This window comes from Pinus tabuliformis, chromosome 6 (genome assembly GCF_031772625.1).
Source record: "Pinus tabuliformis cultivar Carrire ecotype Pingquan chromosome 6, CPIR1, whole genome shotgun sequence".
NCBI classification, from domain to species: Eukaryota; Viridiplantae; Streptophyta; class Pinopsida; order Pinales; family Pinaceae; genus Pinus; species Pinus tabuliformis.
In genome coordinates this window covers 297,786,334-297,858,422 of record NC_142292.1, presented here as the reverse complement: position 1 = coordinate 297,858,422, position 72,089 = coordinate 297,786,334, and the positions used below count along the sequence as shown (strand labels likewise).

The 72,089-nt window shown below is 37.6% G+C and overlaps 1 protein-coding gene across 1 annotated transcript; it reads right to left on the bottom strand.

The window, feature by feature from the left end:
* Positions 1-34,749: 34,749 nt before the first annotated feature.
* On the bottom strand, positions 34,750-61,091 carry LOC149258510 (uncharacterized). The gene is given in 14 exon segments (XM_089415456.1): positions 34,750-35,698; positions 35,803-35,905; positions 40,859-41,836; positions 42,008-42,123; positions 42,856-42,923; positions 49,322-49,502; positions 49,648-49,756; positions 49,943-51,349; positions 51,352-52,001; positions 52,144-52,202; positions 52,287-52,804; positions 53,121-53,665; positions 54,442-57,956; positions 60,700-61,091. Coding segments are annotated over 13 exon segments (8,256 nt in total). The 5' UTR covers positions 57,947-57,956; positions 60,700-61,091; the 3' UTR covers positions 34,750-35,681.
* Positions 61,092-72,089: the final 10,998 nt, after the last annotated feature.

Here is a 72,089-nt window from a genome sequence, read left to right as displayed (position 1 = left end):
GTCATGAATGGATTTGTTTTGGTCATTATCATTACCATATCGAATCAGATGCACTTTGGGAGTGTTCCCTGGAACAATGAGTCGATAATTGTTCACTGAGAGGACAAGTGGCATGGGAATATAGAGCTGGACAATGGATGCATATTTGACTTTGCAGTGGATTCTATACTTCCTAGGAAGGAGGTGGATCCTGGTATTACTTTGAGGGTGGAGGTGTGAGCCTCTTGATTCCCTTGTTGTGGAGGCAGGCATCATATTATTTTAATTTTTGGTTGAGAAAATGTGCATATGTGTATATGTGGTTATTGTAAATATCGTAATGAGCTATGTTATAAAGCTCCAGTAGACGACATGTTATCATATTGTCATGATGTTTTGATTTTGAGTAGGTCTTTCATTGTAAATACTGCAATGAGCTATGTTATAAAACTCCATGGGCAAGATGTTTTATTTTCAGTAGTCATGTGGATATAGGTGCCATTTAACACCAAGGATGGTGTTCCCCCAAGGGGCAAGATTCTGTAACAACCCTTGTGAAAAATCCATGGAAAAATATATAAATACCACAGATGATGGGACACGTATTCCAAGCTAAATGGTGGGCGGTACATCCTAGTGGGTGTTCATTTGGTTGTTTATGGTTAAGGAAAATGGAAAAGGAAATGGCTAAGGCTTTAAAGAGGCAAAAAGTTATTTTGGCACACTTATTTATGAAAATAATGGAAATTAGGAGAAAAAGGAGGTGAAAGGTCACAAGTTGCATGTGAGGAGGAAAATAATGGAAATTAGGAGAAAAGGGAGGTGAAAGGTCACAAGTTGCATGTGAGGTGGAAAATGAAGAAAATAGAGGCCTCATTCATAAAAATTCTTATGAGGTAGTTGGCAAGCTTCTTCCTTTTAGTGTGAATCTTTTGTCAGTTTTGTTTGGGAGCTCTCTCATTATTCTCTCTCTCTCTCTCATACTTTTGGATACTTAGAGTTTTCTTGGAGCACTCTTGGAGGGTGTGGCATACTTGGATTCTTGGAGCAAGAAGGCAAAGGAGGAGCAGGAAAGCACAAGAGGGCATCGACATCAGTAGTTACATCACATTTCTTGCAGGTACCAAGTTGCATGTATGATTTCTTCACTAGTTTTGGCATGCATGGCACATGCATGTGGTTTATTGGTTATGATATGTCATTGGCATGGAGTATGGCCGGGATTGACAGTGGATTGTGATGAGCCCCATAAATGGGTAATTATATAGGCTCATTTTGCCTCCTAATTTAGCTTGATCCACCATTCTCATTAGTTTATTGCATGTTTTTTATTATATTTATGCTAATAGAGTGAGTTGGGTTGGTCATTATGCCTCGAAGTCTAATGTGTGCTTAATGCATATTTTTGTTCAATTTTGGAGACAAATTCAAATATTTAATGAACATTTGGCAGCAAATAGTCGAAGAAGACAATGGAGATGATTTATATGAGGGTGTCCCCCTAATTTATGACTCCCTACTTCGAATTCTCCTTCAGAAAGCTCGGAGCACAAGCAGCCACATCAATGCACCAAAGAGGCAGCCGAGCAAGTGAAGGATAATTGTTGTCTATCTCAAGTTTTGGGAGCCAAGTCTCCCTGATTTTAAGGGAGCTGTTGGGAGATCCAATTCTATAAGTAGAGAGGCCTAGGGCCTCATTAGGTTGTTTGATGTTAGTCAAATTTTCCAACTTTTGTTGCAGTTTTTCTCTGCTCAACTTCGAGCTTACTTTTGTTGACGGTTTCATGTAATGCTATTATTATTTTGATAATGAAGACGAGATCCTGTTCGAGCTAGCACTGAGTTACCTCAAAGGGTTGAAGCTCTTGGGTTAGGGCCAAATCTAAGCAGCCAAGCACCTCTTCTTTTGTATTTATAGGTTTTGTTTCAGTTTATGAATTCATTGCTGATAGATAGATTTCTTTCTTAGTTAAGAATAGGTTGTTTTTGGTGATTTAAAAAGTTGTTTCCATTTCAGTTTGTTGTAACAAGTTGAATAGTGATAGAAGAAGATATAAAAGGGACATCAACAAAGCGTTGGCCTCCTTTCTCCCCTTTGGGACCATGAACTGAGGCCAATACCCTATTGCTGCCACAAAAAACACAGATTTGCCTTTACCATAGGATTTCTAGTGTTGCAGCTTGTTAGAAGGTTAATGCTTTGTTGTAGATCTATTTCAGTTATGCTCATTTCTGTCTATGCAATAAATTTCCTTCCATGTTTTCTTTCCATATAGCATTGTTTAGCATTTACTTTCCTAGATCAGAGTTTAGCCTAATTTGATGAACAGTTTTGTTTTCTTAATGTAGTTAGTTTCTTTGCTTGCTTAGTCTCAGTGTTTGATTTTCAGTTCTCTTGTAGTACATCTCCACTCAAAATAAAATAGCTAATCAGCCATCACCATCTCTCTTTGATCTATGTTCCATAGGTCATCCAAAGTCCCTCACAAATCTGCCTTAATTTTCTGCACTTTTCTCATAAACTTTCCTCTCTTTCTTTGAACAAGTCCAACCATATTTCTATTTCCTAATCCTTCTTGATGAACCCTAGACACCTTAACACACCCTCCTCGCCATCAACTACCCTTTCCACATGTTTTCCTACCTTAAAAACCCTCTAAAATAGCTCTCGGCATCCTCCTATAGACCTCCTGTAGATCCCCTGCAGCCTCCTGTAGATTTCCCTGTAGGTGTCTTTTTTAAGTCCGATTGCAGGAAAAGCCTCCAAAAGGCTACTTGGGACCTCCTAGAACCCATCCACACCTCCCTACACCTCTGTAAACTCCAAATTCGCCCTCCATCACCACCTAATCACTGCCACATTCGCAAACAAATAAATTACATGCATGACAATTTCACCTAAAAATACATAAAAACCCAAAAAGATGTTTTTTTCTCATTTCCTTCTAGAAATAGCTTGAGTAGATGTTGTTTGCTTCCTATATTAAGTAATATCATTCATTTCATGGCTTTTTATCTCTCTTTCTACAAAAGTAGGATTAGTTGGTTAATTAGGGTTTGCTAGGTTTACTTTGCATTTCAGTCTTCTTTCTCTTTCTGCAAGTAGAATAGCCTTTGTAGAGTAAGCTTTCATTTCTTTCATCACATATAAAGCTTCTTCTAGAATTCATAGAAGTTGGCTTGAGCTCCTAGTGATCTTGTGCCAGCTGACCAAGTGACAGCCTGCAGTAAGACCTAGTACTTATGTATACAGCACTGTTGCTTCCAAGTTTGTTACGAACCACCGGGTTGATAAAAGTAAAGTAGGAAGCGCAAGAGTTGCAACATTATTGCTGCAATACTGGTGCTCACCACTTTTTGGCACCGTTTCCGGGGAAGTGTCAGAGTATTGTGTGATTACTGCCTTTCTTCTATTTCCTACTACAACATTCTACTAAGTAGTTTATTTCAGCAAAAGTACAGTAGTTGTTTCTTTCAATTTCTACATTTCCTTGCTTTCATTTCAATTCTACAATTTCCATTCTAGCAAAAGTAGATTAGCCATTTCCTTGCTTTCATTTCAATTCTGCAATTTCCATTCCAGCAAAAGTAGATTAGCTCTTTCCTTGCTTTCATTTCAATTCTGCAATTTCCATTCCAGCAAAAGTAGATTAGTCATTTCCTTTCTGCATTTCATTTGCTTTCCTTTTTCAGTTCTGCAATTTCATTTCAGCAAGTTCATTTCAGTTAGTTGCAATTTGTTTTTTCAATCACTTTTATTTTGCAGGTACAAGCAAAAAAAAAACAACAACAACAAAAAACAAAACAAAAGTCAAACCAAAAAGCAAAACAAAACAAAACAAAAACCAACAAAAAAATGATTTCCTTTCATGCCTCGTAGGAACAGAGATAATTCAGGAAAATTCTTACCCAACACCCCCACCACATCACATAGCCACCCTTCTCTCTTCTTCATTGGCAGTGATCCAAAAGAACCTTTAGGTGAACAACCAGAGATATTTAAAGAACCTATAGGGGAAGAAGAAGAAGAAAACATCCCTCCTGAGACAATGGCTGAAAACAGAAATGTTACGGGGAATGGAAAAAGAGTAGAGGGTACCTTTCCCATCTGAGAAACCAATGGGGACACTAAAATGAAAAACATAAGCCCTTCAGCGCTACCTCACTTCCATGGATTGACTACAGAAGATCCTGACACCTTATTGTTTGAGTTTGTTGTTACCTGTCGAACCTATGACTATGCAAAAGATGAATAAAAGTTGAAACTATTCCCTTCTACCCTCAAGGATGCAGCATTGCACTGGTTCATGGGGTTACCTGGAAATAGCATCACAACTTGGGCTCATATGCAGCAAGCCTTCAATAACAAATATTGAGACTACTGTAGGTCAAAAGACGCCAAGGAAGAAATCTTCCGAATGACCATGGGAAGTGATGAATCATTGGAAGATTATGAAGAGAGGTTCCAGCTCAGTTATAAAAGGGCCAGGTGCACACTTGACCCCAAATCGCTGAATTTGGTCCTGCTCAGGGGAATTCTGGAAGACCTTCTAGACACCCTCCACCTGCTGGCTGGGGGATACATCTACCAACTACCTTATGAAGACATAAAGAGTGTTTTTAGAAACCATTCTAGGGCAGCCAGAAAGAGAGGTAACGGGAGTCAACCCATAGCCAGTACCTCCTCATCCAGTTCATCTATAAAAGGTGAGCTTGGACACATGCTGGAAGACTTCAAGAGTGAGATGTTGCAAACTCTTTCCCTGCAAATGGATACCTTGCATATCAAAAAGAAACAAGAGGAAGCAAAGAGGGCTTTGGCCATTTTTTATCCTAGGTGCACCAGAAGGCATCCTAGGAGCGAATGTCCATTGAACTCCATAAAGGTTTGTTCAGTCTATGAAGAAGATCATTCTACAGATAAGTGACCTTCCTTGCCCAGACTTAAAGTTGTATACCAAGGGACTGAAGGAGCCACTAAACATCTCTATTTCATAAATCAAAGGAGACCACATGGACATAGACCATACCAAAATGGAATGCAAGGCACATCTCAGGCATACTACAACCCCAACCAAGCCACTTCCATGCCTTCTTGGGGCCCCCCTACTCATCCTTCTTGGTCCACACCTCCTCCTTGGTCCTATCCATCTCAATATCATGCCCAACCAGCTACTCATTCATTCCACTCCTATGCTCAGCCACAACCTCAGTGGAATGCATCTCATCAGGGGTGGAGGCCCTAATACAACTCTCCTCCCGCTCTTTTGCCTCCACCACCCGCTCAACCACAACCATTGCCTCCTGCTACACAAAGGCAACCCAAAATGCCTGCTCAATCGAACCCGAACCTGAACAACAGATAGGCTCAACAAGTATATAGTGGGGAACCATCATGCCCAACCTATGTTGTGGAGATTCAGGAGATTAACGTACGATCTAGGAGGGTTCTCCCAGATAGCCAACCTCCCCCCTCAGGAGGTTGAGGAAGATAAAGAGGAAAGTAAACCAAAAGCAATTCCACCCTTTCCTGAGAGACTATCTGGGACAACACAGCCCACCCCAGAAGAAACTGAACTTCTGGGAGAATTGAAACAGTTATGTGTAAAGATACCACTTCTCCAAGCCATAAAGGATGTGCCTATATACAATAAGATGATCAAAGAGAAGTGCTTCAGGCATCTAGGCAGGCGAAAAAGAGATGCCCCAACCATCAATGTCATAGGACAACTATCCGACCTGATGTTGGGGCAGGTAATCTGTCCGAAATATCTAGACCCTAGAAGCCCAATAGTTGTTGTCCACATCAATGGCACCATGATCCCACATACCTTGATTGATCTTGGAGTTGTCATTAATGTGATGACAAATGACACCATGCTCAAGCTCAAACTTTAGGGCTCCTTGAGAAAGACCACGATAGTACTGCAGCTAGCAGACCGCTCCACCGTGACCCCTGAAGGGATTATGGAGGATGTGATGGTCTCCATTGATTCTTGGGAGTAACCTGCTAATTTCTTGGTTCTCCAAACGAAGGCAAAGCTCATTGGGTATCCTCTCATCCTGGGAAGACCCTGGTTGGCCACTGTCGATGCTTACATCAGTTTTCGAGCTGGGAACATGACCATCAAGAACGGGCATATGTCCAAGCAGCTAATCTTATACCCTCCTACCCTACCCTCATGGGGTGAACCTCAAAATGAGGATAATATCATTGGAAATTTAATTCAGAATCCACCCACCAATATTTTTCCATTAGAAGATCTAGTGAAAGAAACCCAAGAAAATCCCCTAATTGATCTCTATGTGGCTGACCCTACCTCTCTCCGTGTTAAGAATATAGAGTTCGACCCAAAAAGAACCTTGAAAATCAACTCATCCCTATCCACATCCCAGGAGAAGGAACTGTGTAGCTTATTAAGAAAACATTTAGATGCCTTCGCCTGGAGTTATAAGGAGATGAAGGGGGTGCACCCTTCAATATGTACTCATCATATATACATTGAGGAGGATTGAAAACCAGTCAGGCAGCCTTAAAGGAGGATGAATCTAGCCCTTAAAGACATTGCTAAGGAAGAATTGCAAAAACTACTTGATGCAGGATTCATCTACCCCATCTTTGACAGTGAATGGGTCTCTCCTTTGGTGATAATGACAAAGAAAAATGGTAAGTGGAGAATCTGTGTCAATTATCAGAAACTGAACAAGGCCACTAAAAAGGACCATTTTCCTTTGCCTTTCATAGATCAAGTGTTAGATGGTCTAGCGGGGAAAACGTTTTTCTCCTTCCTAGATGGGTTTAGCGGGTACAATCAGATTCAAATCAACCCAGAAGACCAAGATAACACCAATTTCACTTGTCCTTGGGGTACCTTTGCATACCGAATCCTTCCTTTTGGTTTGTGCAATGCTCCAGCTACTTTCCAGAGAGTAGTATTGAGTATATTTTCTGAACTGGTTCATGATGTGGTGGAAATATATATGGCTGATTTTAATCCTTATGGTTCTAACTTTCAAGAATCTTTATCTAACCTAGGGAAATTTTTAGACAAGTGTATTGAAATGAACCTGTCCCTCAGTCCGGAAAAATGTGAATTTTTTATGACTGAAGGGACCGTGCTAGGTCATGCAATATCTCAACAAGGATTGCAGATGGACCCCAACAAAACTGCCATCATCCAAAGGGTCCCACCTCCTCAAAAGGTGAGAGATGTCCGAAGTTTCCTAGGCTTAGAGGGATATTACAGAAGATTCATTAAATATTTCAGTAAGTTAGCCTCATATGGACTGAAAACTGTCAAGAAGCCCTAGATACCTTGAAAAGAAAACTTGTGACTGCCCCAATTTTGAGAGGCCCAAACTAGGCCCTACCTTTCCACATTCACACAAATGCCTTGAACAAAGAAATAGGAGTAGCCTTGGGGAAAATTGATGAAAATTTACCTTATGCCATATACTTTATAAGTAAAAATTTGTCAAAGGCAGAGTTAAACTACACGGTCACCGAGAAGGAACTCCTAGTTGTAATGCATTCCTTAAATAAGTTCAGACATTACATCATAGGCTATCAAACCTTTGTACACACTGATCATGTTGCAATTAGGTATTTAATTAATAAACCATATGTAAATTCTCACATTATTAGGTGGTTGCATTTACTGCAGCAGTTTGATTTAACCATTGTGGATAAGCCTAGTAAAGAAAATGTTGTTGCTGACTTTTTGTCTAGAGTAAATTTGCCTGCAGGTGAGGAAGGAATGGTGGATGATCAAATTCCAGATGAGCAACTATTTGTTATCTCATTACTCTCTCCATGGTTTTTTGATATAGCAAATTACTTGGTTTCAGTACAGTTCCCACCACACCTGTCCTCAAAAGAGAAGAGCAAGATCGTGAGGAAAAGCACCCCTTTCACTTGGATTGGGGGCAATCTCTTCAAACTTGGCCCAAATCAGATCTTGAGAAGATGTGTCAGGGAGGAGGAAGTCTTTGACATTCTCCTAACCTATCATGATGGGCCTTGTGGAGGCCATTTTGCAACAAAAAGGACTTCCTTCAAAATCTTGCAAGTAGGTTACTATTGGCCCACTCTTCATCAAGATGTGAAGAGATATACCAGCCAATGCGATCGGTGCCAAAGGATGGGGAAACCTACTCCAAAGGATGAGATTCCCATGCAACCTCAAGTGACTTTTGAGCCATTTGAGAAGTGGGGCATGGACTTTGTGGGTCCTATCAACCCTCTTTGAAACAGAGGCAATACATCATTTTGTGCACTGATTATCTGACAAAATGGGCAGAGACAAAAGCAATCAAGGCAGAAACAGAGGAAAAAGTAGTTGAGTTTTTAAGAGAGAACATATTCTATAAGTTTAGGTATCCAAGAGAACTGCTTACAGATCAAGGTAGTCAGTTCACTTCCAATTTGATTAAAGACATGCTCACACATCATAAAATCAAGCACAGGACTTCCACCCCTTACCATCCACAAGCCAATGGGCAGGTGGAAGTCACTAACAGAGTTTTGGAAGGAATTCTAACCAAGGTAGTGAGCAGCAGCAGGAAATATTGGGCGGATAGACTAGTTGAGGCCACTTGGGCCTACAACACAACATGGAAGACAACCACAGGGTTCACACCCTATGAACTAGTCTATGGGAAGAAGGCTTTGTTGTCAATAGAATTTGAATACAATACACTAAGGATGGAAGCTCAGCTGGACCTAGACCTCAGCCATGCATAGAGGGAAAGGCTGCTCTAGCTCAATGGATTGGATGAACAAAGACTACAGGCCCTTCTCCACACAGAGGTAGTCCAGCTTCAAACAAAAATATGGCATGATCAAAATATTAGGGAGAAGCAATTCCAAGAGGGAGATTGGGAACTGCTCTATGATTCAAGGTATAATGACTTCAAAGGCAAGCTGAGGACAAGATTTTTGGGACCCTAGACTGTGGAAAAATGCAATGACAATGGTTCAGTTATGATCAGAACCATTGATGAGGAAGCCATCCCCATGCTTGTCAATGGACATAGGTTGAAAATTTACAAGAAGCCCCTCTCCAAGCAAGAGTTCATTGAAGATCTGAATAAGACAGTATTGGTAGTGGAGAAGGTTTCAGCCTCCACTCCACCCACTCCCTAAAGAAGCAGAAAAAAGAAAATAATAAGGGCTCAAGTGAAAACCTCCCTTGGAAGCGCTTGAGTCCCATCATTGGGTTGAAAACCTCTTTTGAGGCAGCCCAGTGATGACAAAAAAAAAAAAAAGAATAAGATTCATGGGTGAAAACCTCCCTTGGAGGCACCCAGGGCAGGAAATTAGGATGAAAACCTCCTTGAGGCACCCTAGTTGTCTTTCAAAAAAAAAAGAGAAAAACAGAAGAAAAAAACAGTGAAAAAAGGAAGAGGAAATTGACTTTTAAAATGCATTGCAGGTTACAAGTGGACCAAAGGAAGCAAGAGAAGATTGCCACAAAGCCTATTTCACCTCCTCCATACTCTTCTCAATCATTTCTAACCTTTCTTCCACCTCACTGTGTGTTTTTTCCGAGCATTGTGTATCCTACAAGAGGTCTTGTGTGTTCTACAGGAGGCTCCTATAGAAATCACAGAGAGCTCGAAATGGATTTTAAAAATAGTTTGAGGAGCTAGGAAGTTTCATGAAGAGCATGTAGGCCCTCCTATAGCTATCCACCCTCCTGGCCATCCATCCCACACCTACACCACCTCATTATCATGAATTTATTCCCTTCCTACAGAAAAAAACATGGAAACCAGTTTTTAGAAAAAACAAAGAAATAAAAAGAACAACACCTCCAAAGCTCACCTGCAGCTTACCAAATACCTCTCCATCACCATTAGCATCTCAGGTAGCATCCTCACAGCTCCCAGCACAAGAGTCAGCTAAAAATTTTAAAGGGAGAAGCAGCTACAGGAGCTCCTGTAGGATTTCCTGTAGCAGTTAATCCCCTTAAAATCAAGCCACAGCAGTAAAAAAAGGTGCAGCCATAGGATTGAAAAGGATGTCTGAAGCAGATCTAGCCAGAGGGTACCTGCACAAATCAAACAAGCCACACATCAGGGAGCAGAAAGCATACATCAGAGGAGATACAGGCATGCAGCAACTGAAATACGAGCATGAAGCAACAAAGGAACCAAAATGCACAAGAGCACAAACATTCGACTCACAGGTAAGTGTCTAACCCTCTCCTCTGTTGCATTGGTGTAATTTAAAATATGCATAAGCGAATGAGACAGTTAGGGTTGAATGATAAAGGTGGCGAGTTAATTGGCCGCCCTCATCCAATTGATTGTGCTCATCCAGAGATGCCACCACACGTGTGCCTACTCAACTCAGAGAAAATACAAAGGACAGGTAGTGGAGGTTATACAAACTTTGATGAACTCTGATGCAATGATGGGAAGTGATTGCAGGAAAGAGGCATGAAGAGCCATGATGATAGAGCAGTGGGGACCAATGGTCCGAATCTAGCAACATACCTTTTTGCCAGCTCAGCCCTTCATCGGAAATATCTCAAAGAAGACATAAGTATTCCTCCTCGAAACTCCTTCACCACCTTTTTTTCCATTTTGTCCTCGTCCACTTAGCTACAGCAAGCTCTATACCACCTCCATAGCCTCAAAAACATCATTCTCTATCGATTTCAACCATCCTTCTGCTATCGGAGTCCTACAGGAGTAGTAACAGGTTCTACAAGATTGGGTTCTACAGGAGCACCTACAGCTAGTTCTACAGGAGGGACAGTAAGCAGTTTTAAGGAAGAAACTCGGGGTTTTTGCTCAAATTCTGGCTTGAAGAGGTAGGTTCTGTATAGACCCACCTTGAATATTAATATTTGCAAGAAATGATACAATATTAAGGAGGAATTAAGCTTGTAGAAGAGAGAAATTCCATAAAAACATTTCTGCCTATTCTTAAAAAAAAACACAGTTTTTCTCCGTTTCATGTGTCTTCAAATTTTTTGTCTCCATCTCTACTTGGGGTGTCCCAAAAGGGTATAAGCAAAATGACAGGGGGATTCATGATGAAGGAACCCACAAATTCAGTCAGGCTCCGTGAACATCCTGAGGTGGTAGCCATTTTCACTAGAGCCAATTGGATGCCATTTTTCGAAAAATTTCAAGGGTTTGATGAAGAAGTGGCTCAGGAGTTTGCCCTTGCTTTAGTACCTTGTTCGAAGACCCATGCCACTGTTACTTTCATAGGTCTTACCATGGAAATCACCCCAGAATTTATCAGTAGAGTTACCAGCCTTCCCCTTGGATTACCTTGCAGCGAATATGAAAATCCATTGGGACAAGTTGCCAAGAAAACCTTCTTCCAACCAAATGAACATCCTGTAGAAGACAAAAATGGCATTAGAAGAACAAGCATACCTTACCCTTGGGATGAGGTCAGTTACCAAATCATCAAGTATATTTCCTGTGAAGGGAGGTATAGCATAGTTTATGGCTACCATTTTAGACTTCTCCATGAGCTGAGATATGGCATGGACACTCCCACACCCCAAAAACTCAGCATCCCCTATTTTCTCCTGCAGTCCCTTATAGACTCCAGCATTAAGTTAAAGGCAGGAGGTCCAGATCAGTTGGCTCACCATGGGTTAATTAAACTATTAGTGGAAGAAGCCCTCCACACCTTCACAATCCCCATAGCATGGGAAATATTCAAAAATATGACAAGAGAAGATGATATAAAGGCCCTCACATATGACCACAGTCCTTCTGAAAGTGAGGGGGAAGAACAGCAAGGAGAATAAGGGGAGGAAATTGAGGGGAAAACAGAGGAGGAAGACACCAAAACAGAGAAGGAGGAAACTAAAATAGAGAAGGAGGAAACTAAACCAGAGGAGAAAGAACAAAAAACAGAGCAAGAGGAAACAAAATAAATAGAGGCAGAGAAGACAAAAGGAGAGGAATAAGGGGAAGAAAAGACAAAAATGTCTCCTGAGACCCTAGAAAGGGAGGCAGTAGCTGCTCTTGCTACCCTCAGCACCCCTGTTAAACCCAAACAAAAGAGGAAGAGGCGAACAACAATGTACTTCAAGGCTCGGAAAAGCACAAGGATAAAAATGGGAAAACCACAGCCATCTTCAACAGTGCCTATTGTAATTGAAGATTCACCCACTGTTAAAGGGGAAGAATCTCCCTCTAAAACTCCCATCACATATGAAAGGGGAAGTCTCAGATCTTCCACTTGGAGGGAAAGAGTGCAACTACAGAACTCAAAAACAGCTCTACAGGAAGCACAGACTGTTCTACAGGAGACCCTAACTAAGCTACAGGAGACCGAAAAATCGGAAAAAAGGGTAGAAGCACAGCCAAAGGGGAAGGAGGAAACAATAGAGACTCAAGAACCTGACCTCTAGCCTATTTTGAGCTCTTACTACAATCTTCTTGAGGGGGGGGGGGGAATCATTCCACAGAAATTTGCAGTCCCACTTTTCTTTGAGTTGGAGAAAGAAAGGATAAGGAGCCACAGATGGATGAAAATTTCCAAATCCAAAGGGGTAGAGGATATTGGTCGCGTGGAGAACCAGCTTAGAGAGATGGGCAGGGAATTAAGTGATGTAAGACATAGAGAGGTAATCAGAAGAACTCACTTGGAAATAGAAAATGAGTTGCTAAGAAGACAGTTGCAAGAAAAGGAGACACAATTGGCATGCATGGCCAGGTGGTATATGGAGGCACTACAGTGCAGGACACCAACAAAATCATATGGAGTATACCTCAAAGATCAATGGCTATAGTTTCATATCAAGACTTTGGCACAGAGAGGCACCATGCCTTTCCAAGATTATAAATAGTTTACAGACCTATGTGACCAAAGTTTAGCAGAAGACAAGGCAAAGATAGCAAAGTTTTATTTGCATAACATGGCCCTCACCGATATGAACCTATGGGACCCCAATGTTAGGCTAGGGGACTTGCAACTGATGGCCATGGCATCATGGATGAATCATGAGGAGAAAAGGGCAACAGAAATCAAAAAGTTGATGGCAAAAGAGAAAAATGAACCCTTAATGATCAGAGCTGAGCCATCAAACCCCATGGCTCTCATCAGTGTCCACCAGCTACTGGAAAATAATCCTCAAAGTGCCCCTAAGTATATCAATGAGCAGGCTCAGGCCATTGCACATTTTGAGGACATGGAAAGATTACATGGGGAAGACTGTATTCATGCTTGTATGAGGAGGTGTAACACTCTCCCACACAGTCTGCAAATCAGGGAGTATCACTCCCCAACAAGGATGAAGGCCAATTGGATTGGCCTCAAATTGAGTCTCCCACTGCTGCTAGGCCTGCTAACAACAATAGTGGGAAGAGGTGGACAGAAAGGCAGGATTCCATGACAAAGAAGAGGACCTCACATCAAAAGCATGGGATGTCAGGGAGGCCATCGGGGCCATCAAAGATGAGGAGATGGACTAGTTGCTCAGAGGATGAGCAACACATTCAGTAGGAGGGTGATGATGAGCCCCATAAATGGGTAATTATATGGGCTTATTTTGTCTCCTAATTTATCTTAATCCACCATTCTCATTAGTTTATTGCATTTTTTTTATTATATTTATGCTAATAGAGTGATTTGGGTTGGTCATTATGCCTTGAAGTCTAATGTGTGCTTAATGCAGATTTTTGGTCAATTTTGGAGACAAAGTCATAGATTTAATAAACATTTGGAAGCAAATAGTCAAAGAAGACAAGTGACAGGATTTATAGGAGGGTTTCCCCCTCATTTATGACTCCCTACTTTGAATTCTCCTTCAGAAAGCTCAGTTCACAAGCAACCACATCAATGCACCAAAGAGGCAACCTAGCAAGTGAAGGATAGTTGTTGTCTATCTCAAGTTTTGGGAGCCAAGTTTCCCTGATTTTAATGGAGCTGTTGGGAGCTCCAGTTGTATAAGTAGAGAGGCCTAGGGCCTCATTAGGTTGTTGGATGTTAGTCAAATTTTGAACTTTTGTTGCAGTTTTTCTCTACTCAACTTTGAGCTTACTTTTGTTGACAGTTTCATGTAATGCTATTATTATTTTGATAATGAAGATGAGATCTTGTTCGAGCTCTGAGTTACCTCAAAGGGATGAATCTCTTGGGTTAGGGCCCAATCCAAGTATCCAAGCACCTCTTGTTTTGTATTTATAGGTTTTGTTTCAGTTTATGAATTCATTACTGATAGATAGATTTCTTTCTTAGTTAAGAATAGGTTGCTTTTCGTAATTTAAAAAGTTGTTTCCATTTCAGTTTGATGTAGTAGGTTGAATAGTGATAGAAGAAGATACAAAAATGCCATCAACAGAGCCTTGGCCTCCTTTCTCCCCTTTGGGACCATGAACTGAGGCCAAGTCCCTATTGCTGCCACAAAAAACACAAATTTGCCTTTACCATAGGATTTCTAGTGTTGCAGCTTGTTAGAAGGTTAATGCTTTGTTGTAGATCTATTTCAGTTATGCTCATTTTTGTCTATGCAATAAATTTCCTTCCATGTTTTCTTTCCATATATCATTGTTCAGCATTTACTTTCCTAGATCAGAATTTAGCCTATTTTGATGAACAGTTCTGTTTTTTTAGTGTAGCCAGTTTCTTTGCTTGCATAGTCTCAGTGTTTGATTTTCAGTTCTCTTGTAGTACATCTCTGCTCACAATAAGTCAGCCAATCAGCCATCACCATTTCTCTTTGATCTATGTTCCACAGGTCATCCAAAGTCCCTCACAAATCTGCCTTAATTTTCTGCACTTTTATCATAAACTTTCCTCTCTTTCTTTGAACAAGTCCAACCATATTTCTCTTTCCTAATCCTTCTTGATGAACCCTAGACACCTTAACACACCCTCCTAGCTATTAGCTACCCTTTCCACTCGTTTTCCTACCTTCAAAACCCTCTAAAACAGCTCTCGGCATCCTCTTGTAGACCTCCTATATATGCCCTGCAACCTCCTATAGATTTTCCTATAGGTGTCTCTTTGAAGTCCGATTGTAGGAAAAGCCTCCAAAATGCCACCTGGGACCTTCTAGGACCCATCCACACCTTCCTACACCTCTGTAAACTCTAAAGTCTCCCACCATCACCACCTAATCACTACCACATTTGCAAACAAATAAACTACATGCATGACAATTTCACCTAAAATATATATAAAAACCCAAAAAGATGTTTTTTCTCATTTCCTTCTAGAAATAGCTTGAGTAGATGTTGTTTGCTTCCTAGATTAAGTAATAGCATTCATTTCATGGTTTTTTATCTCTCTTTCTGCAAAAGTAGGATTATTTGGTTAATTAGGGTTTGCTAGGTTTACTTTGCATTTCAGTCTTCTTTCTCTTTCTGCAAGTAGAATAGCCTCTATAGAGTAAGCTTTCCTTTCTTTCATCACATATAAAGATTCTTCTGGAATTCATAGGAGTTGGCTTGAGCTCCTAGTGATCTTGCGCCAGCTAACCAAGTGACAGCCTACAGTAAGACCTAGTACTTGGAAGCGAAGCTGCTTGATCCAACTTTTCTTTGCTTGTCCCTTGCTTTCCTTGTCCTTCATTTTCATTTCTTTGCTTTATTTCTCCAATGTTAGAGTTCCCCAAGAATGCTCTAAATGTGCAATAGTATGAGAGAATAGAGAGCTCCAAAACTGAACTAACCAAAGTTGTGAACTGATCCTTAGAGGCCTTTTTATTATTGAGGCCTTTATTTTCTTCATTTTCCTCTATTTTTCTTTCAATTTTCTTCTCATGCAAATTTGTGACCTTTCATCTCCCTTTTCTCCTATCTTCCTTTATTTTCATAAATAGAATACAAATTAATACCTCTTTGTCTTTTCAAATCCTTTGCCAATTTCTCTTAACCATAATAAACAACTGAACACCCACTAGGATGTTTTTCACAGCATTCATCTTGGAACACATTTTCCATAACCTTGGTCTTATTTTGCCTTTATAAACTTTATTACATGAACTTTTAACCCAAGTTTGTTATATTTTCCTCTTCTTTCTTTGTCCTTCCATTGCAAATCGAATTTGTGAGTGATGTATCTCAAATGAGGTTGAAGTGCTTCTATTTATACTCTTTTATGTGGATCGAATACCCCTTTCTAGGTTGACTTGTGTCTTTCAGGGCCAACTTGTGCTAGGAGGCTTCCATGACTTTCTAGACTCAAAAATAAATTATTTTACAAGGTACATCTTGCCCGAAAGGGTCTTATAAACATAATGTTAACAATGGTCCTATGACCTAACAAACCCTAGAAGCAGGAAGAACATGCTTTTACCTAGAAGACCATCAATAAAGAGCATGAAACCCATATTTTAAAATAATAACTTTGTTCTACTTTTGTTTGTTACATAAGATACATATTAAAATGAGTACAATAATAATTATGAAGACTGAAACTAGTTACATTTCCAATGTGAGAGGCAGAGATCTCTCCTACCATTAATAGTAATATTCTCGTCTTGGGCCCTCAGGTTTTTTTACCATGTGGTTGTAGAGTGTGCCAAGATATTTGGCCCAAGGCCGGAATCTCGATTATAATGGGAATTTGATGATCTGCAAGCCACGGAGGAGGGATTCCATTGGGGGCCATGATCTGATTATGTGGCTTATGCCACAGTTGCCCAGTATAGGACAATGCGCTAATTTGGACCCACACAGTGATGACATCGCATGCAATGGAATTCCACGTGAGCTCAATGGTGTGGCAAGAGGTTATTGGTTGAACCTTTAAATGGCCATATCTTTTGATCCAGGAGTCGAATTGAGAAGAAAAAAAATTATCGTCGGAAAGTTATCAACAAGTCTGATGTAATGGTGATGTTTATTTTAAGATTTGAGGGGTTTATAAATGACAAAAACTTTAGACCCCACTGCCATAATAGGGCATTGGAGGTCTAGTCAATGATAGTAACACCTTCCTCTACCCTTAGTATGTTAGGAGTGGATAGGGGGTTGTTTCATAGAACTTCAAATTTGAATAAAAAAGTATCGAGATCTTCTATAGGTAATCCATAGAACACTAAAAGAACAGAGGAGTTGATATTCTTCATTTTGGCATCTTCAATTCTTTCCCTTGTAGGAAAAAGAGATTAATCCTCTTCTTCATCATCTCTTCTATTTTCTCTTATTTATTCTCTTCTATTACATTCTTCACAATCACCCATATTGAAATAAGTGGACTCTAATTCAAGGTCAACATGTTCATATTCCTCTTTTATCGTTAATCCAAAAAAATGTAATTAGAAGGTTCATACTTAATGATTGCTTGTGATTCCTCTTCGGAAACTCTAGAGCTAGAAGATGTTTCTTGTTTTACTTCCTTTTTTGGAATTGGTTTTGGAGAGGTTTTTGGAAAACCATCCCAACTTATCCCTCTTTCTCATCATTCACTCTAACATATTTATATACCAAAAAGATTCCAAAAATTGATGGTGCCAAAAAGTGACAAGTGTTTACAATGTTTTCGTAAATGTCTTATTTTAATATCAATTTGGGGTCATATTAATTATAAAATGCCCAATAAAATATATGCTTTTTGGGTTTTGTGCATTCCCCAGCTCAAGAAGTGAGAATACTAACTATAATTACAGATAATAATGACTACAAAGGAAAAATATAAATCATTGTACCTCAATTTCTAAATTAGTTTTTATTTAAGTAGAAAATTAAAGAAAAACGAAATTAACTACAACAAAACTAATTAAAACAACTAATTAAAACGACAAAACTAATAAATTTATTGTGCAGAAAGAGAATAAATCTAAATAATATTGTTACAGAAATAAATTACAGCAATATGAAAGTAAAATACAATTAACAGAAAAACAAATTATTCTACTGAAAATGAAATGTTGTGAAACCAAAATATATACACAAATAATTTTTGCATTATGGAAATGGATGAAATATGTCCAAAATGTAAAATGAGTAAATATATGCCATAGAACATATGTGGAGTAAAAGATATTAAAAAATAGAAAACTAAGAAATGTACACCAATAAGAAAATAACCACCACAACTATAGAGTGGCCCTTGTTATACAGTTTGTTGGTGGTTTGCATGCTTTACACACAAAAATCAGAACAGTTGGTTTCTAGTAACAAAATATAATAATAACAAAATCAAAAAACATTGAACCCTTTTGAGTTTAGTTCTGATAGTTTTTATACAAAAATTGACATTGTTTGCTACTTTCCAGTAGTTCTTGCCATAAATAGAGACCACTGCTTTCCGTTATAACATTTCGATGTCTCAAAATTTATCCAAAAACAAAAAGTAATTTGACTCCTTTTTCATGAATTTCTCTTCTTCAGCCTAATTTCAACCCTCATATATTGAATGGCATAAAGTGGGTTGGACAAAATCAAAAGTCCAAGCTGGCAAATAAAACCAATGACAGCGATAAAAAGTAAATGTTTACAACAAGAAAGGTGCATTATTGCTAAAAGAATTTTCAACAGCAATGGTTTGGTTTTTTTTCTTGAAAATGCTTCTAGATGTAGAAAATATATGTAGAATGATTGTACAGATGGTACGGGTTTTAATACCAAAGAAACAATCCTCAACGTGGGTACCATCCAAGAGATTTGTTCAGCTTCATAATTACGGATGGAAATTCCTACACTCATTATTTCCACAATTGAAACTATAAAAGACTCTCATTTGATACGTACAAACTCATAACCGACCAACATGTACCAGAGCATGCAAATTTGCTAACATATTTATTCAAAAAAAATGTTTACTACCACTAGATCAATCACTACAAAAATGATGAATAAATGAAATAGGAATGGATATAAATGGATGAAACGGGTGATTTCTACAAGGAAAATGGTGATAAAGGAGTGACAAATCCAGCCCTCATCACTTTGCTTGTTCTTTTTTATATGATTTCAATTATAAATGTCATCCAATTTAGTACATATCTTACTTAGATCAAATTCCAATATCAATAGTACCATATTTTTTAATTATGATGAAATCCTAGAAGCTATATATTTTTGGGCAAAGAAAATACTATTATGCTACTAGTCTAGTTTTGTTTCCTCACTGTCAAACCAATGGCCAAACATGTGTACTCTTTGATTATGATTTATGTTATCACAATAAACTTTGTTTTTTAACTTTTTTAGAAAATGTTGATAGTTGCAGTGTCAGCATTTAAAATTGTAATAAACAGGGAAAATTTCTTGATAGCAGGGTTGTCAACATTTTTAGGAAATCCGTATAAATAAGCAAAGAAGTTTGCAGTCATCTTCCAAACAGTAGAAGGATTCAACGCCTACATCAAACCTTGTCCATTGGAAAGTGCTCTGAACAAGCTTTCCAACGATATGTAGAAGTCCAAAAATGGTCTCCTCGATCAAAAGATATGGTCTGCTGAAGTTTCAAGGATTGAAGCTTTAGCAAGGAAAGAAATATCGGTGATTGCATATCGGAGGTCCAGCATATCGGCAATCGCATATCGGAGGTCCAGAGATATCGATGATCGCATATTGGAGGTCCAGCATATTGATGATCGCATAGTGTAGGTCCTTATTAGAGCATCGGCACATCGGAAGGTCGGAGAATCAGAGAATCATAACTTCTTAAGGTGACAACCTTTAAAAGGTTGAGATATGCGTAATGTGCCTGTAGTGCTAAACATCGCTAGGGAACGTTGATAAAAGTTAACAAAAGATTTCACAGTAAAACTAAAGGTGGACAGGCCATTTTCTCTCTCCTCTAGCGAGACACATGGCAACATTTGTGATCTGAAAATGGGGCCTAAAGGCTTCTTGTCAAGCTTACAAGAACCTCTCCCACTTCCAAAACTTAAATATTCCCAAGATATTATTATTAAACAATTGCGGAATTAATAATGCTTGAAATAGGTGTACGCTTGTGTTTATTTTTAACTGTTCAGCGCTTTAAATTTGATTGTTTATGCTGATATGTAAATACATGTGACAGTAAATAATGCAGCAATAAAACAAACACACAAAACAGCTATATAATATGGAGTTCATCCAAAACTCTTGGGCTACGTCTCCTCGAGCTCTAGTCAACTCGACTAGGCTCTCTGGGATTATGGAAAAGTCCTTTTAAAAGCTCCACGCTCAACTCCACTGATTTACACTAAACACAATGGGCTTAGAACACCATCTTATCCTTGGCTTTGAAGCTCTCTGACTTTCTCACTCTGGCTCTCACTGTGGCTCTCGGTTCTAACTCTTGGCTCTAGATCTTGGCTCTTGGCTCTCGCTCTCGCTCTTGGCTTTGGCTCGTGGCTCTCGCTCTCGCTCTCGCTCTCGCTCTAGCTCTCGCCTCTGGCTTTGTGAGCTATCAGCAGTGCACTCGACCTTCAAGCGACTGTCTCAACAACTTTCAGCTCTCTGGTTTTTCGCTCGACCTCCAAGCGACTCCAAAAACTCCCTCAGCCGCCTGCACTTCCCGCCCTGCCTACTCTGCCCCTCAATCGTGCTCTCTGGCTTCTTTGAGGCATTCTTCCCACTCTGCAGCTTCCTGTCCGTTTCTCTGCATATTATCATTCCTCTATCTCTTCATCTGGCCCTCTGGCTTCTGGCTCTGTGGCTCTGCGCGTTACAAACGCATCATTGTTTACAAAACGCCCGTTTTCCGCATGGCACAATGATTAGGGGCAGTTACAAAGGAATCGGGGCCTTCTTTCAGGGAAAACCCGAAAATGGAACAAAATTCCAATACACAGAGATTTACCGAAAATACACTATCGAGTGTGAAATCCGAACTTCAAACATTATTAAATCGCCCCTATAAACCCTATCAGGTCTGCCATTTTATGGCTGTCTCAAGCCCACCGTTGATCTGCGTGATCTCCGATCCAACGGCTGACAGCTATTTCGGGTGGCTTATGTGCACTGAGATTACCAGCCCGAAAAGACGATTTTTTTTCTCTTGCGCCATGCCATGTGTCGGCCAATGTATGGGTTCGGTCGGAGCCCGTCCAATACCACTTACCGCCTGAGGCCCGCCCGAAATCCCGCTTACCATGGAACTCCTTTGTATTTCGGTTTTATAACAGAAATGCACTAATACACAGAAAATTTGAAAAACCCGGATTTCAAATTTTATGAAATCGGGCTTATAATTCCCATCGGGTTCGGCCCTGATCGCTAATCACAATCGCATTGTGTCAACAGCGCTTGGTATTGGGGATCATGATTGCCGATATCGGTGTATCTCTATCGACCCCGTCGCTATATTGCACATCGCAATTGCAACGGCCCCGAGGGTCTTCCCTTTGACCATTCCAACCGCCGATTAGCCGATCACCGATATCGCTCATCGCAATCGCATTGTCGCATATCGCCCAGTCGCATGTCGCTATGCCTGGGGTCTCGATATCGGGTGAAGGCCTACCTCTGATGCGATAAGTAGGAGGTCGCAGTCGGGGGTTCCTTCCGCCCTTGCTTTAAGTCCTCCACTTAACCCTTCCGATATGATTTTCCTTAAGGAGCCTTTTAGGCCATTTTTAGGATAAATGCCTCATTTTTCAAAAAACAAAGGCAATCTTCTTTCTGCGATAACTTCTTCACCCAAAGTTAATTTTAGCCCATTCAAGTTGCAGTAGATTCAGAATGAAAAGATCTACGCAATGGGACTATTTCCAGAATCATTCTTGGACTTTCATTTTTCTCTGTGAGAAACACTTTAGACTTAGAACTCTATCCAAGATCCATTTTGGATCACGTCTTCCCACTAAAGAACTTTTGGTCTCCAAAACACTGATATATTGATCTAAACAGTAAATGAGAGTACCTCACCCTCTTCTTTCAGTCTCCATACACTTTCCTCTACATAGTGCCTCTGAACCAAAGTCTCTGACCACTTTCCTTCCTGGATGTGCCGGTCCCCCTTGGGAAGAACTGTTTTCCTCCTTGACTTCGTGCAGAACTCCTATTGAGAAGGTTACATAAGGTAGTTTGAACTTCTATGCCTTGATCATTGATCCAAGGTGGCTCAAACAAATGTGAAGTTACATCTGCTTCACAAAATTTTCATTTGTTCCTGTTTGACAAGCTGTCAACAACCACTGTTAATAACAATGGAAATACAAACAACAACTGGATGGCTTAAAATCTTGCTTCAACAAAAGAAACAAATTTTCACATTTTGTGAATACCTCCATGTCTTACATCTGCATACAAATAATGGACTAGATAACAAGCCCACAAAACATGTCTTTAAAACAAATGACCCTTCAAGTCAAGCATGTAGAAAAAGACCTCTATGACTCTTTTTCAAAAGATGAAACACTTCATCATTATCTCCATCTTGGAAACCAAATCAACTTTTCTCAAGTCAATATTACATGCATGCCAAAATAACCAACCCTTCAAGTTAATTACACATACATGTTTAAATACAAGGAAATCATCAACATCCATGTGTTCATGCATCTCATTCTCATGCATGCATTTCATCCTTCAACTTTTGCTTAAGCACACTGTACTTTCGAAGCTGAAATGAAATATAATGTTGCAGCAATAAAGTGAGTCTCCTACTCAACTTTTCCATTCACCTTCTTGGTAAAATCCTGCAATTTGCATTCCATTAACAAAGAAATGCAAATAGATGCATCAAATCAAAGACATAAAATCTTAATTGGATAAAAACTCTAACCATTTCTTACAATCCATTTCAAAGGTCTTTCCTTTGTCTGCACATCAGCATTAACATGTGAATCATCCCGAAACACATCAATCATGGAAACTTTCTTTCCATTTCTGCCATTTTCTCTTTCCACCTTCTTCAAGTTTCGTGGAAGCATTGCTGGATTCAGAGTCCAACATTTTGCAGCAAGATGCCCTTGCTTATGGCAGTGAGTGCAACACATGTGCATCTTCTTGACAGCATGATTTGCCTTGTCCAATGGACCTTTGGCTTCTTGCTTCCTTTCCTTCAAAATTTTCCTGCATGTGGCTATCCTCTTCCAACATCTAGAAACATTATGGTTATCCAAACAACAAAATGAACATGCAATTATTTTCCCATATCTATGTGGAAATTTATCATGTTTAACAAAATCAAAAGGAAGATGATTAGAACCAGATTTATACCTTTCTCTTTCACTTGTATTGCCTTCATGAGGAGGTGAATAAAATAAAGAAGTGGCTCCCTTTGGAACACCATCAATCTCTTCAAGGCTGCTAGAGTTTCCACAACTCTCTGGTTCAAGTGTGTGCTTCTAAACACCTGCATCCTGCAAATGATGTTTCAAGCTATTGCATTCCTCCTTAATACAATCTTTACACTCTTGAGGTAGAAGACTTGCAATGCAACTTTTCCTTGACGCTGTTTCAATGGCCTTCATGGCAAATTTGGAACTTTCTCCATAACACAGTCCATAGCCAAGACCCAAATACTTAGGCCTTTCCTCTACCATTATTGGCTCAACAATACCCTATGCATGTTCACCCAACCCTTTTCCTTCATAGCCCATCTTGGACATTAGCTTGGAACCTATGCCTCTGGTATGTTTTTCAAAAGAACCAATAAAAGCATTCTTAGAATAATTTGAAGACAAACATGAATTGTTTACCTCTTCTTCAAAATGATACTTGACCAAGTTTTCTTTGGCAACAAAGAGTTGTGACTCCAACTCATGCATCCTTTTCAGGTTCATATTTGCAATATGAAGTTGCATCTCCATTTCCTGCAATTTGTCAGAAAGCATCTGCTTCTCTTCCTCCACGGAATTTAACTGCTCTTTAAGTATGCTGCTCTTCCTTCCATCCTCATACATTTCTCTCACCTTGTCTGTCATGATGAACAAGTCTTGTTTCATGTCTCCATCAAAGAATCTTGTGATGAAGGAGGAATTTGAGGACTCACTAGTAGAAGTTGTCATTATGCAAATGAACAAAAGAACTTCAAACAAGATTAACAAAAAGCTTACTCAGCAACCTTTTGCAACAAACCTCTTATGCTTCAAATATTTCCTTAAGGTCCATTGGGATAAGAAGAATGCCTTTAGCCCTTTTTCCTTTTTGTCCTCTCCTAGATTGAGCTATCAATAGCTTTCCCTTCACCTCTACAAATTCAAACAATAGTCAGTGTGCAACAAACATACAAACAACCTCTGACTGTTTAAACACCTTTCAGACAAGCAATCTTTGCTCTGTCAATCAAGCATTCTGATCTGATACCACTTGCTCTAGTATAATCAGCATTGGTATCACCTTCCTGAAGGTGAAGTTAATCAATCTCAGGCTCTGATACCACCTGATCTGAAAATGAGGCCTAAAGGCTTCTTGTCAAGCTTACAAGAACCTCTCCCACTTCCAAAGCTTAAACATTCCCAAGATATTATGATTAACCAATTGCGGAATTAATAATGCTTGAAATAGGTGTATGCTTGTGTTTATTTTTAACTGTTCAGCACTTTAAATTTGGTTGTTTGCGCTGATATATAAATACATGTGACAGTAAATAATGCAACAATAAAACAAATACACAGAACCGCGATATAATATGGAGTTCACCCAAAACTCTTGGGCTACGTCTCCTTGAGCCCTAGTCAACTTGACTAGGGTCTCTGGGATTATGGCAAAATCCTTTTACAAGCTCCACGCTCAAATCCACTGGTTTACACTAAACATAATGGGCTTAAAACACCATCTTGTCCCTGGCTTTGAAGCTCTCCAGCTTTCTAGCTCTAGCTCTCGCTTTGGCTCTCGGCTCTGGATCTAGCTCTGGCTCGTGGCTCGTGGCTCTGACTCATGGCTCTGTCTCTCGCTCTTGGCTCTGGGTCGTGGCTCTCGCTCTAGCTCTCGGTTTTGGCTTTGTGAGCTATCAGCAGTTCGCTCAACCTCCAAGCGACTGTCTCAGTGTCTTTCAGCTCTCTGGTTTTTCGCTCAACCTCCAAGCGACTCCAAAAACTCCCTCAGCTACCTGTGCTTCCCGCCCTGCCTGCTCTGCCCCTCAATCGTGCTCTCTGGCTTCTTTGAGGCATTCTTCCGACTCTCCGGCTTCCTGTTGGTTTCTCTGTGTATAATCATTCATTTATCTCTTCATCTGGCCCTCCGGCTTTTGGCTCTGTGGCTCTGCGCGTTACAAATGCATCATTTTTTACAAAAAGCCCGCTTGCTGCGTGGCAAAATGATCAGGGGCAGTTACAAAGGAATCGGGGCCTTCCTTCAAGCAAAACCTGAAAATGGAACAAAATTCCAATACACAGAGATTTACCGAAAATACACTATCAGACGCAAAATCCGGACTTCAAACATTATGAAATCGCCCCTATAAACCCTATCAGGTCCGCCCTTTTATGGCTGTCGCAAGCCCACCGTTGATCTGCGTGATCTCCGATCCAACAGCTGATAGTCATTTCGGGTGGCTTATATGCACGGAGATTACCCACCCGAAAAGGCGGTTTTCTCTCTCCTGCGCCATGCCGCGTGTTGGCCAGTGTACGGGTTCGGGCGAAGCCCATCCAATACCACTTACCGCCTAAGGCCCGCCCGAAATCCCGCTTACCACGAAACTCCTTTGTATTTCAGTTTTATAACGAAAATGCACTAATACACAGAAAATCCGAAAAACCCAGACTTCAAATTTTATGCAATCAAGCTTATAATTCCCATCGGGTCCAGCCCTGATCGCTAATCGCAATCGCGCTGTGTCAACGGCCCTTGGTATCAGGGATCACCGATCGCCGATATCGGCATATCGCTATCAGCCCTATCGCTATATCGCACATCGTAATCGCAACAGCCCCAGGGATCTTCCCTTTGACCATGTTGACCGTCAATCCATCAATCGTCGATATCGCACCTCGCGTATCGCATCATCTGGGGCTATGCCTCTACTCTCTGATCGTCGATATCGCTCATCACAATCACATTGTCGCATATTGCCCAGTGGCAAGTCGCTATCCCTGGGGTCCCGATATCGGGTGAAGGCCTACCTCCAATGCAATAGGTCAGAGGTCGCAATCGGGGGTTCCTTCTGCCCTTGCTTTAAGTCCTCCACTTAACCCTTCTGATGCGATTTTCCTTAAGGATCCGTTTAGGCCATTTTTGGAGAAATGCCTCATTTTTCAAAGGACAAAGGCAATCTTCTTCCTGCGATAACTTCTTCACCCAAAATCCATTTTAGCCCATTCAAGTTGCAGTAGATTCAAAATGAAAAGATCTACGCAATGGGACTATTTTCAGAATCATCCTTGGACTTTCATTTTCCTCTGTGATGAACACTTTAGACTTAGAAGTCTATCCAAGATCCATTTTGGATCAATATGATTGGCTCCAATAAAGAAACATGGCAGCATATGATTGGTTCTGATAACGCTACAGTGGCATCTAACGTCAACATGACATTGCGGTACAACATGACATGTGGTAGGCAGTTTTGGCATTTTGAGGGGCCTGAGGGGACAAATCTAAGTGACATACGTCACCACTCATCAGATGCCACATGGAGTGATAACGGCATATCGAAGATCGCATATCGAGGTTAAAGATGTCGACACTTTATAATAGTTTGCAATTGGAAACTTCCGATAAGGGGGCTCCAATATTGGACTGGCGCATAGCCGTCAAGACTTAAAAAACCAAGGGCGCCAAGCACTTAACAAAAAAAAATGGCCCCCAACAGGAGAAAAATTCCCTAGCACCTTAAAAGCTAAGCAATAGGTGACAACTCTTGGTCCTATGACGAGAAATGCGGGGAAGGCTAAGCAGAAAAAGCCAAGATGAAATCAAAAACTCGCGGAAGTTACGATACAAAGGGGGCTCTTATATGAAATTAAGTCGATGGCCACTGGCCCAATCATATGAGAAAGCAAATGCCAAATGAGCTAAGCGCCCAAGGAATTGAGAAGTATCAGAGCGTTGCAACAATGTGGAATTTCTCTGATAAGACAGTACAGAGAGTTAAAGACGTATGGGTCGACAGCTACGAGATTCAATGCAGGAACAGAGGAGCTGGTAGTTTAAAAGGGAAGCTAACAAGTTTTGTGAAAACAAGTTCAAACACTCTAGATTCCAAGGCAGAGGATCAACATTAATGAACCAATTTCCATATTTTAAGGCTAAATATTTTCCAGCATAATTGAAGAAGAATGAGAAAAACAAAGGAGCAGTTTCGATGGTTTGATTGTTGCCGAAGGACCTATTATGCTAGCAGAGATGCTAAAAGACAATTTAGGGACTTGCTCTACTTTCAAGGAAGGCAGTTGACCAAATACTTCTTTTTGCCTAAATACAAGCATATTTTCCTATAGTTATTCTAGGAAAAACATAAACTTTTAAATTTATCTTTTACATACATGAACTTAAAAGATATTTAAAATATCTCAATTTTTGTCATTATGTGATGACTATTATTTTGCAAATTGTTATATAAGCACTATATATTAAAACGAGATTGTCGTGCAGTTTTCACAAAGGTCGCTTCATTTTCATTCACTCACTGCCTGCCTAGCGAAATCCCATCCCGTTCCCGTTAGTACGTTGTTCCTCCGTACGATACACGCTGCACTTTGGAGATAGAAAAGTGCATAATCTCAACGAATTACTTCCGAATGGGGAATAGCGAAGAACTATAGCATTTCGTAGGAACTAGCAGGTTGGTGGATCATAACCCTGGCGTGAGGTAATGCTATACGTTTAGGCATTTCTCCCCCGATTAGGATCAAAACTTTCTTTCAGATTCATCGATATTGAATTATTCAAACGGGCTTCTGACAATTGTTCAACTTTAGGAAGACCAGCGCCTCACTCATTAGGTCAGTAGAAGAGACCCATCCAGTATAACCCGTATTTCCATCCGTTAGAAGAGGATATATCGGTCAGTCAGTCTTTATGGCTTCTATTGGAAAAACACTTGTAGTTTAAATAGATTTGAGCAATCTTGAATGTATTCATAGTGTTTAATGAGTAGTTAGTAGGAAATTCATGTGTTACTTCTCTCTATCAGTTTTTCTCTGTTATATAATTGTCTTCTTCAATGTCTGAGAATGTTAGTATCTAAGATTGGATTTCACTTATGCTCATTTCTTGTATTTATCAGTCATTAATGTGTTATTCTAGCCATTTATAAACTCTATTTTCCTTCAGTGATCTTTCTTCTAAATCTCCCAAATAGACAAAGGAATTGTGAATTTTCATGCTTTGTACAACCTACTCATTGGAGCTATGATCTCATTTGTTTAATAGCTAGACTCCATTCCCAATGGTTTTGAAGATCACCCAACCAATTTATCCCTAGACCTAAATTTGGCCACCTGAACTCAATTGCACAAAACCTTCTACTATATTGACCATAGGGTAGTTGAGTTTTTACAGAGAGATCTCTCTCCAAGTTGAAGATTGAGCTTCAACCTAAAATAGGTTTTGAGATTACCTTAGGGTTTTTCCCTGCATCCAAGGTTTTCTCTGAGTGACAACATTTTGGCGTCATTGTCAGGGAGGCGAAGTTCAATGTCAAATCATCCCTGGGGGAATGACAAAGATCAAATATGCCCTCTGATGGTGAACAGATGATAGGGACGGAAAGGTTGTGTACCATTCACCTGGTGACTCCAATGTCAACGAGATCCAGAAATTGAAGCATCACTAACAACTCCATTTTCAAAAGAATCCAGTGGTTCAGAACATTCATGGTGACTCCACTACACTGAAAGAGGACTTATACACTGCTACAATCATTTCAATGTATGCATGTTTGGACTTTTCAAAAACTCATGGTTTCCCTAATCCTTTACCCAAGGATGAATATTTTTTTAGGAATGGTCCAAAATTTAGTGGAGAGGATTTGAGCTTGACTTTGAAACATATTTCAAATTTTCGTGACTTTACTGATCTTCTTAGAGTCAAATATGAAGATGTCTTTATCAGACTTTTTTATGATTCATTCCAAGGAAAGTGCAGAAGTTGGGTTGAAGGTTTACCTGCAGAATCTATAAGATCTTTTTCAGCGTTTTGGCTCATCTTTCTGGAAATATGGATGGAGAACACAGAATTTGTGGCATACCCTATTTACACTCAAGGTTTTAAAAAATGGAATGATATGTACACTAATGATGAAGTGAATGAAAACTTTTCTTCATTTTTGTATTTTTATTTAAAGTCGTGCAAATGTAACTCGAAAGATAAATTCCGTTTTTTAAAAGGGTTGCCCAATGACATTGAAATCGAGATTGAAGCTTTAGAAGATCAAAATTTACACCAGATTTTTCCACTTTGGGATCTTTTTTTGAAGTTTCATTTCAGCAGAAGCAACAAGTTATATTGCTACCCCTTGGTTTTGAGAATGGAAAATATTATGATTTTAATCATGAGCTTGACAGTTCACAACTAAAGCAAAAGGAACAATTAGATCATCAGAGAAGATTTGGTTTTATGATTTCAAAGATCATGTCGTTGTTTATATGGAAGAATTTTTCAAACTACATTCTCAATCGTATTTTCATTGTGAAAACCAGTTCCATTATCAGTTGCCATTGTTGTTATATTTTCCAATTTTTGTTTTGTTGAAACACAGTAAAAAAAGCCATGGTATTTAAGCAACTACCGGATTAGTTGCATTGGCATTTTTGTGATCTTTGATTGAGCAATTAATTCAGCAATTTATGATAGGCTGGTGTGCCAATAAGCCAAACACTCTGAGCATATTTTGCAGCAACTTTCAATTTCAATTTTCAGTTTGTTGCGTGCAAAAGTGGTACAGTTTACAAGTTGCAGGGTTACTGGTTGGGAGTCGCCTAATGGATCAGGCCTCTGCTCTATGGGGTTCTTATTGTCGTCTATGATCGACAGCGTCCCCATGGAGCCAGTTGTTATCACAATAAACTTTATTTTCAAAAAAAAGTAGAAAATGTTGACAATTGCAGAGTCCGCGTTTAAAATTGTAATAAACAGGGAAAATTTCTTGATAGCAAGGTTGTCAACATTTTCTGGAAATCTAAGTAAAAAAGTAGATAAGTTTGCATTCATCTTCCAAGCAGTAGAAGGATTCAAAACCTATATCATAACCTCTCCATTGGAAAGTGCTCTGAACAAGCTTTCCAACGATATGTTGAAGTCCAAAAATGGACTTTTGAATAAAAAAAATATGGTCTACTAAAGTTTCAAGGATTGAGGCCTTAAAAAGAAAAGAGATCGGTGATTGCATATTGAAGGTCTAGAGATATCAGCGATCGCATATCTGAGGTCCAAAGATATGCGATCGCATATCAGAGGTACAACATATCAGCAATAGCATATGAGAGGTCATGCGTATCGACAATTGCATATCAGAGAATCAGCACATCAAAAAGTCAGAGAATCAGAACTTCTTAAGGTGACAACCTTTAAAAAGTTGTGATATGCATAATGTGTCGATAATGTTAAAAATCATCGAGGAACGTCGATAAAGATTAACAAAAGATTTCATCTCAAAACCAAAGGTGAACAAGCCATTTTCTCTCTCCTCTAGCGAGACACATGGCAGCATATGATTGGTTCCGATAAAGCTATAGTGGCATCTGACGTCACATGACATGGCAATACAACAAGACGTGGCACACAGTTTTGGCATTTTGAGGGGCCTAAGGAGACAAATTTGGGTGACATGTGTCACCACTATGAAGTGCCACATGGAGTGATGACATCATATCAGAGATCGCATATCGGAGGTTGAAGATGTCGGCACTTTATAATAATTTGCAATTGGAAACTTCTGATAAGGGGGCTCCGATATTGGGTTGGCGCACGATTGTTATGACTTAAAGAACCAAGGGTGCTAAACACTTAACAAAGAAAAATGGCCCCCAACAAGAGCAAAACGCCCTAGCACCTTAAAAGCTAAATAAACAGCAGGTCACAACTCTCGGTCCTATGAAAAGAAATGCAGGGAGGGCTAAGCAGAAAGAGTCAAAAAGAAATCATAAACTTGCAAAAGTTACGATAGAAAGGAGGCTTTGATATGGCATTAAGTCGACGACTATTGTCCCATTCATATGAGAAAGCAAATGCCAAAGGAGCTAAGCGCCAAAGCACTGAGAAGTATTGGAGCATTGCAACAATGTGGAATTTCTCCGACAAGACAATACAGAGAGTTAAAGACGTATGGCTCGATAGCTACAAGCTTGAATACAGAAACAGAGGAGTTGGTAGTTTGAAAGGGAAACTAACAAGTTTTGTGAACCAATGAGTTATTATTTTGAAATTTCTTATGAGATTAGAAAGAAACATATTCTTCCTCATCTTAAGAAATATTACAAGAAAATATAGACAACTTACAATCTTCAACAGGCACTCTTGGTTTTGAAGCCAAGACCAAGCAAGATCTACTCCACAAATACAATAAAAACTACTAGAACCGTCCAACAAACAAAATTATCCATCCAACAAACAAAATTATAACTTTAAAAAGGATAATGGATATTAAAAAAACCAAAAAAGATAAGTTGTATATCTACACTTCTTTAGATGTGGCTAATGTGTAGTAGTGGTTACAAATAAACATCTTACTAGTTACGATTTTCCCTTTTTCCTTTGGAAGGCTTCTTATTAGATTCACAAGCATACCCTTCCTTTATGTTTACCTAAATTGCATTCAACTTATATTTCAATGTCCCTCTTTTGGTAGTGTGGGAAGACCAATAAGATTCAAACACATCTTCAATTTTTTTGAAGTTATATTATATATTTATCTACTAAAATTCAGTTACTCATTATAGTACATATGAAAATTAATATGTTAAAATGAAACATTAACGGATAAATTGGGGTAAAATAAAATTAAGACACAAATACAAGTGTACTCCAATCATATCTCGCTGAACAACAATACTTCATCCACTTGTTCTCCCTACCTTGTACAAGTAGTTAACCAATGAACCACTAATATTTCTGGCAGGATAACTAATAGCCAAAAAGAAACCTTCAAATTAAATTTGAGCTTTTATTTCTACCCCTTAATTCAGACTTCAATTTCCTTACTTTCGAGTAGAATGTTGTTCAAACTTTTGTTTCCTTGTACTGCTTTGACATATTTAGATCTTTACAATAACTTCTTTTCATTAAAACAACCCTCACAAATCTATCAAAATATGATCTTAATGATACGTTCCTTGTTTTTTTGAAGCTCAATCTTACATCATCATCCATAAAACACTTCCCAAAACTTTTGAACTTATTTTAACTACCATTTCCACTTTCATTCACACATAATAATGTCTTTTATTTTCTATTTTACAATTTCAACTTTTACGACGGCATAATAATATCTTGATTCTTAATTGAAAACTTATCCTTGGCATCAACAACCTTCCATAGAACATTTTCAAAATATTTTTGAAATTCTTATCTTTACATCTTTCCCTTTTATTTGAACATAATAATTCCAACCTTTTCACAGTGAAATATTTATATAAACAATATTGAACATCAATGTACAATACCTTGTCTTAATTAAAATTTTGTTTAAATCTTTATCACACATTGACCATATTGACCTCTCAAAGCTAAGACTATTATAGATACAAGATTATTGATAATACTATTATAAGTACTCCAACATTCCAGATACAAACATAGATACTACAACATTATCCATAACCATATCCTGCATGATAGCGCTGCCCTCTTATATTAAGACTTTTATCGATGGCATCTTTATCCATAGCAATACCATACGCAGTGGTAGCTCATCTCCTTTTAAAGATTAGAATTTTCAAAATATTTTTGAAAATCTTATCTTTACATCTTTCCCTTTTATTTGAACAAACCTTTTCACAGTGAAATATTTATATAAACAATATTGAACATCAATATACAATACCTTGTCTTAATTAAAATTGTTTAAATCTTTATCACACATTGACCATATTGACCTCTCAAAGCTAAGACTATTATAGATACAAGATTATTGATAATACTATTATAAATACTACAACATTCCAGATACAAACATAGATACTACAACATTATCCATAACCATATCCTGCCTGATAGCGCTGCCCTCTTATATCAGGACTTTTATCGATGGCATCTTTATCCATAGCAATACCATACGCAGTAGTATCTGATCTCCTCTGTATACAAAAGGAGATTAACTAGCGCATCTTTCATTAAAAAAATTATGTTATTCGTCGTAATATCATGCATCATTAGATCTGAAGCACTTTGACAATTGCATGGATAGGCATACAATTGCATCGTTATCTCTGAAATAATTTGAATATTTGGTCAGTTGCACATATAGGATTTCCCATTGGTGTTATTAACTCTTGTTTTGAATCGATTTTAGTTCTCTGAAGATGTTTCCCGTAACTTGCATGTCTAGTCTCTAGAATACTCTGACATCATTTAAAAACCCTAGTAATGTTTACTTCAGAAACCCGTGATTTTGACCAAATAGGCTAATACCAGCATATCTAGGAAAACAAGAAAAAACTTATTGCAATGAAACCATTCTAGCAACAAAAATTTATCAGCTTGCATCTGAAAAACAAACCTTCAATCACTCAGTAATGTTTCTCTGATACCCTCCCCTTCATTCCAGATGGTTGTGCCTTGCTAAAACAGGGATATTTTTTAAATGAACACCAAATAAAATAATTGGCATATGTTAACAGTCCTATTTGACATTTTGAAGCATCTTCCTCTTCTAGTTTTTGCAGATGGGAAATCCAAGTCACTCGCAAGGCTAGTGTAACCAAATCCTATAAAAAACCTATCAACCACACTGTTTGTGTGAGCATATCATCGTTAAAAATTTCAAAGATAGAACCAAGACTTTCCTTGACCACACTAACAGCTAACCGATTACCTTCTAATCAAAAAAATTACTCTTTGGGTCTACTAACACTGAATTAAATCAGTAGATTAACTATCAGGGTCTCAATGTACGCAACTATCTAGTCAAGTTTGGAAAGGTTATTCTTTTCTCAAGTCGTCAATGCATATTTAAAAGTTCCACAACACAAACTCAAAACATGCAGCTTTAAATGTTAAAAATTTACAATTGACCTTCAAACCCAGGAAGGTCAAAATCAAAATGACTTACAGCAAAGACACTATAGTTGCAAAATTTGTCTTTATCACTTTTGAATGTTTGTCCAAGACAATCATCTCAAGCGTTGAACCTTAACCCCTCTGAAGCAGTGCAATAATATTCCATGGTGTCAATCTGACTGCCTTGTAACGATCTATGAATATAGAAACAGTTCTCTGGTGATTGCGTCCAAAATGCTAATAATGAAACCATAGAGGGAAAGCAAACATGAAATCTGGAGGTAATGCTAAGGGCAAAATGTGAAAGTCCGGATAGTGTAACGCCAAAAGGCTAATCCAACATAATGTTTTAAAAGCATTTTAAAAGAAACTAGTATACCTGCACAGACCATATTTCTTGTGACAAAGCAGATAGGAATTGTGCACTCAGCATCAAATTCCAAAGCAAATCATAGTGAAACTGGGACGACTAGAAGATTGTCATTACTGATAAAACCAAACTACACTTTCCTTGTCATGATTTTGTTGATCCTCCCTATATATGTCTTAAGAGCAAGCTGTTCAAGCATCAGTCGCAGTCACTGTTGTGGCTGAAGTAAAACCTAACAACTCTCATTAACACAATGACCATAAAAACGGTTCAAAAACATCAGAAATCAAAATAATTAGCATATTAAAGCTAGAATTGGGCAGCCACTCTTGTGAACAGAAGCTATGCAATCAAACATCAACAAAAATGTGTTAAAGTCCTACATGAAAAGCGTAAGAATAAAGTAAGAACTATTGAACAGCAGAATGTACATTCTAAAATCCTGACAGATTACTTTCATCCAGGAAAGTTGTCTAGATGAATAATAACCTAATTACACCGGCAAGAGCTACTATGATAAGGCAATAAGCAAAAATCCTTCAACATGTCAACCAGTTTCAGTAAAGAAATTATTACTACCTACAAGGTACTAATGGTCCTAACCTTAATTTATTTATGACATTACTTTTCAACATACAGTTGATAAATCAACTAGGAACCCAACAAGGATCTGCACAAATGTACTTTACAATATTACATTCCATCGAAATTATACACGGGGATCTTTCTGGATCACCTTTCTGTTGCAACCTTCCTCCCAATTGAGTATGTTTTCAACATGACAATCAATAATCTTAACATCCTAAATCTCTGTTAAAACTTAAAACCTCGGAAGGAACTAGAGCAGCTATATTAATTCCCACGTTTGCTATCCACTTAGTGATGTAAAAACCACCTTTTACATTCAGGCTTAACACATTCCTGAGAGGCTTGAAAATGCACTAATAGCTTTCCAGTTAGCAAAAGGTGGCATATCTGTCCACAAATTTTGCTGAACAACTACACTGTAAACAGAGAACAATATTGCCATATAAGCCTCGAACCTAATACCCCCAGTGAGAAAACATAAATGGGTAATGTGAAAATAACTGAAAGGTTATAAAAACAGAAATTCACCTGCTCCAGTATTTTCAAACCATTTGACACAGACGGAGAGAAGGTATTAAGAATTATGAAATCATATATTACATGTACGATTTTGATGGAGGACAGTGCTTCCGATTGATTTCTGTCTTTATGCTTTGTTAGAAATCAATAGTAGTGCACCCTCTTTACACTGCATAATTACATTCTTGAATAGGGGATCAAAATTCTTATGAAGATGCATGCATAGACTGAAATCTGCTGGCAATGCCCTACATCAATCTTTAGCATTCCCTGTAGGAATCAAACATGAGACTATTAGATTCAATAATTCCAGAACCAAAACATAAATGAGAAGATAAACTTGCACATCAACTAAATGATATTCAATACAGTACTTGAAAATGATGTCTTCGACTGAGATTTTCCTCCCTTTTCAAGTGAAAGATTAGTTGAAGAACTCTTCACAACAGTGGGCGAGGTTTGTAGTCCTTCCAACAACTGTATCAGAATAGTGTCAATAAATGGTAAGAGAAAGGAAAACGAATCATGCAACTTCCAACAATATTAGCAGTGTCCATGATTGAGTGCATTTGGAAGCAGAATGAATGTAGACAGTTCAGTCACCACCAATTTGGATCCAGCCTAATTCATGTACAAAAATCGGACTGTTTTCAGCCATATTCCAAGCTTTTTATGCAAAATCAAACCCTCAGCAGATTCAGGTATGCACACATATTTATCCAATCGTGCAGATGGCACACCAACTATGGCCAGTAACTGCACAGTGATTTGTGTTCATTTAGAATGTATAATTACTCTGCTAGGTAAAATGACTATATTTTGATATAGTCATCCCCAGTAGTGGTTGACGCCATACAGTTATCCATAATAGAGTTGACTACTTTTGTTACATTTGCTCTTATTTGTCAAACATTTTTATATATAACAACATCTCCAATTGTAAACGAGAAAAAATATATCTCCATGTTGAAAATCCAAAAACAAAGCCTACAAATTCCTTTGACACCATGACTTTGATACCAAATGTTGGATAAAAAAAATGTGAAACAAGAAATTCAATCACATCGAAGCAAGGGGCACCAAGAGTTTACACTCTAAAAACCACCAAAGGGAAAATTTTGCTCAATGAATCATTACCCATGCGTATTTCATAATGTACATTTTGTCCCTTTACATAGCTTTAGGTGACCATAACAATATGTCCTGACTTCTTTATTAAATATTCAACTCAACCATAATTTCTCCATGAATCTCTCCAACGATCTTCATCGCAATCTTCTCTTTTGTACTCGTCATTGCTTCATACATAGACTTTTATGCATAGTCTACTTCGTTAACATATCACTGTTGATTTGGGGTAGCATCGGGTGTGCTCTAGCCACGAAATTTGGTGGAGAGGTTAGGGCACATGAGATCTCCAATACCCAGAAAGGATTTGGGCGGACTCTAAACAGTTTGGGAGATATTAAAATAATTAATATTTTTAATGGAGTCCCTAAGTCTAAACTTAGGGAAATTAAAATATCAATGTGAATTAATATGAAACTGCATTAGAGTGGTCCAAAAGACATGGATCAAACCAGATCTAATCTTAGCCGTTGATTAGGGACTTAATCTCGGCCATTGATATGTCAACGAGAAAAGTATAAGAGGAGGCTTGAGGGTCACTTGGAGGATACACCAGAGTGATCAATCATTCTATTCTCTAGAGCGGGGTTTGCTAAGAGAGATAGAATCAATGATCGGAGTTGCAGCTGAGGGGCAATAAATACAGAAGCAAAGAGGCAGAGATAGTGTCGGGAGATCAGCGCAGTAGCAAAAGAGAGGGACGAAGTAGCAGCGAGGGCTCACGCAGAGGCAGCCAGGAGTTGCACAGTGCTTCAGAGAGGCCAGCGTAGCTGACGCAAAGGGCCAGAACGCTGACGCAGGACCTCCTGAGGCTGACGCAGGCCTATTCAGGGTGACGTAGGGTCAACGCTGGGCAAAGAGACGCTGATGTTGGGGTTTCTAGGGCAGATTGGAGCTGAGGAGCTACCGGAGTGATTATTCGGGCTCTCAGCAGGGACATCTGTCTCAACCTGAGAGGTACTACTGCCGAGGGCATTCTCTGTTGGGTGAGCCAGATTTGGCACCCAGATTGTATTCTAAATCTGCTTAATAAAAAAACCCTCAGATCGCTGCACCAGTTCCCCTGCATTGGGTTTTTCCGGGGACATTGGTCCAAAAATAACGGTGTCATTTGTGCGCTTGTTTATGTTTCCTTCAGTTGATGATCTATAATATGTTGAGCATGCACTAGTGTTTATTTTCGGTATTTACATGGTAAATAACTTGTTAAGTAACATAAACAAGTAGGTAGGAATAAATCGGTAAAGTGCATGGAGGGTTTCTAACTGGTAGACTTAGAAACTTCAACATGGTATCAGAGGGTGGTTGCAGATCACAGGAGAACTAAGGACATCAGCCGAGCAGAGCAACAACAGCAAAAAATAGTTGTCCCGAGTGACAGAAGTTGTTCCTAGTAGAGTAGCAGCAAGGTAAGGGTGACGCAGTGCCTGCGTCATCAAGGGTGAGCTAGGAAGAGGCTGCACAGAGGCTAAGAGAGGCAAAGGTAGGCTCACACAGAGCCACGCAAAGGCTAGGAGGGCTGACGTAATTGGCTAAGGAGGCTGATTTGCTAGTGCCAGGATTGCACAGAGCCTAGGAGCTCTCACCTTAAGGTTTCTAGGGTTTAGAAGGCTGTGGGTAAGTTGCAGAGTGGAGCTGGTGGGGTACTGTAGTCAGAACAATACTTAACAGGGCAAGGCCTAAGAGGGGGGAGTTGCTACCGAGGGTTTCTAGCCGAGAAATCTAGATCAGTGGTGCAATTGCACAGACGATCAAAGTAGGGGGCATCTCGACATCGCCAAAAGGGTTTCCATGAGGGAAATCAAGGCTCAGAGGGAGCCACATCGAGAACTTCCAGGAGGATAGTAGAAGCGCAGCATGGCACTACACGGAGTAAGAGACCAGGACAAACTGGATGGAGCCTCAAACTTCACACTCTGGAAGGCCAGAATCTTATCCGTACTTGACAAAAATCGTGTCAAGCACTTCGCCTTAAGGATGATAGCAATCCCAGTTGACCCAACTGATAACGACAAGTACGAGGAGGTAATGGCGAGGGCCAAGAGCATCATCCTTGACGGGGTCAAGGACCATGTAGTACCACACATTGTCGAGAAGGAAACAACATATGAGATGTGGGAGGCCCTAAAGAAATTGTACCAGCATACTTCTGTGCAGAGAAGGATGTTACTAGAAAATCAGATGAGGGCATACCAAATGAAGAAGGGAGAACCGATCGACACCTTCCTCGGTCAATTGAATGAGATCCGAGATCAGTTGACTTCCATAAGGGCCACGCCGGATCAAGAATTGATGGTGAGGATAGCCCTGAATGCAGTCTCAGAAGACTGGGAGGTATTTTTCCAGAGTATATTGGGCAGAGCGACCCTTTCGCCTTGGGAGGAGATGTGGGCAGCTCTTCGCCAAGAAGAGATAAGGAGGTTGACCAAGACGAGAAGCAACAATAAGGGGATCAGAGTCAAGAAGGAGGAAGATGTTGCCCTAGCATCTGAGGGAAAGCAAAAAAAGCGAAAAAAGGAGGACCTCTCCAAGGTCAAATGCCTCCATTGTGGGGAGCTAGGTCATTATGCGACCTAGTGTCCAAGGAAGAAAAGTAAGGGAGAGGCTTCCGAGACTAAGGCAACGCCAACAAGGGCAAAGAAGGAAGTGGAGACAAACGATCACTGTGCCATGAGTGCACACGCACCACTTGAGCAGAAGTTGGGAGACATCGAGTTGTAGTCAGACGGGCCTACAAGTGATGAGGGGCAAGATCCTCGAGGTACCCAGCCTCTTGGATTAGACCGTGCTACGGGAGCCCCAAAGAGGAGTAACAGGACTGGCAGATGTGGGTAGAAACAGCAGATGAAGCGGCAGAGAGAGCTACAATGCCAAATTCCCAAGACAGCGCGAGGCTAGCATGCTGCAACAGTGCGAGAGGCATGGGAGTGTTGCACCAGTGCAGGGTGGCACAGAGAGTTGTGCAACGGCGTGAGATGCAGGGAGTTGTTGCAACAGCGCAGAGGTCAAAGAGGGAGCACTTGCTAGCATTAGAGGGAGCTTCAGTATCAGGAGTACTCTAGCCTGACAGAGAGGTCAAAGTTGGGAGATCAATTACTTACTTCTCAGTAACTGAGTTGCAGTGCAGCAGTTAGTAGTGGTAGTGCTATGGGCAGCACAATGCAGCATAAAGAGAGGAGTGCAGTGCAGATGCAGCAGTGGCAGTGGTAGGGCCATGGGCAGCAGCACGAATGCAGGAGTTGCAGTACAAATGGAGTAGCGACAATGGCAGAGCCATAAGCAGCAGTACAAGATGCAGCAGTGCAGAGGATGATGGGCAACAAGCCTAGCATCAGCACAAGGACCGATGCCAGATGATCAGGGTGATACTCAGTGAGGAGTATTGCTAGAGCACAGTCTTCGCTAAGAGGGAGTGTTGATTTGGGGTAGCATCAGATGTGCTCTAGCCACGAAATTTGGTGGAAAGGTTAGGGCACATGAGATCTCTAATACCCAAAAAGGGTTTGCGCAAATTCTAAACAATTTGGGAGATATTAAAATAATTAATATTTTTAATGGAGTCCCTAAGTCTAAACTTATTGGGCATCGATTCAAAAGAAATCTATATGTTCCAAATCTTTTATGCCAAGCCTCAAGATGACAATAGAGTTAGTGAAAGCTAGATGGTGTTAAATCCCCCAAATGTTAAAAGGTGGTGTTAAAGCCCCACTGGGGATTGATTCCTCCAAAACGTGATCAGCTCTCTCTTCAAGGTTGAGCCATCACCTCTGTAGAAAAGGGGCATCTGGGTACAAACCACAATGTAACAGCATTCCACCTCTTCATTGATGGTGGTTATTCAACACTGAAATGAAGCCAGAAGAAGCTCTCTTGAGTTTCCAAATCTTCATGTCAAAAGCATGGGTGGTGATTTGGTGATTCTAGTGGTTTATCTAAGATTACATGGTCATTAGAGGGAATGAAGTCAATACAATTATTAATAGTATATGTAAGATGACATAAACATCATAGAGAATAAAGCCAACACAACTCAGAAAGTAAATTTTCTTTTATGTTCACTATTTTATATATCTCTCTTAGACCTCCATTACTGATTAGGTATAGGATGACAAACTAACTAAATACAAACACTATAAACATTAGCAAGACTATTTAAAATTTCTATTAAATATAAACACAGACAATTGGCAAAACAGACTATTTAAACAAGATGAAAATTATCCCAAACAATAAAGTGGTACATTAACTAAATGCATTCAAAAACATCTTTGGAAACAAACAAAAGAGAGCAAATAATCATACCCTTGACGTGGGCTGGATTCTGCGATTTGATCTCCGTGGCTCCATCATATCAGCTGTTACTTTTCCTGCAACTTTATCTTTTGTCACCTCGTGAGGAACTGTGCCCTTTTCTACATTGAGACTGGAGCTATCTGATGCTGATGACGGCTTGGCCTTGGATCCCTGTTCTGGCTCTACTGCAGTAGTTTTCACTTTAATAGAAGGTGAAGGCCCAGGCTTACGTATCATGGTTTCCCTGGAAACAGATAAATGCGGGGTTTCGCCTGATTTCTGAGTGCTAGGGGCATTTCCACCTAGCCCAAGCCTTCTACTGCCCGGCTTAGGTATGGCAGAAAATCCAAAATCCTGAGCTGAGGTATCTTTTGTCAGATTGGCAAACAGACTTTTATCCTTTTCAGGCTTTGCCTTACTTTGCCCATCCTGATCTTTGCCCAATTTTGGATCTTTCGGTCTAGAAATCATTGGCTTCTTTGACTTTTTATCTTCTACCTTGTTGGTGGCTCTCCATCCACTATGGTTGTTAAATACTGATGATTTGGGAATGTCAATTTTACCAGAAGATTTTCCATCAGGGATGCTCCTTGCCATCGTATCTGCAACATAATGCTTGCTTACATCCATAAACTTTCTTTTCTTTGCCTGCCTGGGAATACCAAAAACCACCTTGGAACCTTCGGTTTGAAGCCCTATTTGGTTAACTTTAATGCCTGCTGAGCTGCCATCATCTGTCAAGCTCTTGCCAGCTGTGAGAAACTTGTCTTTACTAAATGACATTACTGCATTCAGCTCTTGCGTTTTTCGAGCTTCCTCTATGTTGGGAATCTTTTGCATTCTCTTCGCTTCTTCTATTGCAGGAATGGTTTGCATTTTCTTAGCCTCCTCAACATTAGGAACCTTTTGCAATTTCTCTTTGCCTTTTGCATCTCCTCCAGTTTCATGATTATCCAGCTTTTGTCGTTTTTCAGGTGGAAGTTCTCCCTTGAAAAGGAAAACATTAATTATTCATTTGTAAATCACAGAAATATTGTTAGTTCACATCAGCATATTTTACCTACAACAAACTGTTATACCAAGCATATCAAAAAAGGAGAAGCGATATGATATAAAGTTATAAACTACCAAAAGAGTAAATAAATAAATAAACCTAACCTCATGTACCACATTCTTCTCTGCCTTTAAACTTGTCCATTCAACCCATTGACCATCTTTCCAAATCAGTGATGGTCGTAGGTTCCAAGCTTTAATTATAGATGTATCACCTTCTCCTGAAAAAATGCAAAATCACTATCAATCCAAGCCTTGATTATAGATGTATCACATTCTCCTGAAAAATGAAATATCAGATGTGTATATTACAGTTTACTATAATTATATTTTTTCACAAATGAAGCGTGAAATACTTGAAAACATTTCCTAGTTTCAGATAACTATTTTTATTCTATTGTTGCAGGAGAATAGCAGAATTAGATATTTTCATACTATCAGTAAATAACTTCAATTACCCACTAAAATTCTAAACCTTTGAGTTTCCTGTCAAAAGACCTACTTTTATAGCATTGTTAGTGAGTCCAAGCCATCAAAATATTTTGAAGTATGTTCAAAAAATGCTCACCAAGAAATTTAAACAACACAAAGCTATAGCCTAAAAAGGTGCAAGCTTAACAAAAATAAGTAAAAAAATATGGCAAAAAGTGAAAAAATCCCTGCCAGTAGATAGATCAAATCAATTGTTTAGCATATCAATCCAAAATTTGTCAAAAACAGAACCCAATATTTCTATAACTGCTACTGCCATTAAGAAATCAAACAATATCTATATTACAAAATATATGCATACAATGCAGGAAAAAAATTGTATAGAAAGGATGTGGGTCACATTAAACAACTATGAAGGAAGAAATACAACGAAACTATCAATTCAGCAAATTGTAGCATATAAACGTTATAGAATAGAATTGCAGATATCTGTAAAGTACATATCCTATTATCTCTCACACATGGAAAATGAACTATAAGCTTGCTTTCATCATTGTCCTTTATGCCTGTAACAATGCCTTCCCACCACCTGAAATTCAACAAGGAGGGTAAGGAAGTGCAAGGCAGTTGCAAGGCCTAAATAAAATATAAACATTGAAAAAAACATAACTGTTACCTGGGCAAAGAAGGAAACATATGATAAGACAAACCAAGTAAGAAGAAAAAAGGCATAAGAACATCAAATGTCACGAGGAAGTGGAACAAACAAAACAAAGTAAAAAATCTTAAGACTACTCCTCTATAGTATCAACAACTTTTAGAAACCTACAGCTGGACTATCCTGGAAACTCAAATGATAATGTTTCTCACTGTAGAGTTGGCACATGAGCATGGGAGTGGGTTTGAAAGGCATATAAAAGTCATCACTTGACTAGAGATGATATAGCAAATGAAAGTTGCAAAGAAATCTTAAATGCTCCTAAGAACCTATTATGTCCCATTCATTTAATGGTAGATCAATCCAACAGTACAGAAAACTACAAGGTAGGCGCTTCAAGTTAAGGAGCAGTATATAAAAATTATTTTAAATAAAAACAACCATCGTCTTAATTATCTTGCAAATGTGTAAGTCAAGTTATCATACAGGCAAAATACGAATGTCCAAAACCACATAATCAAGAATGACAATCATGGGGAGATGAAAATCAACAGAAGCAATGAAAAAAAATTAGAAAGAGGCTATAGCAAAAGAGAATACTTCTTAGCAAAGAGTCTGTTTTCTATACAATATTCTACAAATTGTAAATCAAACAAATGTTTACTAATACTCATAAGAAACTTCCCCTTCATAATTCTATAGCAAATGGGTAGTAGCAGTAAAAACCTCAAAAGAATTTCCAAGAAAACAATATGGGTAGGCTAAGTTAAACCATAGAAGAAATTATGTAAACATTTGGTCCTTTTGAATGGAATATTCAATACAGAATTCAGTTCCCCGCTGAAAATCTGAACATAAACATAAGTTGCAAAATGTTTAAGTGATAACAAATATGAGAGAGGGCAACCAGGACGTTGCCTTTTCAGAAACAAACATTAATAATTTTTCTTAGTTATGCTTCTATGAAGCTCGAGATTTCTTCACTAAAACAGCAAACATACCACCCTTATTTATGTTCTATGGCCCTCATTTTTACGATTCATATATGTTTATTCAGAGTTAAGACTTTCTCCCACTTCTACCATCTTTTACATCTTAACATAATTGTTTGTAAAAATTTGCAAATTTACAAACTGTAGCCTCAGTTTTTACTGGCATGCTATACATGTCATGTTTTTATTAGATAGCTTCAATATGCCATAACTCGGAAGCAAGACAGTGGTAACATCAAGAATTCCATTGTTTTCTTGAATACTCATGAACCAGGAGAAAACTGCTGCTGTCCAGTATTGCTGTATTATTGTGTTGCTGCATATGCATTAAAAACTGTAAAATTTCATAGGTTGTTTGCACCATAGGGAATATGATTCTTTCGAGAAGTTTGTCAGTTGCAGAAAACAGAACTTCAGACTATCAGAATGTCCAAAGAAATTTTCATGGATTCAAAAGGCATATCAAGCCGAAGTTCCACATGTTCCTCTTCTCTAAAATGTGTTCCAAAAGCAGAACATGGCAATCTGACTTTTTACAAGAAAAAAAACTCTTTAACCACTTAACAATCCATCCACTAGTCTTCGAAAACTGGGTCATTGTATTTTGGCCTTTTTCAATAAAAATTTATATGGACACTTGATCAATCAACCACTAGTGTTCCAATAATGGCGCATAGCAATTTGGCCTTTCTCCATAAATATATATTTGAACACTGAAACAGCACATTCACTATTGACCCCTATAATGATAGCATCCCAACCTTAGGCATGTATAAATTGGCATGAATCACCGAAACAAGGCCCTATACTTTCCCATACGAACTATTGTTTTTTGGAATGAAAATGAGGTTTGGTCCAGATTTGAACAGCCCATCCTATGAGGAAAATAAACTAGAAGATAAGAGAGAGAACCGTCGAGTTGGAAGAGAGAACAGCCAAATATTTGTTCATTAAACTCACAATAGGTCCTCTTGCATTCATTTATACAAGGAAAGAGGAAAAGAAGTTGCATAACAACTTTCCATTAGTTTATTCATTAGACTAAAGGACTTCTATTTACATGAGTAAAAGCTAATTTAATAATTTACTAAAGGATTACACTAACATCCTCCATTAAAGGTCATTCTTAGGTCATTCTTGAAAATACACCAAGCTTGTCTTGAAATTTAACAAACTCATCTGGACCACGTGGCTTGGGGAAAATATCTGCAGTCTGTTCATGTGGTACAATATTGAGTTCGACCTCACCATCCTCTACAAGTTGTCCGATGAAATCATAATGTACATCAATGTTTTTAGTGTGCTTAGGAAAGAGTCAGACTAGATTCATTGCTAATTTTAAGACACCCTGATTGTCACAAAAAAGAACTGTTGGTTTGGTTTGCTCAAGCATGAATTCCCCAAGTCTTTTCTAAGACAAATTGTCTCACGTGCCCCTTTTGTTGCTGCTCTGTATTATGTCTCGGTAGAAGAAAGAAAAACAGCCTGTTTTTACTAGCCCATGAAATTGCACTTGTTCCAAGACTGAATATATAACCAATTGTTAAATTCCAATCATCCATCGATCCTGCCCAATCAGAATCTGCATAGACTGTTAACTATCTTACATCACTTTCACCATGTAATATTCCAAAATCTATTGTACCCAATGTGGAAAAAGTCTAAGTCAGGATTAATTCGGCAAGGGTCCAAAAGTTGAAAAACTCGTTAAAGTCGGGAGTTTTTTGAAAAAGTCGGCAAAATTTAAAAAAAAAAAACACAAAATTATTCATTTTTTTATATTTTTTTTAACATCTAGAGTCGAAGTCATAGTTTAGAGGTGTTTTCAGTGTTTTACTACAATGTCATTCTTTACATGTGAATTCGATCACTAAAAGGATGTTACACTCTTGCAGTCTGCATTCTAAGTGCATTTTATCACCAATGTTTTTCAACATTATCCACAAAAAATATGATCATAACAGTGTTGATTCTTGGGAATGTTCATCAGCTATTTACACTTCCTTGCTTGCTAGTCTGGATACTCCTTGTCCTCTTTGTCTTATGTCGCACAATCATGATTGTCGAGGTAGGTATGCACTTCTTTTTCATAGTCTTCCCAGTTTCTTATAGCAGCCTTCCAACAGCTTAGCCTTTGGCTAATGTCTCTTCTCTGTATTTTTTTTGCACATCTCACATAGATCCCTATTGTTTTGCAGACATAACATCCAGCAAGAGCAAACCAATAATAGCCGTATATGTTTCAACATTCAACAGAATATAGCAACTAAGCAATTAATTTTCTCAGTAACACCAACCAACTATAATGCTTGAAATTAAGATTCAACAACAAAACAAATTGCACAGCACAGCATTATCACCAAATTTCTAGGGCTATGTTTGAAAGATTCCACTCTCTGCCTTAAGATTAAACATGAGAAAATTATATCATTTTCGCCTTTGTGGCCTCTTTATCCACGGCCTGGGAGGGAGGCAGACTTTTTGGGTCGACTCGTATAACGATTAAATCGCGATTTTTTCCTTTCTGAAAAAGTCGCCAAAAAGTCGGGGGATTAAATCGTTTAGTTTAAAAAATCGCATTTTTAGGATTAAATCGGGATTTTTTGCAGACTTTTTCCACACTGATTTGTACCTTTAACACATCTCAGATTTCCTTTTGTTGTTGTCATAAACATGGATATGTAGCTGATTACAAAGCTAAGATCTGCCCTAGTAGTTGTAGGATAGATCAGACTTCCACTAGTTGACTGTAAATTGACTCATTTGCTGATTTTCAGTCTTTAGTCAACTTTGGCAGAAAGTTTCAGCCCTTTCTCCATAGGTGTAAATGAACTTTTACAATCAGCCATCCTATGTTTGTCTAAAAGACACTTTGGCACACTTAATTTGTGAACCAAAAATATATGTATTAGTCTGCCAAAATTCTACACCTAAACAGTAATATAGGAGGTCAAAATTTGTCATATCAAAAGTGGAACATAATTCAGCTTTTACCTTGATAATTACTCTGACCTCATTTGCAGAATCAGAAGGAGTTTTTCTAATTCCAATCTCTCCATCAAGGATGGTAATGAACCAAAAACCTTGAGATGACTAACCTAAAGCTTATTTCCAGACCAAGCCTCCTCTGAGGTCATAGTTGGAACAAACATTGTAGGTGATCTGTTTAGCAACAACTATGAACTGCCTCTACCAAATATTTATGAGGAACCAGTTTGCTCCCTAACGTACACCTTGCCATCTCCATAATGGTCCAATTCCTTCTCTGTACAACTCCCATTTTTCCATGGAGTATAGGGTGTAGTGTATTGTCTATGACTCTATGTATTCCTTCTTGATTACAAAAGTTATTAAAATCATGAGAAGAAAACTCACCATCATTATGCATTAGAACATCTGATGCTTCACCTTGAGTGCTTCCCTATCATATATTTAAATTATTGGAACTTGGAAAATGCATCTTATTTTTAACTTAGGAAATACTCCCACATTTTCTTGAAAAGTCATCTACATATAGCAAAAAATACATTGCACAAAAGGATGATATTGTCTTCGTAGGTCCACATATATGTACATTGTACATGAATTGATTCAAGAAGTACTTTGGCTCTCCAATCCTTTCTTTCATCAAAAGGATTTCTATGTTCCTTTGTTGCAATGAATTCACATGAAAATGTATTGCTCCTTTAAAAACGTGACTCTGAAATCTGTGCAGTTGCATCTCCAAAATCATGTGGAAATGTATGGCTACTTTAAAAAATACGACCACATTGGCAACTTCAATGTGATATCTCTCTGCTCTAATGTAGTTCACCAGACCATCACTGGGCAGGCCAATCCCTGAGGCCCTCACTCACTTTCAGCCTTGGTTTATTCACACCTTGGCTCTGATACCAGATCAGAAAAATAAACATGTAGAGCAAGGAGAGAAAACAGTCAAATATTTGTTTGTTGAACTTGCAATAGGTCTTCTAACATTTATACAAGTGAAGAGCGAAAGAATTTGGATAACAATTTTCCATTCATTTATTCATTAGACTAAAGTACGTTAATGTACTTTTATTTAAGTAAAGGTGAAAACTATTTACTTAAGTGACAAAATAAATATTAATTATACTAAATGTTGATTTGAAATGGCAAGTAAATAGTTATTACAATTTACATGAGTTAAAACAATTACAGCAGTTACATGCCTGTCTCCTTCATTTATTCCCCTTGAAGATGAAGGTTGTTAGAGGATCAAACAGCAAGCTCCAACAGTTATATTGAACAGTTGGTATCTTATAAGCATTTGCAATATGCTATTAGTGCTAAAACATGTGACCTTGGGCTAGTCACGAGCAGTGAGAGCACTATGATATATTTCCTGCAGCTGCCTGCATTAATATGAGATATTTATCTCTCTTCCCATTCCATGGTGGTGTTTTCACTCTAAAACATACATGGTGCTACTAGCTAGAGCAATAGTACATGGACTTATGGCTAGAGCAATAGTACATGGACTTCTGGTCAGAGCCTAAGGGATAGCGCTGTTCAAACACTTTTCCAGTGAACAATTGCTCGGCATAATGTACATATGACAGTAACAGATGTAGCAAACAGTTGAAACTCGGATGTCTTCAAGCAAAAGGGGACAATTTTAAGCAAGTCGGGATTTAATTGTTATGATGTTCTACAAAACTAGAAAATGCTTACAGACGCCATTGATGTGGGAACACAAGGGACAATCAGCTAGCTAAAGTAAACAGCACATTCCGACAATTGTACTGATTTGACAATACTCGAATGTGGGAATTTGGACAAACCCTCACGCCAACCAATCCTGCCACAATTCCAAATGGTTGCTTGCTAATACCAGGAGCAACCATTATGGAATGGTACCAATGATCTGAAACCAACAAGTTTCTTCAACTGATATAACCACAATGATTGCAGTGCAGATTGTGGGGGTGTGGGGAGGCTTGAAAAGAAATGAGTCAAAATGAGGTTGATAACCATGAGACAACCAACTCAGGCGGCAAGTGACTACCCAGTAACCCAAATGTTTGACTCCAGACCATAGCAGGAACAAACCCATGAAACCACATCGTTCACTAAGACCAGATCAAAAAAATGAGTGATGATCTTGAGTGAAGCATATGTATAACTAAGAAGAAATAAAAGATGTTAATTTATAGGCAATAATATGCAACAAGGAAGAACAATTTCAGAGCCACTTCCCTTTAAATCATGCAATATAGACAAAAAGCCATAGACAAGTGTAAAAATTAAGAGATTGTGCAACAGTTGTCTAGTGCTCTAATCTAAACCTGATGTGAGAAAATGACAAGAGCTTACCCATCACGTATCCATGCATCCACGTGATCTCCCACAGACCAAATATAATTACCCATAGCTGCTCTGCGCCGTTTCCGTGTGCCTTCAAATTTGATTACAGTCATAGGATGAGCCATACGAATTCTAGGTGCTTTTCCATTATCTCCCTCCAGCGGTATCCACTCTTGAAGCTGACCTGGGCCTGCATAAGTTGAAGGGCGTGCCATAAATCATATCATGTATGCTTCCTTTATTAAATCAATGATTTCCACTTAAAAAAGAACTCACAAAGAGGAGCTGTAAAATAGAGAAAGATTCAAGATACTAAGTTTGATAATTTAAATGACCTTCATCTGAAAGTAGTTCATCATAACGGACAAAAGCTTTCCCATCCTTCAAGCTCAGTACTTTGGCTGAAAACCAAACACCCCGAAGACCCTCTTCATCGGAGACAACCTAGAAAGATTTCAATGATTCAACATGATTTTGAGAACTAAACAAGGCAGTTAGGTTGTTAACAAAAATTTAACTTCCAATCAGTGTTTCTCTTAGCAATGGCAAAGTACACATGCTCAAGGACATTGCAATGCTAAACTAAAGCAAAGATCAGAGAAGTGAAAAGATCCTTGCTAGATCACCAACCTCCACAAGTGATCCCTCCTTGATGTCATTAGCCTTTGAAGCAAATGGCTCCCTGTGATTTTTAGAACTAGGTTCAGTTTCAAGAGCTACTATTTCCCCCCTTGCGACTGTCTCTGTAACAGAAACAGGTACATCAAGTTGGGATGTACGAAGAGCTTGATTCTCCTTACGAGCTTCCACATCCTTTTCTGTTGAGGTATCATATTGTGAACGATCTGGCATCTGTGTGACATCCTTCTCCGCCTGCTTTGACAATTCTGTTGCAGGACCCTTCATGCCTCCTTTTGTATTTCTTGAGGTTTCATTCTTGAATGCATCTCTCTTATCCTTCGACTTGTAAGGTTGAACAATATTGTCATTTTTAATAACAATTTGTTGAGTTGGTGTTTCACTGTGAACATTATCATCTTTTTGAATAATTGCTTCTTGGTTCATTAACTTCCAATAAGCCTCTGGACCAGCTTCCAGTAAAACATTCAGCGGTAATGGAACAGGATCACCCATGGCCACAACAGCTCCTGCTTGAGATACAGCTTGTGCAGCTAGTTCAGCTGCCCTCACAACTGCATCCAAATTCTCTGCCCTTTTTGTAGCAGCAGAAGCAGCTTCAACCCTCTTTTTGGCAGCTTCCCTGGCAGTTGCAATGATTGAATGGGAATGGCCCTGGCTGCCTTCAAGCAATCCAACTTCACTAGAGAAAATAGCATCATGTTTACCATCAGAACTCAGAGCCTCCATTGCCATGTGCTTTGCTTGTAAAGCAGCATCAGATGCAATCTTGGCTGCTGCTGCTGCAGCCTTAGCGACTGATGCAGCTGCTGCTGCTGCAACAGCTGCAGAAGCAAGCTTAGCTTCACATTCCGAAACTAATCCAGAATTTCTTTGAGCTGCTAACTGACTCCAAATGCCCTGGCTGTGCCTAACTGCAGTAGCAGCAATAGAAGCAGCATCTTCAGCATTCAATTTCGCCTGTTCTATACGAGTTGCTGTTTCCTCTGAAAATATAATTCTCTGCCCAGTTTCTCCTCTACTTATTACCTGGTAATGAGAAACAGAAGGTGTACCCGGGATGCCAGTACCTTGTGCAATGAGAGCATTTGAAGTAGTTGAAACAATCATTGACGGCCCAAGGGAAGGTACTGGTGTGGGTTCAGCAGGGTGTTTGGGAACAGTGGATGTCACTTGCAAGCCACCAGTTTGAACAATTTCTTCTGAAACACTTTTCTTTTTCCTCTTTCTAGGTTTCTGCTCCTTGCTGGACTGCCTACCAACTACAACACCTGTTTTTGGAACATCTGTACCAACATTGGTACCAGTGTGAATTGTAGTAGCCCCCACCATACTTGGGAAATGAGGAACAACAGGTGTCATTGGCGTATATGGTACAGAAGGTGATACAGAATTCCTTCGGTTATTAAGTGCATCCTGAGTTCCTTCTGGAACTGCAAAACTAGAAATCTGTAAGCCAGACTCTGGTGGTGGTCCTTGAGGAGGGACCACCCATGGCCCAGGGAAAGGTAAGTGAGGCATCCAAGGAGCAGCACTTCTGGTGTAGGGTAGTGTCCAAGTTGTGCAGATTGATAGAGATGCCTTGCTGCAGTCATTTGATGGGGTTCGGGATGCAGACTCCTCTGAAGAGTGGACCCCTGCACCCCTTCATTCACTGGAGTACTCCACACCGGTGGTGACAATGACAGTGGGCGAGGTGGACTCATAATTGCCCGGGGGGTATTCTTGCTACCAACCCTCCCTACATTAGAAGCCCCAGTCATTCTAGAAGGCAATAAATGGCTCCTTGACACTACCAAGTCTGCTGACCTCATTCCTGAAGCAGGATTCCTTGAATCAGTGGCATTGACTGATGCAGAAGAAGTTGTAATCTTCGTGACTTCAACCATTTTGCTAGACACTGTTGCTGTTGTGCTTGAGCAAGGGGTGTGAACAGGTATGTCCGAGCTATTAGAGAACCCCTTCCCATGAATACGATCTGAAGCAATATGCCAAGCATTCTCCCACATACTCCTGCCTCCATCTGATGCAGAGGAACCACTTTGAGATGCTGACACACAATATTAGCACACAATCAGACTGTTCATCTTAGAGATATAGGAGAGTCAAGAAATAAATAGAAAGGATATATTTAAGTAAGCAATGATCATCCCACATAGATAACAAACTCAGCATAGGACATGGTCACACACCTCCCCCTATATCAGAAAAAGCTGTTAACATCAGCGCCTCATCTGGTAATGACCCTTGACTGCCAAAAGACATCATGCCTTACAAGTTAGAATGGAGATCCCAATTAAGAACAGACAGAATAAACACAACAGGGATAACTCACATAAGAGACCCGTACACAAGAATCTGTGCACGCAATTGTACTTGCTGTGAATCTGTGAAAGGTTGTTGAAACAGCACCGATGCTGGTACTACTGTTGCATTCAAATCTGGTAATGCTGATAGCTGCATGGTACATGATGATGTAAATTGTGCACCAATATCAGGAAGCTCTGTACGAGAAGATTTGTGTTCCTGTCTAACCCCAATTTTGGATGAATGGCTCCCTGGCCTGACTGTTGGACTGCAGATCGTGGCCGTAGTACATAAACTTACCACTTGACTATCACCAGATTTCTTGTCATGACTTGTAAATTTCTTGTCCGATTCTGTAACAGTATTTGCATTACTTCTTTTCTCTCCACTGGGCACAGGTTTAGCTTTCGCATCGGCAAAGACAGAACCTCCCTCCTGGAGTATTGAAATTGTATCAGTCACTGCAGAATTAACATTCTCGTTTGCATGTTTTTGACACGCTTCAGCTTCATCTTTCCCTGTTTGGCATGCTGCAGAAGCCTTGCTCTGTGTAGCAAAATCCAGTAACAATAAGACATTTTCAAGAAGCACCCTATTTGTAAGTCTGCAAAGCTAAAGAAAGGACCCACTCCATCCCACAGTCCAATCAATGAACTCAAAATGAATAAGACCCGTGCAATTAAATAATCAAAAGCTTTTAGAAAAAGGAAAGGAATCTGGCTTCAATCACCACAAGCATATTCAACAATTCCAAAAGACATTGTAATGAACATAACCTTCATTTGTAAAACTTGTTCTACATGAAGAATGTCATTCTTTTAACATAATAAAAACAAACTTCACATCATAAATGGAAGTAAACCTGAATCACTTCGCTTGGCTGGCTAGTTTGAAAGGGTTTCCAGCATCCAACATTTTTATCTATCTCACCAGACTGGGTGAAATCAACTGAGCCATAAATACCCTCTCCAGTGGGGACATTCTTTGTTCCAATCTCAAATGTGAAAGTATCGCTAATTTGAGATATAGTTTTGGCTTCTAAATCTCCAGATTCAGTCCCAACCTTCTCCACTTTATCATCCCCCTCATTGGAAACAGAAGACAGTTTTACAGACTCTATTTTCATTGGAACAAGACCACTATTTTCAACAGAAGGCCCATCAACATTTGAAAGGAGCAAACAACTCTGCAAATGATTATCGCCTTTATCTGTTGCAGGAGATTTATTATCGGGTTCTAATGAGATCCCAACTTCTAAACTGACCTCCATTGCTTCAGCCTTGCCTTTGTCTTTTCCAAACTCTTCTGTCTCTTTCTCTTGCCCAAGTTTTTGTGCTTCCCAAATAACATTCTCTTCAGGAATATCCGATTGTGAAACTTCCACCATAGTTTGGTTAGTGCTATGTCCTGCAGAACAAAAGCAAGAATTATATTCAGCTATACTTTATATAATTTACATATTTTCTCAGTCACATGCTTTATAATTGAAACTCCATTTCCCTGTAGGCCGAAGTAGCAAATCACTAGTCTTATAAGATTTGGAACTTTGCCAATCTGGTTGTAATAATATAAAATTCTAGATCAATTGTCAGACTTGTTGGCTCTCCTCCATAACTTAAACCTAACTTCTAAAGTAGGGAAGGGTGTACATTGACATTTTTCAGCTAAAAAAGCAGGAACTGATCTCTTTAAGATACATGTTCATAAGCAAAGTTAAAGATGCAGGTTCATTCTATATTGAATACATTCAGGTATCAATTCTTGAAGAAATCATTCTGGTCAGATCAAACAAAAGACAACCCATATTCTGTAAGAACTCATTTGGGTCTACAATTTATTTCAATGTATTATAGAATGAATAAGAGCATATATTGTATGTGTTGGCAAACAAATACAGAACAGGGAAACTAAAACATTGGAAAGTTAGTATGGTATTTCATTTGACATCAAGCATTCAATGGTTAAGTATTGCTGCATTCTCTTCAAGTTAAAATCCACAGAAGCAGAACAATAAATTAGAATTTGCCTTCCATTTATAAGACTTATTTTGCATTTTATGAACAGGAGTGTGTCTAGATTCTAAACCATAGTCCATAGTCTCCCTACATATCCAAGCAGTTTGAGTTCAAATTGAAAAAACAGAATGTAATGGCCAAAGTCATATGATGTTTTAGAGAAGATACCTGAGTCGGGTATTGGCACAGACTGCGGCCCATCTGAAGAAAACATGGTATCTGTCTTCTCTTCATTCTGCACTTTAATACTAACAAAGGTATCATCTTCTTTACAATTCCTTTCAAATTCCAGATTCATTTGATTAGTGTGCTTGCTGTTGGACTCTGATGTAATACAGGGGTAATTTACTTGCAATGCTTGCTGTAATGTATCAGTCATAGGTTGGTCTGCTGGCAGTGGAGATTGAGTAGGGCCCTGAAGGGAGGTGGCCCCAAAGTTACATCCATCACTTTCATCCACAGTTTGAGAAGGAATCAAAATGTCTTTTCCTTCTGGGGAAGAAGTAGCTTTGACCAGGTTTTTGATGTCTTTTGTTGGTAAAACAGATATTATTGATGCATCTTTTCCTTCATTTTCTTGGTCTTCACGGCCCTCAACAGAAGATGGTTTTTCAAGATCATGAGACACTTGACTCCCAATTGCTTGCACATCCACAGATTCATTTTGAGTCACATCACTAATAGCTTCCAAGCATTTCTCCGGACCATTTTCTGGGCTGCCTGTTACACCATGGACAAGTTTCTCCGCATGATTGACCAAAAAAGCATCCTGATTTTGATCATCTTGAAAGCAAACAGGGCTGACAGATTCACCAACTTGATTTTCAGCATTTTTATTCTGCATTACTGGAGTGCTCCCCTTTTCAACAATTAATTTTATGTCAGGTGAGGTATGATCAATGTGACTAGACGATGCATTAGAAGCTGCTATAGGGGAGGAATCAAGCCCTAAATTGGTCATCACCCCCTCTGAATCTTTAACCTGACTGTCTGACCCAGCATCTACAGTCGTTAATCCTTCGCTACAAGTTCTAATTAAATTCTCAGCTGAACACTTTTCTTCAGTCTTTGGCCCATTTTCTTTCTGCTCATGGATCTTTTCTTGTAAAAACACACTAGTTTCCTGTAGATCTTTAGCACTGCCCTGCATGCTTTCCACACCTCCATTTCTTGCTTGCTCATCATCACAGGTCTGTGAAAGACTGTCAAGTGATGCCTCAATGAAATGTTTCCCTCCACCATGCTCATTACCTTCCTCAAATGAGGAATCTGGGATTCCTTTCTTTTCTACTAACATAATGTCCTTGCAAGAAACATTTTCAGCATGCTTCTCTGCATTACACTGAACAATTTCAGCCCTCATCAAATCTGATATTTGTTCTAGTTGCCCAATTGTCTTTTGGTTAACTGTTTCAATATCAACAAGATCCCCGACCTTACTGTTTTTTGTACTCTGCAATGGATCTGGCATGTCTTGAATTTTGTCTGGCATATCAACCTCCATTGAAGTGTCTGCAACATGTTCTTTTGCCTTTTCATCATTGATTTTATCTGATACAAATCCTGGCATTTGCTGAACATCAAGCTCAATTGAAGTGTCTGTGGCTTGCTGTTCTGTCTTTTCATTATTGATTTTATCTGATACAAATTCTGGCACACCTTGAACATCGACCTCCATCAAAGTGTCTGTGGCAAGCTGTTCTGTCTTTTTGTCACTGACTTCATCCGATGCAATTTCTGCCATTCCCTGAATATCAACTTTCATTGAAGTGTCTACAACATGCTCTTGTGTCTTTTCATCACTGATTTTATCTGATACAAATTCCGGCATTCCCTGAATGTCAACATCCATCGAAGTGTCTGTGGCAAGCTGTTCCGTCTTTTTGTCACTGACTTCATCTGAGGCAACTTCTGCCATTCCCTGAATGTCAACTTTCATTGAAGTGTCTGCAACATGTTCTTGTGTCTTTTCATCACTGATTTTATCTGATACAGATTCAGGCATTCCCTGAATGTCAACATCCACAGAAGTGTTTGCAACACACTGTTCAGTCTTTTCAACTTTAATTTTAGCTAATATAAATTCTGGCATTCCCTGAAAGTCCCCCGGAGGAACCTCTGCCTGTAGAAACCCTGTAGTCTCTGCCTGTAGAACCTCTGTAGTCTCGGTGCTTTTATCCAATAGTGATTCTGAGATCCCTTGTGCTTCTATTGATTCCTTTGACTTCTGAGAAGGCTGTGAAGAATCCTCAAAACTACTAATCTCAATACGTTCATCCACCAATGGTCCTGGACATCCTTGCAAGTTAGCCATCACGACATCCTTCCCAGCAGCATAGTTTCCCGTGTCTTCATTGCAGTTCTCATCCAATGAGGATGTTGATGGTCCTTGCATTTCTGACAAAAAAGCATCCTGCTGAGTAGCCTCTGTTACACATCTCCCTGCATGGTCTTCATTTATTTTTCCCAATATTGGAATTGAAATAGGCTGTTTTGACTGTCCAGAATCAACATGTGTTTCTTGAAAAGATGCAGTAACAGTTGTGTTCTGTCCAGCATCATTGTCTAACAACACCATGTCCCTTGGATTTTCATTCATCCCACCTTGTCTTGTATCCTCCATCTCTGTCAGACTGCCAGTCTCATCTGATGGGACAAAATCAGCCAAATGATCTTCATTAAGTTGTGTTTGTAGACCATGAGATTCAACATCTCTCTGGTTATCAATGACTGATGATCTAGCACTCACATCTGGTAATGGTACACCTTGTAATGCAGAACTCTCGATCTTTGTCTCTTTTAGACTGGCACTCTCAGGAGAAACGATGAATCCAGATAACTGATTATCATTCGATTGTGATTCTAGACCATGTGATTCAGTGTCTCTATGACTTTCAATTGGGACTGGTGATCTAGCACTCAAATCTTGTACTGAAGCACCATATGGTGCGGAATTCTCTCTCTCACCCTCAATTTTTTCAGAAGCATCCTCTTCAGTTGGGAAATGTCTCTTATCTGTGGGCCTGCTGTCAAGATCTGAAACAGGCTTCAGCTCCAAGCTGTTATCTGCAGGAGGTACAGACAAAAGTGGAAGTTGTTGCTTGTCATCCTTTACATCCATTGCTGGATTTTCAAAGCCTTGCTGGTTTTTTTCAAATGCAGTCTTGCACTCAACGTCTAGTACAGCCTCTATATTACAAGGTGACGATTCACTAATTGACATGTTAAATTCCTTGTCATTCTTTGGGGTTTGCAATGACTCGCACATGTCTGGTCCCTCAACAAGGTTCTCTTCATCCTGTCCAACTGAATTTAAAAGCATTTGTACAGACTCTGAAGATGTTGCCTCCGACCAAACATTAACATGTCTTGAAATGGTGCTAGTTTGTGTGGCAGTCGAACTGAACTCTATATTCTGTGAACCAGCCTCGAGGCCAAGAACACCATTCTCCTCCCTGGAAAAATGTGTTGTCCAGTTTTCCTCTCTCTGACTTTGATGGTGAAGTAGAACGCTAGCTTCGTCAAGACTATCAAAGCCCAACTGCACTCCTAAAGGTTCAACTAGATCAAAACTGGGGCGGCAAACTTGACCCTCTTCTGCATTTGATTGATACTTGTCCTTATCCACCACTTGAGAATCTCTGTTTATGAAATTAATGTCATCATACTCCATTGGCAGATTCCTGCAAGCAACAAGAGTTATCGGTTTAAATCCAACAAAATATTTTTACAATTTTCTCATTTACACATTTCATCATATCAAACCAAAAAGTTCGAATAAAACAGCAATGCAGCTTCTGCAATGGCAAAGATCAGTTTAGAATAAGATGTTTCTTATGACATACTCCATCCAGCTACTTCAGCAAGAGTCAGAAGTACTACTTCAAGCTGTGATAACCTCTGCACAAAAGAGTGGTAGGACCACTGGCATTGCTCTAAATAGATGATGTCAGAAGGAATTTTGAACAGGAATTGCTCTAAGACTTTACCGCTTTTCAGTACTTCCATTACATGTTCACATATCTATGATGTTGAAAATTATAACCATTTTTGTTCACAGTACAAATTTCTGCCAAGGGTGCAGTGAAAAACTACTACGAGTACTATACGAACTTCAAGGAGGCTATGAACTTTAAAGCACCGCGATTTTAAAAATAAAAGCCCGCACTTAAATTGTTGATGTGAAGGTGTCTATCAGAATGGAACAGTAATGGGAAGCCTGGTGGTCCCAACCCATTAAATTATAAAACAAAACAACAAATATAAATCTCAGGGCTTCTGCAAAGCCCACACTTAAATTGTTGATGTGCAGGTGTCTATCAGAATGGAACAGTAATGGGAAGCCTGGTGGTCCCAACCCATTAAATTATAAAACAAAACAACAAAAATAAATCTCAGGGCTTCTGCAAAGTCTACAATAATATTTTAACCATATATAACCACAAAAGAAAAGAACAACACAACTACCTCGAACCATTGTAGCAAGACTCAAATACGAATACAAAATTAGATACAGAAAAATATGTAGCAAAACAACCAGTATCTCATCAATACAGATCTATACATCTTATAGATATGAAAAATAAACATTTTGTTCCATATATTAGAAGAATTTCAGTCTCAAAAACAAATAATAAATAAATAAAAATAAATCACTCCTTGAACATTCGGCTATTTAGTTTTCTATTGAGTTTTTTGGGCAATTTTTGGGGTCTACGAGTAGACAGGTATCAACTATAATAAGTATAACATCCAACACAAATAATAAACGGTCAGCCTCTCTGTAACTGTATTATACATAAAATTCTCAGAATTTTGCACCACAGTCGAATTTCCATATACAGCAAAGGCCAGTATGACCAAATCTTTCTACTATGCCTCCAACCTTAACTAGCAAGCTATAAATGACTGTTGCAAATAAAAAATAATGTCATCCCCATCGTAGCAAGATTTTTTTCATTTCTTGAGCTGGCAACACTCATAACTCCATGTTTATTACATACCCACCGTCTCACTGCAGTTCCAGGGATCTGCAAAAGCTGTTTACAGTTTTCTGTTTTTTCACTCATTGCCCATTCCTTTCACACGATAGGAAGTACCAAACCATCAGTGAACAAAACAGAATTTAGTTACAGACAATTCACACTCAGCTAAAGCCTGCAAGAGCCTCAATCATGTGTTTCAGCAAGATATTCCTGATCAAGGATTGAACTTCTGGAGACATGACATTCCAAAACCTTTTTTAAAGTTCCAACATAACTCTAGAGACAACTGCCAGAATTCTAACATCAATCCCACAGACATCGGGAAAAATTCTAGTAAGAACTCTATAGACAGCTGTCAGAACTCCGAAAATAGATTTACCAGAATAAAAACAATAACTCTACAAACCTTTTTAATTGGGTTGATGTGTTACTAATTAGTCAGAAACGTGTAGTGGTGCTCTAATGGTAAGTGCAAGCGCTTATTACCACAACGACCCATGTTTAAAGCCCAGCGGATGTGTCGCACTTGAGCGGGGGCAGCGCTAAGGCAGGAAAAAAGGAGAAAAGTGTGGCAGCATTAAAGCAGAAAAAGGGAGCTTTAAATGAGGAAAAAGAAGCCGCGTTTATGCAGCCATTGTACCAGATTTGTTCCGCTTATAAGCAAAACGGGTGCCGCCTTCATCTAAACATGAGGGAGTTTCACTGGTAAAAAAAATTGGTAGTTTCAGTCTCGTCATTTAAGCAGAGTAAAGAGGTCATTCAAGCAGAGTAATGAGAGCCGCATTTTACGCAGTTGTTGTGCCCCTTTTTTTGGCGTTGTAAACAAAACAGAGTTTCAAAGTCCGTTTGTCTAAACAAAGGGCGTTTCATTGGCAAAAGAGAGGAAAATATCATATAGTGTCCACGTCTCCTTCTACACAATTGGTACTTTGTTAACAAAAATAAAAGAAAAAAATCAAGAATGTGGAGGGCTCGTGACAGGCCGAAGCCATACTGAGAGAACATACCACAACAAGAAATAATGGCCTTTTACAATAATGGTGGCTTCACACGCCAGAGTCACAGATCGCAACCAGCTAGGTGTGGGGACTAAATTAGGGGTTCGAGAAATAAAGAAAAATATGTGAAAAACTTTCCCCAAACAAAAAACACCAAAGCCGCGGCGACCCAGCATCACCTTTAGCTTTTTTAAAAAATGCCTTACCTTTATCCTTTACTCGAATAGCTTTACCTGCTCTCTCAGCCTGCCAAATCTATTAAGATTAACAGCGCGCGCCTACATCTAGTTGCGTTAAGTTTCAGTGACAGTACACAAAACTAACGATACCTAATTTCAAACTTTAACATGCTCGAATCCAAGATATCTTATTTACACGTCTCCAGAACAAAATCTTGCGAGTAAAAATAACAAGTTTTTGGGGAGAAGAATGGAAGAACTCACCTCCCTCCATTCGAAGCTGAGGCTATGTCTTTGGTGCATGGAACACTGCTATTATCCTCCTTGCGAGATCATCTACCGCAGCGAAAAACCCCGAGTCTCTTCGTTTCCAGTACCTCTACTAGAAATATTGTTACGAAACCCTCGTTCACTCGCCAAACCACCTCCCGCGCTTCATTTCCCGCAAACTGACCATCGATCTAACGGCTAAGGTGCAGAGACCTCGAAAATCCAGCCGCCGTGAGCTAATTTGCCCAATCTCGACCCCTTCGTGCAGGGTTTATGTAGGCAAAAACACAAGTAAAATAAAAACCCGCAGTAAGTACAAGCCCCGGTCTCCTCCTTTTCTTGTTCTTCCCCACTCAGACAGAAACCCCATGTACACAAGAAATATCTTTAATCGAATTTTAATCCCCCCTTTTTATTTATCGGTTAATCCATTATTTCCGTAAAATCCAAATTTAAAATCAAGTATCTCTTACTTCAAAACCAGGACGTCGCTATCACGCACCTCTTACACGGGGTCTTTTGCGTCATTTATGAACACGTGTCCTCGTCAGAAAGCTGCCTTTCCGACGGCTCTTGGACCCCGTCGCCGGCATCCTCCAGCACTGGTTTGCCGGCGGCGATCACGGTAAGCCGTGTTCGGCCTAGCTGTCATCAATGGCTTTGCACATCAATAAATCTGTCTACGTGGCATTTATTAACGTTGTTTTGAATTACCGAAGTCAAAACAAGAAGGGAAAGTCCAGATGCCACGTCGGAAAGCAGCCTGCTTTGGTTTTGGCTTTTGTCAGTTGATGCAAGCGACCACTCATGGACCACGATTATGGAATTGGTTATTATTATTTCCATATTAATTTACACTTGCGGTACGTTAACCCCGGTTCGATTCTCAAGACCTCTCGATTGGGCGTGGGTCACCCTCACGTTTTTATCGTCAAAGGTTAATGGAAAGTCATATTTTTTTATCGTCAAAGGTTAATGGAAAGTCATATTTTTTTTTTAATTGAGTTTATATATATAATTATCCGTTTAAAAATTTGTTAATTATATTTATAATTTATTACACAATATGGAGTAAGTTAAAAATTATATATTTATGATTGAGGAAGGTTTCCTTTTTCTCCCCTAATAAATTTTTAAGGAAATTAATAATTGTTATTTTATTTTATGAAAGTTTTATTTATTAAATCTAATTTTAATAAAATATAATAATTCGTAATAAAGTTATATTAGTTGATTATAGATTTTTTTGGCATTTTTTGTAATTTTAATAAAATATAATAATTAGTAATAAAGTTATATTAGTTGATTATAGATTTTTTTGGCATTTTTTGTTAGGTTGTTGGTTCAAATTTGACTTAATTCAATGTTTATGGACAAAAACAAAAAATTAGCCTTGTTATATAAGTTAAATGGCTAATATATATTAGTAAACTTGGTATATAAGTAAAAAAAACTATTGCTACAACAAAATTGCAAAAATTCAAATGTTAGGGTTGGAAGTCAACTATATGGTTACATTATTTCATTGAACGATGAAGATTAAAAATAATTTTTTAATTAAATCTTGAACATACACCTAGTATTTGTAATAAAAAATAAAATTTCACACTCACTTTCTAATATAAGCATGTTTATAGAAAATAATAATAGTAATTATTATCCATAATCATAATATTAATAAAAACTAAATACTTTTTATCACACCTAGTATTTGTAATAAAAAATAAAATTTCACACTCACTTTCTAATATAACATGTTTATAGAAAGTAATAATAGTAATTATTATCAATAATCATAATATTAATAAAAACTAAATACTTTTTATCAACCTAAATACTTTTGTAATAAAGTTATAAACTATATTTCCGCGTTATCAAAAAAAATTGGTCCATATAAATAATTATGTTTCCATAATTTTGGTCCATATAAATAATTATGTTTCCCTTTAAATTAGGTGAATATAAATAATTTTGCAATCAATTATATTTCCCTTTTATGAGGATGATATTTAGGCTTAGATTTTTTTGTAAATTGTGAACAAATTTGGAAACGTTATTGTGATATCAAATAAACTTGGTCAATATAAACAATTTTGTAATTATCTATATTTCAGAATTATAAGGATGAAATATAAGGTTTTTTATAATTTGTGAATAAATGTGGAAATCTTATTATTTATATTTTCGCATTATCAAATAAATTTGGTCAATATAAATAATTTTGTAATCAACTATGTTTCTGTTTCCGCTTTATAAGGATGAAATTTAAGTTTCTTGTAAATTGTGAACAAATGTGGAAACATTATTTTTTATATTTTGGTGTTATCAAATAAATTTGGTTAATATAAATAATTTTGTAATCAACTATATTTCCGCCTTATAAAGATAAAATTTAAGGTTTTTTTTAAATTGTGAACAAATGTAGAAACATTATTATTTATATTTCCGCATTATCAAATTAATTTGGTCAATATAAGTAATTTTGTAATTAATAAAAACTAAATACTTTTTATCAACCTAAATACTTTTGTAATAAAGTTATAAACTATATTTTCGTGTTATCAAAAAAATTTAGTCCATATAAATAATTATGTTTCCATAAATTTGGTCCATATAAATAATTATGTTTCCCTTTAAATTAGGTGAATATAAATAATTTTGCAATCACTTATATTTCCCTTTTATGAGGATGATATTTAAGCTTAGACTTCTTGTAAATTGTGAACAAATTTGGAAACCTTATTGTGATATCAAATAAACTTGGTCAATATAAACAATTTTGTAATTATCTATATTTCAGAATTATAAGGATGAAATATAAGGTTTTTTATAAATTGTGAATAAATGGGGAAATCTTATTATTTATATTTTCGCATTATCAAATAAATTTGGTCAATATAAATAATTTTGTAATCAACTATGTTTCCACGTTATAAGGATGAAATTTAAGTTTCTTGTAAATTGTGAACAAATGTGGAAACATTATTTTTTATATTTTGGTGTTATCAAATAAATTTGGTTAATATAAATAATTTTGTAATCAACTATATTTCCATGTTATAAGGATAAAATTTAAGGTTTTTCTTTAAATTGTGAACAAATGTAGAAACATTATTATTTATATTTCGGCATTATCAAATTAATTTGGTCAATATAAGTAATTTGGTAATCAACTATATTTCCAACTATATTTCCACTTTATGAGGATGAAATTTAGGGTTTCTTGTCAATTGTGAACAAATGTGGCAATGTTATTTTTTATATCCTGAATATAGATAATTTTTTAATCAACTATATTTCCGCATTATGAGGATGAAATTTAGGGTTTCTTGTAAATTGTGAACAAATGTGGAAACGTTATTTATTGATAATGATAATGATGATTAAAATCATAATTGATTTATTCAACCTTTAAAAAAAATACTTATATATTATAAATAAATAAATGTGAAAGTAATATCATTTATTGGTAATGACGATTAACTTTTATTTAAAGTAAATTATTATCAATCATCATTATATTGTATTAAAAAATTAAAACCAAATATTTTGATTAGCATAAATAGTTTTTATAATAAAATATAAACTATAACTCTCAGGGTTAGTTCAATTGATCGAGTTTGTCACTAAAAGTGCCTTTGCTAATGGGAAGTCACTGTCAGTTCTCCTGAACACCCTTTAGATGGATTGCTTGGATATTTCCTCATAAAAATATAAATATAACTTTCAAATCAATTTGATTAATATATAATATATATAGTAATCAACTATTAAATTTAATTTTAATAAAACATAATAATTATTAATAATCATGTTCTTACCGTTTAGATTAGTTGGTTATAGATTTTGTTAAAGAGTTTTTTTGGCTATGTTGTTAGTTCAAATTTGACATAAGTCAATTGTTTTAAAAAAAAATAAACAAAGAAAAAGGCCAACCATAGTTGACATAAGTAAATTTTTTAAGGAGAAAAAAAAATGAGTCATATTTGACATAAGTGGCTCATGAATGTCAATAGACCAAGGACATTTATACAAGCAAAAAAACAATTGTGATAACAGAGATGCAAGAATTCAAATTTTAGGGTTGGAAGTGAGTTATCTTTTTAAGATAAACGCGTTTATGAGATGTAATAATAATCAATATTATCAATAATCATAATATTATATTAAAAAATTAAAACTAAATATTATGATTAATGTAAATACTTTTGTAATCAAGTTATAAACTATATTTCGGCATTATCAAATAAAGCTGATTCATATAAATAATTTTGTAATCAACTATATTTCCATGTTATTGGGATGAAATTTAGAGTTTTTGTAAATTGTGAACAAATGTGGAAATGATATTATTTATTGATGATGATGATGATTAACATTCATTGAAATCGAAATTAATTTATTCAACTTAAAGTAAATTATTATCAATAACCATTATATTATATTATATGAAAAAACTAAAATTAAACATAATACTTTTTATAATAAAATTAAACTTTGTTGTTGCACTATCAAATAAGTTTGATTAATATAAATAGTTTTGTAGTCAATATAAATAGTTTTGTAATCAACAATATCTCTTAGTAATCAACTTTTAAATTTAATTTTAATCAAATATAATATAATCATTATTGCTAATCATGTTCTTATGGATTCAATTAGTGAGTTATAGGTTTTATTAAGGCATTTTTTGCTATGTTGTTTATTCAAATGTGATACAAGTCAATTTTTTTTAAAGAAAAAAAAAAACAAAAACAAAACAAAAAACAAAAAAAGCCTTATCCATATACTTTAAATGGTTGATGAATGGCAATAGGCCAAGGACAGATACAAGCAAAAAAACAATTGTGTCAAAAGAGTTAGAAAAATTCAAATTTCAGATTCCGTAATTAGCTATGTGATCACAACCTTTTATGGAACCATAAAAACTTTAAAAAAACAAAAAAAAATTACACATACGACTATTATTTGTTTAAAAAAAAAACTTTAAAATTTTACACTAGAAATATGTTTATAGGTTGTAATAATAATAATAATAATAATAATAATAATAATTAAATATTTTGATTTCACATAAATGCGTTTGTAATGAAGTTATAATATAAATAAAATTGTACCAACTATATTCTCATGTTACGAGGATGAAATTAATTTAGGGTTTCTGATCAATTGTGAATAAATGTGGAAACGATATTGTCTATTGATAATGATAATGATGACTAACGTCATAATTGATTTATTCAAACTGATTACTTATACATTAACAATAAATAAATGTGAAAGTAATATTATTTATTGATAATGATGATCAACGTTCATCCTAATCATAACGGATTATCCTAATATAAATAAAATTGTAACCAACTATATTCTAGTGTTATGAGGATTAAACTAATTTAGGGTTTCTGATCAATTGTGAACAAATGTGGAAGCAATATTGTTTATTGATAATGATAATGATGACTAAAGTCCATTGAAATCATAATTGATTTATTCAAACTGATTACTTATAGATTAAGAATAAATAAATGTGAAAGTAATATTATTTATTGATAATGATGATTAATGTTCATCCAAATCATAACTGATTATCCTAATATAAATAAAATTGTAACTAACTATATTCTCGTGTTATGAGGATGAAATTTAGGGTTTCTGATCAATTGTGAACAAATGTGGAAACGATATTGTTTATTGATAATGATAATGATGACTAACGTTCATTGAAATCATAATTGATTTATTCAAATTGATTACTTATCCATTAAGAATAAATAAATGTGAAAGTAATATTATTTATTGATAATGATGATTAACGTTCATCCAAATCATAGCTAATTATTTTTGATAAATTGTGAACAAATGTGGAAACGATATTGTTTATTGATAATGATAATGCTGACTAACGTTCATTGAAATCATAATTGATTTATTCAAACTTATTACTTATACATTAAGAATAAATAAATGTGAAAGTAATATTATTTATTGATAATGATGATTAATGTTCATCCAAATCATAATTGATTATCGATAATCATTATATTATATTAAAAATTAAAAGTAAATATTTCTAATAGCATAATTTTTTTTTTGTAAGTTTAGTGGAACTACATCTTCATCATGTCCAATATATTTAATAATGACTTCACATCAAGGAGTACATTAACAAGTCACTCGATCACTGTCTATCCAAGGCCCCGATCATGTCGACCTAGTGGACGATTAGCATAAATTCTTTTTGTAATAAAGTTATAAACTATCAAATAAGTTTGATAGCATAAATACTTTTTGTAATAAAGTTATTAACTATATTTATACACTATCAAATAAGTTTGATTAATATAATAATTTTGTAATCAAATATATTTTCACTTTATCATGATGAAATTTAGAGTATGGAGAAATGTGGAAGTGATATTATTTATTGATAATGATAATGATGATTAACATTTATTTAAATCATAATAAATAAGATAAAAATTATTAACTTTCTTTAAAATATTTAGTTATTAAAAAAAAAAATTGTAACTTATAGACAAAATAGTTTTTCTCAAGGCATTTTTCTAGTTAATTATATATATTTAGAATAGGAAGAATCTAACCATTAAACGTTTTACTTTTCTAAATTCAAACTTACTATTCCAAAAATCCCCACTAAATTAAATTTTGGACAAAAATGTGTGATGATTAAACTAAATTATAATAATTATTAACAAACTTTAGTTATATATATTTTTAAATAATAATAATAATAAATTATCTATTTTTAAATAGATAAATAAATTTAATGCATTTCAAAAAAATATTACTTTTAAATTTTCACTGGGTTTAATTTAGAAATAGTTTCGTATTTTTCTAAATATGTTTTCCATCGATTTACTCCATTAGGTGAATTGAATTCAATTATAAAATCAAAATAATTTTAAATAATAAAAATTCACAATTTAACATAAAATTATATAAATAAATAAATAAATCGATTTAAATTACAGTTATAAATTGTATTATATTCAACAACGAAAATTCAGGGTAGAATGTATCTCAATGTAACGTGGTAGGGGAGTCCACTTTTACCCTAAAGTGACTTTTGTCAATCTACATCATGATTGCACGTTGGATTATATGGAAATTTTATTTTTGGGGCTAGGGAGTTGGCAGGTTGGTCCAACTAAAGCATATTATCGTATTTCACATAGAGATCAAGTCAAGAATATAGCGATGTAAAGGTAAGTCAAGAATATGGAGAAATATATGAGAGTTTGTGACTTAGATAGCAGGTGTAACCACCTAAGCCAACACCTTTTTGGATTTATAAGTCAATGATATTTTATGTTGTAAATATAAGATAATGCAATTTTAATTAATCTTCTAATTTGGAAAGCATCTTCATTTATTACATAAAGTTTTGAATTTTTTTAATAATTTTTTTCCTTTTTAATCAATGATAAGTAATTTGGTTATCAAAATTTTAACATTATTTTTAATAAAAATTCAAAATTGAGGTATTGTTTATTTTATGAATACATGTAGATAAGTATACAATAGAGTGAATGTTTATTGTGGGAGAAAAAGAGGGTTGTGCCTTTGGAAGTTATAATCAAAAGGAAAATAAAGAAAGAAAAAGGAAGGCAAGTTGTATTTATGACTTTTTTATTATTGTATGAAAGCGAGTTTGACCATGTGAACCTTGACATAAAAGAAAACACTTTACTTTTGTATACACACCCACTATACTTTTATAAATACAGCCTTCAAGGATGAGAGGAGACACCTTGCGTTACTTCTATAAATACAACCTTTAAGGATGAGAGGACGACTCTCATTCTTTTATGCATAAGTTTGTGTTGGCATTTATAAGAAAGGGTCTAACACTATGAAGTTTTAATTCCAAAAAAGATGTAAGCAATGCAACCCCACGAGGGAGTTAATTATAAGCGATTAAGTCATTGGGTCATTAGTCAAGATGGGTGGTAACACACCAAACATATGTAAATTGTAACACCTTCCTCCCACATCTACCCAAGCAACTGGCCAACCAGGGTAAACATGCGACGAGAGGCTACTATGATATGATTCAACTTCCTAAGTCACATTAAGGAAGTGGAACCAATAGAAAACCACCATATAGACATTCAACATCACCATTAGGACCCTTAGGAACCAATCAAACCTTGTTGCCAACCAGCCCCTAGGTCTCACTGAGCTTTTGGACCACTTGATCTTTGGATGCTCTCATGTTATGGGCATGCCAGCACCTAGGGACCTCTAGACAATCTCACAGGCCTGCAAGCCAACGTCCAGGGACTTTTTTGCTCAGTTATGTGCCAGCATCCCTGGGATTTAAGCCACATTTTCAGGCCCATAGCCTAGGTCACTGCCCATAATTGAATGACATCTTCAGAACATTAAGATAACAGGGAAATACAATGCAAAAGAAATTACTTGAATAAGACCTTAATTGGACCCCTATTAGCCATGACCGGAATTTCGTCAAAAATATCGCGAATATGTAATCTACAGGTGTAAATAACATATCTGAGCATAGGGGTCTCATACTTAGTTGAGAATCGTTAAGAAACATTAATGCCTCAACACATCAACCATCCATTAGGTCATAGATACATTGTTCATTCATTTACAAGTAAAAACATGATGAGAGCCATACATAACTATTGTCATAAAACACATATATAACCAGCATAGTAGCAACAAAAATACCAATGAAATCACAGCCATATGATCCACATATAAACCGATATAATACTCATAGAAATAGAAGGAAAAATAACCTCATACTGATGATGCAAAATCCAAACCCAGAATGGGACTTCCACGTTCCACCTGACAGTAGAATGGTTGAGCCAAATCTCTTTTCAGTCATTCATCCCCGTGCCATATTCCAAGCATGAATGTGGAATTTTATAAAACACATCAATCCAAAACCATCTAGGGCTTCTAGAGGCCAACCACCTCAACCCATCATACAGTGCTTCCACCTCACAGTCGGACATCACAAAACCATCATCAGATTGGTCTTTATCCCAACCATCTAGGGCTCCAGAGTGTTTGTTCCAACCAAGGCTCCAAGACTAGTAACTCAACCCACAGTTTTCGTCAGGCTCTAGAGCGTTTGTTCAACCAAGGCTCCAGGACTAGTAACTCAACCCACCAAGGGCTCCAGAGCGTTTGTCCAATCAATCTTATAGGACTAGTAACTCAATCCAAGTTGTCACAAGGCTCCAGAACGTTTGTCCAACCAAGGCTCCAGGAACTAGTAACTCAACCCAAGCTAATGAGAACCAACCAAAACAAACACCATGAAATAAACCCACAATATCCATGGCTATCCAGGAAATGGCAAGGCTATGCAATCATCCATGCCAGTGATAGATCATAACCAAAAATCCACATGCATATGCCATGCATTCCAAAACTAGTGAGGAAAACATACATGTAACTCAGTACGTGCAAGCAAGTTTCATTGTAGTTGTTGATCCTGATGTCCTCTTGCACTTTCCTGCTCTTCCTTTGCCTTCTTGCTCCAAAAATCAAAGTATGTTACACCCTCCAAGAGTGCTCTGAGAAAACTCTAAGTCTCGAAGAATATGAGAGAGAGAGAGAGAGAATAATGAGAGAGCTCCAAAATTGAACTGACAAAAGGTTACCCACTGATCCTCAAAATCCTTTTTATGAATGAGGCCTCTATTTTCTTCATTTTCCATTATTTTCCTTCAATTTCCTCCTCACATCTAACTTGTGACCTTTCACCTCCCTTTTCTCCTAATTTCCATTATTTTCATAGATAAATGTGCCAAAAATGTCATTTTACCTCTCCAAAACCTTAGCCATTTCCTTTGTCAATTTCCTTAGCCATTAAACAAGCACAAGTGATCCCCATCACTAGGATTTTGCCCAACATTCAACTTGGAATAAGTGTCCCATCAATCGTGGTTATTATTTTTCCTTTATTAACTTTTATTACATGGAATTTTCCCGAGGGTTGTTACAGAACCCTCCCCCTTGGAGGAACATCGTCCTCGATGTTCAACAACACCTATAACCACAAGACTACTATAAAAAAAATATATTGTCGATGGAGCTTTATAACTTAGCTCGATGCAATATTTACAATATCAACCTGCTGAGAAGCAAACCAACATGAAAACATACCAAACATAACATCATAATGACAAGACACCCATACCGCTTATTGGAGCTCTATAACATGGCTTGTGGAAGTATTTACATCCATATACATATGTACATATAGCAACATCACCAAAACATATACCAACGCATATATCAAGACATATACCCAAAACACCATGCAAAAACTTCTTTGCCTCAACCAGAAAACAAGGAAGAATACATAACCCACATATGATCCGCCATCTCCCATGTAGCTTCATTGGGCCCAAAGTGCTTCCATTACACTTTACCTTGCTCGATTGCTCAGTTCTGGAGCATGAACACCTTTTTCTACAATATACACTGAGGCTCCAACTAGAATTCTCCCTGCAATACAAACCAATCAATCACATGATCAACATCTCTAACATACTTCTTAAGCAATGACACATGGAAAACATCATGGAATTTCACCGTCGGAAGTAGTGTAAGTCGATAAGCTATTGGATCAATCCTCTCAATGGTACTAAAGGGTCCACAAAACTGTGGTGCCAACTTGGCACATGATGCAATCCATAAGGAGCTCTTCTTTAGTTTGAAGCGCAAGTACACCTGTTCCCCAACCTAGAACTCCTTGAACAACTTGTTCCAATCTACATAGCTCTTCTGCCTATCCTATGTTGCCTTTAGATTCTTCTTTATAACCTGCATTTCCTATTCCATGTATACCAACATGTCTGGTCCAATCAACACCCTGTTAACTGGATCACTCCAACTGACAGGAGTATTGCAACTCTGCCCATACAATGCCTCAAACAGACTCATCCTCAAATATTCATGATATCCATTATTGTAAGCGAACTCTACCAGTGGAAGGTACTCTTCCCACTTTCATTGTCGATGCATCACATACATCCTTAACATGTCCTCCAATATCTTGTTGACCCTCTCTGTCTGTCCATCTGTTTGCAGATGATAAGTTGTATTGAAGGCCAACTTTGTGCCCAAACCTGCAAACAACTCCTTCCAAAACTTGGAAGTGAACTTTGCATCCTTGTCTGACACAATCTTCTTTGGAACACCATGCAATCTGACCACATCTCTGATGAATACCTGTGCTACATCACTAGCTGAGAATGTAGACTTCACTGGAATGAAATGTGCAACCTTTGTCAATTTGTCCATAATAACCATGATGGAATCATGTTGTCTCACTATCCTCAGCTACCCTGTGATGAAGTCCATAGAAATGA